We start from the raw sequence: 64,566 nt of genomic DNA, 5'->3' as shown, positions 1-64,566 counted from the left end.
GGGAAAAGGACAAGGAAATATTGGGTTAGGGCCCATTTAAGTTTGAAATATTTTGTGCACAAGTCTATGGGGATGTCTTCCAAATGTCCAATCCAATTTGTACTGACTGTGACATAAGTCGTGCTTTAATTGTTGGGTAATGCTGTATTACTCGTACTCGCGTACTCGTATACGAGGACATTTTCGTATAGTCGTACTCATGAGAAGTACTCGTACTCATATTCGAAAGAAAACAAATACTTGCAGGCCTACTTTACTCATACTTGTACTCGTAGCAAAGTATATATAGTTTTTGCTCGTACAGACGCTCGTACTCGTAGGCGATCGTGCTCGACTCGTTGGCCCTCGTATTCGTATAGGTGCTGGTACTCGTACTAACTTGACACTGGACTGTGGATGAACGGTTGTTTAATTCCACGGCACGAGAATGTAGACTAGTTTCTAAAAAAAAAAAAAAAACCAGAATTGCAATCTTTCAATCTAAACAATTACGAGGTATAATGAATAATTATTGTTATATTCCGGAAAAAGATTAACTACTAAATAAAGCTTGGTAGCTGATTTCTTGTAAGCAACAGTGTAATATATTTTTGACATTATGCCGTTCTCTGGGTAACAGAAAATAGTACAGGGTGTCTTAAAAAAAACAAGAACCCTCGAAGCGTCCCTTTTTTCGCAGCTTCTAATATAATACTTCGCAGATATCTATAAGAAAAATGGTCAGTTAGCAGTTCAACAACGAAACAATCCTAAATCAGGTAAATATTTATTGAGTTTTGGCCAATTCAAAATAAGTGCCTAATTTTCAATCTAAGGTATCAATTGTCATTTGTTAGGAATGTAATGGATTGGGGCGAGGGTAGTTTGCCTTCTTTGATGTTTTCATAGCTTTATTTATTTAGTTCATTTTATTTTTTATTTTTTTCAATAATGGTCATGTATATAATTATCCTTTCGGAAGTAATGGTAGTCCTGAAAAGAACTGTTTAGTTAACTTCTAAGAAGTTTACTTTGCTGCTCTGTCTCTGCCCTCTGGCCTTTTTGTATGTTTTCCTTTGCAAGTTCTCGTTCACTCAACGAGGTGGGAAAACGTTAAAGGGGCACTAGGTCCTGAAATCTCCGAAAATGTCATGTTTTGGATTGTTTACTTAGGCTATTTCAAACATCTGGTTGGAAGGAAACCAACCCAATGTCTTACCGTTCCCGAGAAAAGACGAAAAAAAAAACAACGGTTGTTTACATCGGACATGTCGCGGTAATACGTTTTTCCTGTCAATCAATGTACAATATACACGTTGCGTGTGTCCATTATAACGTACATATACAGCACCGTGCTCACGAACAGCGGTGACCAACAAGGGCGGATCCAGAACACAATTTGGGGGGGGGGGCCAAAAAAATTTTGGTCCCCCAAAAAGTGGGTCAAAAAAATTACGGCGTGGGGTTCGGGGCCCGCTTAAGGGCCCCGAAAAATTTTTTGGATTCTAGATGCTCTGTGGTGCGATCTGAGGCAATTTCTGATCACTTTAACCAATGTTTTTTGAGGTAATAATAATAAAGTATGCAAGTTACGTGAAATTTTCACAGTTAGAAGGTAATAAGATGTACTTCATCCCTTTATTGTTCAATGAAATAAAGCAAGCCAAATATTTTAAATATAGTTTTCAAAAGGGGTCATCTTCTTTTTGAATCACCCTGTAAGACCATGCAATGGTAAGCAAATCAATCAAAATGTTGACAAAAGAAAGCCTCCATTATTAGTTTATTAATGAACACAATCTTTAAACATCTGCAGAAAACAAGCGGACCGATCACACCTGGCCAAAAATAATAAATGATTGAGATGTTCAACACTGTACGCCTTGCAGTGAAGGAAGAGCGGGAAAAGCCTAGGGTTACAGAACGGAAGGATTTCCAGGAAATGGGGTACCTCGCGTGAATTTGTGCTATTCATAAAGCGGTATAAGCAGGTGAAAAGGAAAAGAAATCATTAATCCTTCAAGAACGCACTCTATATCTGTAGACTCGGTCAAAAAGATCAATGAAACGGAGGGCTCAGGATATTTTTAATCTACTGCAAGCCAGTTTTAAATAAATATAGGATCTTTGTTGTATTCAATCCTTATTACATCGTGTCTTTTTTTAAACCGTGTCCAGTCACTTTTTGGTTTGAATAATAATTATTATATACGAGGCTTCCGGCATGGCTTGCTTCGTCGGGAAGGAAGCTTGGCCGTCTGTCTCCCGTTTCGTGGGAAACTCGTCCTTTGTCGACGAGTCGTCCGCTTATAATAATGTCATGACGTCACAACCCAACAAAGTCCAAATCTTTACATTCGACCAAAATATACTTTGCCTATTTCATGTCCTCCCCCCCCCCCCAATAAAAATAATCACACTAAATCCCAAATACACTGTATGACCCGATCCGTTTTAATCCAAAGTTTACCGAAACCTATCAAACCTAAGGCATATTTTGGATGTGTGGGGGTCCATATCGTAGTGTTTGTACATAGCTAGATATTCATAAATGTAAGTTTTGCTCGTACTAAGAGGTGTTCGTAACAATTGGTACTCGTACTAAGAGGTCCTTGTATTAGGTTTTGCTCATTAAGAGGTGCTCGTAATAAGAGGTGCCTTTTCTGTTCGCCCCCAGCGTAACCCCGGATCCGCCCCCAACGAACAGAAAACATACTAAACGCGTCCACGAAGGGCGGCCTTTTCCACTCAATGCAACTCTTCGCGTCATCCGTGCAGAAAAGAACAAAAACTCTGATTGGATCTGATATCTGCCATATTTCGGAAGGACTCCCCCAAGACCACTTCACAAAACATTGAGTAAATTGATTCTTTTTACGCGGCAAGCCGTCGAAAATGTCTTCTTCAGGTTCCTCACGGTGGTGCTGACAATTCAATGTGGTAAAAGCTTCAGCAAGCCAGACAATAGGTATGACGAGTTGGCTCACAGTTGCGTGCTTTTGAGTTGAATTTATAGAAAGAAGGCATTTTACACGCGATTGCCTGACAGGCACGATACATTTCCAGTGGCTTTTAAAAGCTTATTGTAAAAGATCGATCTTATTTATCTATTGTGATCTAAGTGCTCTGCTCAATCCGCAATGTCCTCGTCTCTATGTTTTTTCACAGAAAACGAATTTTTAAAAACTTTACAAAAATGACTTTCTGAAAATGTGGAATCCAAGCTTGATAAACCACAACGATCCCCCTGCGAATTGATTTGATTTTGAATGGTTAAGTGTTTACTCAAACCTTTTTAATTTTTTAGTGCTAAAGTGAAAGTTATTCTTGAATTGCCTAAGAATGCAGGAGAAATCATGTTAGATTTCAAAATGTTCCAAGGGGCACGCAGGCTCCTCGGACCCCGACCCCCAAGAAACTCAACACCCCCTTTATATCAACTACCCCCCCCCCCCCCCCCCCCCCCGTTTCCGAAAGCTATATCCGCACCTGGTCAGAGCGCACATTCTTTCTCAATAAGTATGTCCAGTTTTATTACAGGAATGTACACTTTGCTGTCAGTCTGGAGAAATAGAATATAAAACTTTCGGTGCTTAAATGCCATTTATTGCAAAGACATCATTTGTCATTTGTGCATTTTGCTCAAAATCTAAAGACGGATACTTAATAACTAACCTGATGAAAATTAACTCAGTAAATGCTGTAAATTTCGAGAAAAAAATATTGATAGGATCTCGATTTCAATTCAAGGGTTGCCGAGTCATGTTTTGAATTGCGCCCGAAATCAGCGCCCGGGACACGTTCTTATTCAGCCGATTGCAGCTACGCGATGTCACGCAATCTGACGAGTAATAGCAACCGCGTGTGTTTGTGTGTGCGTTGTGCCCTTGCGAGCACCCATTCACGGCTTTGACGAGTTAAAAAACGTACGACTAATGGACATTTCCACCAAAAAAAATTAATGCGCATTTCGACCATCTTTGGAAATGACCTTCTTTTATTGTTTTCTTCAAATGACAGCATGCCTGAAGGATTAATTTCACAGCGAGTTTAGTGCAATTACTATCTTTAAACCAAGTTCAGTTTTTCAACAATAATTCGGTAAGTTACGTACCTTTTGGATAGCTGCAAATGATGTAAAATACCTTTAAAGGTGTATATATGCATTTCCGGTCATCTAAAATAAGGTCTTATATATACCTTAAAAGTGCGTTCCCCCTGCCCCTGCTATTATGTAAAAGTTTCGATTTATTTTTTTTTTTCTAACAAAAACTTTTCAATTTAAAGGGAAAATACAACATTTGCAAACATCAAAAAATAAAACTACCAAATCATTTTGAAATACCTTGCTGGACTGTTAGTGAATGACAGTGTAAAGCATCCTGTAAAATCATGGCACCTGGTATACTGTCATTTTCAAGAAAAGCGGTATTTTTGTATCAATTTCCAACGCTGATCGGCCGATCAGCGTTGGAAAAAAACTGGCTTTTTTTCAAATACTGGCCCCAGTTGACCATCGCACTTGTTTGCAATCGATTACACACCTATGAACGGGTCGAGCCAGCTAGACTGGTTCCCTGACCTTACAATTCCCCAATATATGTAAACTGCTCCGTTTCTTTTTAAATGGAGTCAGGGAACCAGACTGCAGGAAAATGATCGTTTTTCTTGGTTTTTATAGCATTTTCGAACCCAAAACCTCAAAAAAAGTCAGTGTAAGTATATTTGCTATATATTTCCAACCCCCCAATTCCATTCATTTCTGAAAATTACAGCAAAAGCAAATGATGTATATTCCCTTTAATGCTGCATTCCAACCAAGAAAACCTGTTTTTCCCTTCTTTTTGTTGTTGGACATTTGCAACTCTCTTAAAATAGGTTTTGCTTTGGACGCATAAAGATCCGCTTCGCGAGCAGACTGGCTGCCGGCACGAATATTGTCGACACTGATTGTGGGGCGGGAACCAGCCTACCTCGCGAGAACAGCATTATTGTCTGACAGTCAATCATTCGAAATTATAAAGCAATATAATATAATGGGCTGATTTCTTTTAGTTCTTGCCAGCGCTCCCTTGGTCCCAAATGCACACACACAAAAATCCGACTATATTTGCCGGCCGCAAATAATTCACACAATTTGATTTGTCGGCACTTCAATACACGCTTTGATTCGATTTAGTTTGTATAATTCGAATTAGTATGCTCATTAAATCGAATAGATTTCCTATCTGAGGATTTTTTGTGTAGAACATAGGTATAAATAATGCACGTAGGCTTTTGTGATCGACCCTTGTTATGAAGGTCTCGGCCAATAGTCGGGAGCAGTGGCGTAGCCAAGGGGGACCCCCCCCCCCGAATTCCCAATGCCCCCCCCCCCCACCCCACCCACACCCCCAAACATACATGTTTACGTTACATACGTAGTGTGGACATTCTTTTGTTTCCGTGTAGTTAAGAAAAACCTGTGAAAAAATCATTTTACTCACACGAGTGATAACTCTTTCAACCCATGTTTTCCCCTATGATTCCCTTCAGTGTTGCTCTTCATTTGCCACACTTAAACTTATTACCCAAAAATGCCTCTAAACCTGTTTTCCAGAGAGGGGGAAACACTGTGTGGACGTGGGCAAGTCCACACAACGTCGCTGCTACCTGGTTTATCTGGACCTCTTTTGTTCGGAAGTCCACACAGTGTTAGGCCCAAAAAAAAGTCTCCGGTTTCTAGTATGGAGCTTGCCCAAAAAGTGGTGCGGCGACGCGGCTTTTTTTTTTTTACCTGATCTTTTTGCTTCAAATGTCGGCTGATGACTGCAAATGGTGCCCGACTAAACTTAGTGCAAAATATGGGAGTCCAGAGAGGCCACTTAAAGCTTATTCTCAACCATAACCCAATCTGAAAACACGTTAAAATTGTGCAGCAGCAGGATTCCAGTCAAACCAGTGAGTTTGGCGGTTTTGAGACATCATCTTTTATTGAAAAAAAAAACCTTTTTCATTTTGCCGACGCGCATGGCTACGGCGAAGCGCGCATACCAGAAACCGGAGTCTTTTTTATTTTGCCTAATGCTTGTACATCCACATACAGGTGTGTATTTGCCTGCAAACAGGGACCCCCCCCCCCCCCCTTTGTCCCTCTTTTGTCTGTATTTTAAGTTTTTAGGAAGACCTCCCAATTGGGAGTCGCATATGTTTTGTACACGATCGTAAATTTGGGACCTCTCGGGAATTGGGGACCCTATTACCCTCTATTGTTTAAAGAGGTTGTGGAATGCTCGAAGACATTTCTCCGTCATTTTTCGGGTATATGTAGCCTAAGGTGTAATGAAATAAAAGCGAACATTGTGTCTGTCATGAAATGAGTACAAAAGGTACTTGTGAGAGCTGTTTTCCAGGTCCTGTTTCGACCCGAACGTGCAATTTGTGTAAAGGTCGTCGTTGGGGGCAGCAAACAAAACATAGTAAATCGTGACGTAATAAACAGGACTCGTTTATACTACGCTGCATCGGGTAAGGGGGGTATTTACATCCCCCCCCCCAAATATTTTGTAAAGACTGCCATTTTCCATTCAAATGCCCTTTTTCAACGGGCTTACCCCCCCCCCCCACCCAATAATTTGTAAAGAGTCCCCTTTTGTTTTTACGAAGTGCCCTTTTTTCTGAACAAGTGCCCTTTTCCAAAAAAAATAAGTGCTCTTTTTTGTGGCATCTGCCGTTTTGGGTGCCTTTTTCAGAATTTCGCACATGTATCGCCCTAAAAAGCACCATATATTGGCCCTTTGTGTGCATAATTGTTTTGAACAGCGCCCCCATCGACAGATGGTACCAGCCCCCCCCCCCCCCCCCCACCGCTTTTTGATTTTACGGAGGCCAATTGTGCGGAAAAAAGCATGTCTACATTTCACAACGGATGTACAAGTGCCCTTTTCAAAAAATGTTACCCCCCCCCATAAAAATGACCGGTTCGGGAAGATCAGCTACACTCTAATAGGTGTCAAACTTGGACACAACGAGCTTAGGTTTGGCCAGGACAGATTCCCGCCACTATTTCATTTGTACATGCGCGTGGTCATTTGAAATTAATGCCGGGCCTCACAATAGAAGCCAGTTTTAAACTGTTAGGAGCACCTTGTGTAACACATGTAAAAACAAATAGATAAGAAATAAATTTTAAAAAAACATATTGTACACACGCATCCTGCGCACACAAAGCTTTTTTTTTTTTTTACATAGTTCAAAGGTTGAACAAAATGTAACGAATCAGAGTTCCAGCCCCCCTTGGATAGTGTAAGAACGACCAAAGCTCTGCAAATAAACAAAGTCTCAAGCGACTGGGGCAAATCGAGATATTTGGCCAGCATTGTCCTCGCTGTAACAAAACGGCTCAAAGTTCAAAGTTTTGTAAGTGCTAGATATTATATATGCATAGTTTAATCATATCATATGAACTCATGCAAATAAACAATGTCTCAAGCGACTGGGGCAAATCGAGGTATTTGGCCAGCATTGTCCTCGCTGTGACAAAACGGCTCAAAGTTCAAAGTTTTGTAAGTGCTAGATGTTAAATATGCATAGTTTAATCATATCATTTGAACTCATGCCTACATGTAGTTTAATACAGTACGTATCAGTTGAAGCCGAACTTGAAAGTGTATATAAACGTTGCTGCCAACGTTTCAGTGCCACTGCATGTTTCAACATAAACACCGCCTTTCAAATAACACTGACTTCAACCTTGCATTCGACATTATAATAAACCCTTCCCCGGACTTACTGTAAAATAATTATGGCAAAGAGTTCCACCTTGCGGACCAGGCGTGGAGCAGAGGCTCAGCCCGATTCTCCAAAGGAAGGCGGCTGGGGTATCGTGGTGGTCATCGCCGCTCACCTGTCCCTCGTCATCCAGTATGGTCTTCTTCGGAGCGGAGGCGTCATGTACCTGAGCTGGAAGGAAGATTTCGACACCAACGACAAAGAGACTGCGGCCGTTCAGAGCATCTTTTCTTCAATGTCATGCTTTAGTGGTATGGTAATTTTGCACTCTAGTAGTCCAGATTGCCCGGGGAAAGGCATATCAACCATGTTACTTGCAGCGAGGCAGCCATGTTATTAGCCTAGTTCTGTTATTTACATCTTCCTTTTTTTTCTCGTTCAATGTCTTTCAAGGTCTTCCTGCAGGGGTTCTGACGGAACGTTTCGGATGCAGAGTCTCCGGAATGGTCGGAGGAATTTTGACATTTATTGGTCTTCTCTGTAGTTACTGGGTGACTGACATATACCAGCTCTATATTACAGTTTCCATAATTGGTAATTCACTTTCACTTACCTTCTTTGTTGACGAAAGTGAAAAATGTCAACCTCTGATTCAAAATCTTTATCGTCAAGCTCAGTTCAGTGCATACAAAGTATGAACTTCAAACTACTTAATCGTTTAGACAACTAAACCGCTCCATTAACCATTTTGTATTTGTGGTTCCTCACTCTCGCTAGGCCGCGCCTTTTACCCAAAAAGTGACACACGGCCATCAGTCAGACACCGTACGTAGGATCTTGTAATATAGGATGATAAAAAAAAAACGCCGACCAGCGAGAACACGCTTTGCATGTTCATGCACTACTACTGTGAAATGCAATTTTCAAGTTAACTACAGACACGTTTGTTTGATTAATCAGATGCTTACAGATTTTCATTTAAATGTATTGTTTGTTTTTTTCTTTGTGTGTGTTCGTTTCATATAATAGGAGCAGGAATTGGGATTGGCTATAGTTCAGCTGTGGTTGCCGTCGCGATTTACTTCAAAAGGAAATACAAAATAGCTCATGCGATAGCCATTTCGGGCAATGGAATGGGCATGATGGCGACTCCGCCTATTTTTCAATTTCTTTTGGAAAACTTCGGTTGGCGAGGAACGTTTCTGATCGCCTCTGCAATTGCTGCAAACATTGTCACACTAAGCGCCCTTTTCCGTCCAATTCGAGCCACACGAAAGTCCCGAGGGAATCTTCATTCGAAACACCAACACCTTGCAGTGAAGGAGACAGGGGACATGTCCAATGATGACCAGAATAGCGAAGAAAACTATCGCCATAGTGACGATGTACTCCAACTTCAAACAGTAGGTCTACCTGCAGAACCCGACAAAACTCCCAACAGCAGCACAGGTTATGCATCGCTCACAACCGACAGCAGGAACTCAAATCCCATTCTGAAATTACTCAGGAGATTAGCATCCTCACTGGGTTTTCATCTTTTTGTAAAAAGCTACCGCTTCTTCCTGCTGTGCGTCATCCAGGTGGAATTCAACATCGCGTACATGGGGGTCTCCCTTTACCTGGTTCCCTGCGCGCAGAGCGTGGGTGTGGCGCCCTCCAGCGCCGCAATCTTGCTCAGTATTTTGGGTGTCGGAAGCTTGCTTGGTCGTCTTGGAAATGGGTTGCTGGTGAGCTGGAAACTATCGGCCGAGCACGTGACCGCCATTTTAATGGCTCTTGCTGGGTCTTCCGTACTTCTCCTGAATTTTGAAAGCTATTACATTTTTGCGATAGCTTCGTTTCTACATGGATTTGCGACGGGGTTCTTTTACGCCATCGTGATCGTTTTAACCCGTCAATTTGTCGGGGTGAGGAAATTAGCTGTTGGACTTGGACTCTTCCAGATATTCTCGGGCATTGGAGTTATACTTGGGCCCCTTTTAGCGGGTGAGTTTGAAGATTATTGTTCGTGAGTTTGGAGCCTTCTAAAAAAAATAGAGATTCTATATGTCCTTGTATAAATAATTGTCTTTATATTTAACCACTCGTAGGATGGATTCTGGACCTGACCGGTGATAGCTATCAGACAGTCTTCTACGTGGGTAGCGCAGTGTACTTCATCTGTGCTGCACAACTGCTCATCTTACCCCTACTGAGACGGGTGGAACCAGGCATTGACATCAGCCCTGCCGATGTATGAAGGAATAGACAGGATTGCCCTGCTACTGATCAACCAGTATTAAACCGTCATTAACATTTCCATAGACTTCTCATAATGTCAGTTTATGCGTATTTAAAGATACTTGTAATTTTTGGGGGCAAGCTGGAAGGTAATAATTTCTCAATGGCATGTCTGACATTTGGAAAGAGGACGCGCAGCTCTAGGAGAATTGTTTCTATTCTGTGAAATGTTTACAGCAAGGATAACATAACAGCGTAGTGGTATTTCCCGAGAAGGACTCATGCGAGTGCTGGGCAGTGGCGCACCCAAAGGGGGGGGGGGGGAGGGGGAGGGGGGCTTGAACCCCCCCCCCCCCCCCCGAAGAGGTGGTCAATTTTTTTCGGTAAATTTTGTGTCTATATTTTTTTTTTAGTCCCACGATTTGACCTTGGTGACATGTACGTGGCCCATTTTCGAGAAGTATAATAGGGGTGTAAGTGGCGCCACTAACGTCAAAATGGTCCGCCCCCGAAAAAAAAACCCAATTTTTTTCGTTGAACTTTTTTAATGGAATGGCGAAATAGAATGTTAGAGTTTGTGAATTTGAATGAAAAAATGTTTTAAAATACCCGGGAAAATCTATACTTCTTTCAAGTTTCATAATACATGCATATTCTAGATTTGTGTTATTATTTCTCATCACGATGCCAAACCCTTTTTATGACAGTTTGTCCAACTTGAAATGATCAATGCACTTAAAGTTTTAAGATCGAATGTTATGTATTAGCCAAATAAAAATTGATTGGTATAGTTAAACCGTATACCTAGATGAGAATCTCAGGGGAATATCTCTCAGTTCTGCTCCCCCCTTCTTTTTTTTTGGGGGGGGGGTTGGGATTTGTCGAAAATCCATAAATGAAATTGTTTTAACAGATTTTTCCCCCTTTTCAATAGCAGTGACGCAGAATTTTAAAAAGGGATTATATGCATGTATACCAGATAAGTCGAAGCGTCTTATTACAAAACCACTCAAAAATTACATCTCGTGTTCTCATACACTACAATCAATGTACTTAGGTTGATTTTTATTTTTGATTACAATTTTATATATAAAAAAATGACTCAGAAATAAAAAGACGGCTATAACTGCAAATACTGTTTTTCATGTTCCAGGCGCAATGTGGTTTAAGTAATTACCTAAAGAAATACAAATCGTGATTTATTTAATATAATATAATTTAATTTCATTGATTTATGTGTTTGTGGGGGACAATTGAAATATGCACAGTTTTCACCCACACAAGAAGAATGGTATTTAGATGACATAAGTTTTTTCAATCTGTACTGAATGAGCATTTGACTCGTTTATTTTCAACTGACAAAATGTATACATCACAGACCGATTACATAAATTGTTGTATATAGGCCTAACATGTCAAAAGTCTCATCGCAAATTGAAGGACCCACTTTCTGTTTGCAAACGTTTTTTAGAAAAAAGAACTTATATTCCTTTATTTGGAAGCGTTGAGTGGCAGCATTACAACTGTTATTATTTTGTTTCAGCTGAGAATCGTTTTTGTTATTTTGAATATTGTTTTAAGAATTGATTCATGTTTTGTTGTTGCTCCATCCATTCCCTTTAAACCACCAGTAAAACCCAACGGCCCACCCGCCTCTTCTTCTTTTTTTTTGAGGCTGCATCAAATTATAACATTTTTTTTAATTTCAGGCATACTTAGGTCATGTACGGTGGTGTGAGATCCTATTCTAAGTGCAGTGTTGGTGGGTCGAGTTTCCGCCGCGCCGTTCGAGTGCGAGAATAATAAAAATACTCGCGTCAAGAACAGACCGCCCGAACTCGTACGGCCATTGTGTGAGAAAAGGTTTCTGACTATGTCAATAGAGGGCGCTGTTTCTGATTCTGTTTTTTTCTCATGTAGAATTTTCGACGTTTTTATGCCAGATTTTCTCATTCCCAAACAAAGTGTGAATCGGGGCACAAAGTTTTTTCGATATGATACACCATAATCTACATGTCTGGGAAGTTTTATAAAATTCGGCGAACCAGACCGCGTGGCGAGCGAAAAAAAAGCCTCGTCCCAAGGACTACACGTGACAATCTAGTAGGTCGGTGATGTAATTCTTGAGCACTTAAGTCATTTTGTTTTCTGAGCAAAACCATTGTTTTTTTATTTTAAAAGCAAAAACTTATTTCATTTCTCAATAATCAGTATCTTGTACACTCAATAAAGTTAAGAACCGTGCATTTGGGGGGGGGGGGGATGGGGGTATTATATCCCCCACTTTTTGACCAGGGGGGATGGGCGATTGAATCACCCCCCCCCCCAACAACCACTTTTTTGTGCTGAGAGAGAAAAAAATGCGTATTTTGAGGTACTAAAAACAACTTAAACGTATTCAATAGCACTGAAAAGTGGAGAAACAAAGTGCGAAAGCTTTAAAAAGTTACGGTAAGCGCGAGTATATTGATATACATCTTTATCCCGAAGAGCGCCCCTATGATGTGTTGTCTAGGCCCCTATGATGTGTTGTCCCCCCCCCCCCCCCTCCCCCCCCGCTTCCAAATTTCCACCACCGGGAAATTTTAGGGTTTCCCCCCACTCGCCGGCGGCACAGATTTACGACACTGATTTCTCTTAACTTTAGTTGACTTATTATTCGTTTCAGTTAGCGGAATACTTTAAAGCTAGCGATCGCTTGGTCACAAACGAAGAAGATCCACCGACTTTGGGCCATAATGATAATTCGCACAATTTCAGTTATCGGTTTAATACATGCTGCATGCCCTAAATTATATGTCTCATTCATTTTTGATTAGTCTAGAAGCTAAAACAATTACGAGTATAACTAGAGCTTCGCGTTTGTTGTTACAAACGCAGAGTGGTCGGGTAAACAACTATTTTATGAAACACTGTCCAGTTAAGTTATGAATTTTTTTTATGTAAGAACATGTACAAAGGATAACGAAATTTAAACTGTCTGATAAAATTAATTATTTTGTTTAAAAATGTTTCTTTTAGGTAGTGATCAATGTCAGTATGTATTTATTTTTTTAACGTAGAAAAAGTGAATATGGGTAGTGAAAACTGATGTTATTTGGAGAGGATGCATGTTCATTGATTTGCATGTATTCATGTGTCCGATCATAACTGGAGCAATTTTAAATGGTAAGCTGTTTTCAGCATGAACTCCCAATACCATTTGCCTGAAAAAAAAACCGAAATGATACCGTACTATGCGAAGGTAATATAAACAGAAACAAACATTTATATTCGCCAAATCGCCGCTCAGACTTCGTACGTACTTCGACCCGAACGTGCTATTTGTGAAAAAGTCGTCGTTGGGAGCAGCAAACAAAACAGTGTAAATAGTGACGTAATAAACAGGACTCCCGATCACACCTTAGGCTACATATACCCAAAAAATGACGGAAATGTCTACGAGCATTCCACAACCTCTTTAAGGCTTAACAGCGTGTATCGTTTACATTTGCGTGCATTACTTACATAGGCGTACGAGTGTTCACATTTGGCGTTTTTTACTTACATTGGAGTGTAAGTTGCTTACATGATTGATGTGTATTGCATATTGGAGTGTAGCCCTGGTGGACTCCCTTTCCTCCCTACGTTACGGAGGGAGTCCTGGGTAAAAAGTGCTCAAAACCGAACGAAAACATTTCTGACCAATAATTTCAATATTTTTACCTTGTTGGAGAAGCTAATTTTTACGTCGTAGTATTCTATGTGTCCTTATCTGTTGGGCTGATGGGTTCAGGAATTCCATATGCGATGCTGACCGACCTTAACCTGGAAAATAAACTCGAAAGCAACGTTAAACTTGTACGTGTTTGTAGACTCTTTTCATCAGTTTCTCACCGCCGAGTCTATTCTAGTCGTACATGTACATGATGTACGTCTGTGCAGCGTGTAGTCTGGTTCCCTAGACCGGGCAATTATTCTCGACGCTCATATCACGTCTGGTCCGGGGGCCAGACTATGCAGCATGAATATGCAGTGCGCACGCGCGATTTGCTTAGTAACCACCCTCATACGCACGCGCACTTACTTGAAGGCGCGGTCGCTAATCCAATGACCGAGCGTGTTTTCGCGCCAGTTACCAGAAACACGTTTCGGCTTTGGTCATTGGTTGAGCGTTTTCGCGACATCGGTTGACTGGAGTGACGTCACGGTTCCAACCAAAACTAAACAAATGAGGGCGCTAGCGTGCGTACGCGCTTTCGTACGCACGTACATTGTACATGACGTACGACTCTGGGAATAAACTGATGAAAAGAGACTACAAACACGTACAAGTTTAACGCTGCTTTAGAGTTTATTTTCCAGATTAAGGTCGGGCAACATCGCATATGGAATTCCTGAACCCATCAGCCCAACAGATAAGGACACATAGAGTATGCAGGCGTGAAATAAGCTTCTATAACGAGGTAAAACATAACAAAACTCTGGTAAAAATGTTGGGTGGTTTCATGTAGAGAATTCTTGCCCTGGACGTTAGTCGTATTGCAATGAAGACTTCGTCCAACCTGGGCTAATTGGAGTGTAATGTTTACATGGTATGTATTACTTACATTGGTATATAATTCCTACATTGGTGTACATTGTTGACTTAGCAGTGCATTGTTTACATTGAGCAAATCGTTCAGGCTGTGCGCGTTGCTGCTTATGTGGCCTGTTAGTTGTATCCCAAGTGTAATTAAGTGACCCTGGTACTTAACCACTTCCTTAAGACTCAATCACTACTGCATATTTCTTGATTATTGTAGAATAACTTACGATCATATTTGTTGTGCCGACAATCCTGTTGTCCAGTTGGATTAATTTTGTTGTCGCTTTATTGTGCAATTAACATATAGAGTAATCACGATCATCATAATCGGTGATATTTCCTCCAAAATTGACCGGGAGGTGAGGAGGGTATTTACCCAATATTTTGTAAAGACTGCCATTTTCCATTTAAATGTCCTTTTTTCAACGGGCTTACCCCCCCCCCCCCAATAATTTGTAAAGAGTGGCCTTTTTTTTACGAAGTGCCCTTTTTTCTCTGAACAAGTGCCCTTTTCAAAAAAGAAGTGCCTTTTTTTGTGGCATCTGCCGTTTTGGGTGCCTTTTTCAGAATTTCGCACATGTATCGCCCTAAAAAGCACCATATATTGGCCCTTTGTGTGCATAATTGTTCAAGTTGAACAGCGCCCCCATCGACAGATGGTACCAGCCCCCCCCCCCCCCCCCCCCCCATTGTCCTCGCTGTAACAAAACGGCTCAAAGTTCAAAGTTTTGTAAGTGCTAGATGTTTAATATGCATACATGTAGTTTAATCATATCATTTGAACTCACGCTTACATGTAGTTTAATACACTACATATCAGTTGAAGCCAAACTTGAAAGTGTATATAAACGTTGCTGCCAACGTTTCTGTTCCACTACATGTTTCAACATAAACACCGCCTTTCAAATAACATTGACTTCAACCTTGCATTCGACATTATAATAAACCCTTCCCCGGACTTACTGTAAAATAATTATGGCAAAGAGTTCTACCTTGCGGACCAGGCGTGGAGCAGAGGCTCAGCCAGATTCTCCAAAGGAAGGCGGCTGGGGTATCGTGGTGGTCATCGCCGCTCACCTGTCCCTCGTCATCCAGTATGGTCTCCTTCGGAGCGGAGGCGTCATGTACTTGAGCTGGAAGGAAGATTTCGACACCAACGACAAAGAGACTGCGGCCGTTCAGAGCATCATTTCTTCAATGTCATGCTTTAGTGGTATGGTAATTTTGCACTCTTAGTCCAGATTGCCCGGGGAAAGGCATATAAACCATGTTACTTGTAGCAAGGCAGCCATGTTATCAGCCTAGTTCTGTTATTTACATCTTCCCTTTTTTTCTCGTTCAATGTCTTTCAAGGTCTTCCTGCAGGGGTTCTGACGGAACGTTTCGGATGCAGAGTCTCCGGAATGGTCGGAGGAATTTTGATGTTTATTGGTCTTCTCTGTAGTTACTGGGTGACTGACATATACCAGCTGTACATTACAGTTTCCATAATTGGTAATTCACCTTCACTTACCTTCTTTGTTGACGAAAGTGAAAAATGTCAACCTCTGATTCAAAATCTTTATCGTCAAGCTCAGTTCAGTGCATACAAAGTATGAACTTCAACTAATCGTTTAGACAACTAAACCGCTCCATTAACCATTTTGTATTTGTGGTTCCACACTCTCGCTAGGCCTCGCCTTTTACCAAAAAAAGTGACTCACAGCCATCAGTCAGACAGCGTACGTAGGATCTTGTTATATAAGATGATAAAAAAAAACCCGCCGACCAGCGAGAACACGCTTTGCATGTTCATGCACTACTACTGTGAATTGCAATTTTCAAGTTAACTACAGACACGTTTGTTTGATTAATCAGATGCTTACAGATTTTCATGTATTGTTTTTTTTTTCTTTGTGTGTGTTCGTGTTCATATAATAGGAGCAGGAATTGGGATTGGTTATAGTTCAGCTGTGGTTGCCGTCGCGATTTACTTCAAAAGGAAATACAAAATAGCTCATGCGATAGCCATTTCGGGCAATGGAATGGGGATGATAGCGGCTCCGCCTATTTTTCAATTTCTTTTGGAAAACTTCGGTTGGCGAGGAACGTTTCTGATCGCCTCTGCAATTGCTGCAAACATTGTCACACTAAGCGCCCTTTTCCGCCCAATTCGAGCCACACGAAAGTCCGGAGGGAATCTTCATTCGAAACACCAACACCTTGCAGTGAAGGAGACAGGGGACATGTCCAATGATGACCAGAATAGCGAAGAAAACTATCGCCATAGTGACGATGTACTTCAAACAGGTCTACCTGCAGAACCCGACAAAACTCCCAACAGCAGCACGGGTTATGTATCGCTCACAACCGACAGCAAGAACTCAAATCCCATTCTGAAATTACTCAAGAGATTAGCATCCTCACTGGGTTTTCATCTTTTTGTAAAAAGCTACCGCTTCTTCCTGCTGTGCGTCATCCGGCTGGAATTCAGCATCGCGTACATGGGGCTCGTCCTTTACCTGGTTCCCCGCGCGCAGAGCGTGGGTGTGGCGCCCTCCAGCGCCGCAATCTTGCTCAGTATTTTGGGTGTCGGAAGCTTGCTTGGTCGTCTTGGAAATGGGTTGCTGGTGAGCTGGAAACTATCGGCCGAGCACGTGACCGCCATCTTAATGGCTCTTGCTGGGTCTTCCGTACTTCTCCTGAATTTTGAAAGCTATTACATTTTTGCGATAGCTTCGTTTCTACATGGATTTGCGACGGGGTTCTTTTACGCCATCGTGATCGTTTTAACCCGTCAATTTGTCGGGGTGAGGAAATTAGCTGTTGGAGTTGGACTCTTCCTGATATTCTCGGGCATTGGAGTTATACTTGGGCCCCTTTTAGCGGGTGAGTATGAAGATTATTGTTCGTGAGTTTGGAGCCTTCTAAAAAAAATAGAGATTCTATATGTCCTTGTATAAATAATTGTCTTTATATTTAACCACTCGTAGGATGGATTCTGGACCTGACCGGTGATAGCTATCAGACAGTCTTCTACGTGGGTAGCGCAGTGTACTTCATCTGTGCTGCACAACTGCTCATCTTACCCCTACTGAGACGGGTGGAACCAGGCATTGACACCAGCCCTGCCGATGTATGAAGGAATAGACAGGATTGCCCTGCTACTGATCAACCAGTATTAAAAGCGCCATTAACATTTCCATAGACTTCTCATAATGTCAGTTTATGCGTATTTAAAGATACTTGTAATTTTTGGGGGCAAGCTGGACGGTAATAATTTCTCAATGGCATGTCTGACATTTGGAAAGAGGACGCGCAGCTCTAGGAGAATTGTTTCTATTCTGTGAAATGTTCACAGCAAGGATAACATTACAGCGTACGGTAGTGGTATTTCCCGAGAAGGACTCATGCGAGTGCTGGGCAGTGGCGCACCCAAGGAGGGGGGGGGGGGCGTTCAGGGGGCTTGAACCCCCCTCCCCCCGAAGAGGTGGTCAATTTTTGTCTATATTTTTTTTTTAGTCCCACGATTTGACCTTGGTGACATGTACGTGGCCCATTTTCGAGAAGTATAATAGGGGTGGAAGTGGCGCCACTAACGTCAAAATGGTCCGCCCCCGAAAAAAAAACCCAATTTTTTTCTTAGAACTTTTTTAAGCCCCCCCCCCCCCCCCCCAGCCAAATTCTGGGTGCGACACTCTTGCTAGCGCCCGCTTGAGGGCCCTAGTCCGTGGGACGAGATCCTGAAAACGCTTTAGTTTTAGAGATACGCGGTCTGGTCCGCCGAATTTTATAAAACTTTCCAGACATGTAGTTTATGATGTACCATTTCGAAAAAAAATGTGTTCCCTAATCCACAGTTTGTTTGAGAATGAGAAAATCTGGGCTAAAAACGTCGAAAATTCTGCATGAGAAAAAACGTAAGAAATAGCGCCCTCGATTGACGCAGTCAGAACCCTTTTCGCGCGCAATGAGTGCTTGCCAGATAATATAGGTTTCCCTGCTATTATTCAAATTTGTCCATCAACATTGATTTAGTGCACTCTCTGTGTTTAATTTCGTCTGGTGTCAGACAATTTCAAATTCAGTTCAAGCGAATTCAAACGATGAACACACGTTTTCGTCACGGAGTATTCAATTTCGTCTCGTCTACGCCAAACCTTGTCATTCAGAAATTATATTCGTCTAATTGATTTACATGTATATAAGACGAATTTGATCACTGAATGCTGCCATTCGGCAACAGCTTAGACGAATTTCATCAGTAAAAACGGTGACTAAAGACGTTGACCAAACTTTGAAATTGAATGGTAAATGACTAATTAGTTTGTTAAAAGCGTGTGAAATTGTTCTCGGCGAATTGAATGTTAGAGTTTGTGAATTTGAATGAAAAATGTTTTAAAATACCCGGGAAAATCTATACTTCTTTCAAGTTTCATAATACATGCATATTCTAGATTTGTGTTATTATTTCTCATTACGATGCCAAACCCTTTTTATATATAACAGTTTGTCCAACTTGAAATGATCAATGCACTTAAAGTTTTAAGATTGAATGTTATGTATTAGCCAAATAAAAATTGATAGGTATAGTTAAACCGTATACCTGTGAAATGTTCACAGCAAGGATAACATTACAGCGTAGTGGTATTTCCCGAGAAGGACTCTTGCGAGTGCTGGGCAGTGGCGCACCCCCCCCCCCCGAAGAGGTGGTTATTTTTTTTTGTGGTAAATTTAGTGTCTATATTTTTTTTTTAGTCTCACGATTTGACCTTGGTGACATGTACGTGGCCCATTTTCGAGAAGTATAATAGGGGTGTAAGTGGCGCCACTAACGTCAAAATGGTCCGCCCCCGAAAAAACCAAATTTTTTTTCTTTGAACTTTTTTAATGGAATGGCGAAATGGAATGTTAGAGTTTGTGAATTTGAATGAAAAATGTTTTAAAATACCCGGGAAAATCTATACTTCTTTCAAGTTTCATAATACATGCATATTCTAGATTTGTGTTATTATTTCTCATCACGATGCCAAACCCTTTTTATAACAGTTTATCCAACTTGAAATGATCAATGCACTTAAAGTTTTAAGATCGAATGTTATGTATTAGCCAAATAAAAATTGATTGGTATAGTTAAACCGTATACCTAGATGAGAATCTCAGGGGAATATCTCTCAGTTCTGATCCCCCCTTCTTTTTGGGGGGGGGGGGTTGGGATTTGTCGAAAATCCATAAATGAAATTGTTTTAACAGATTTTTCCCCCTTTTCAATAGCAGTGACGCAGAATTTTAAAAAGGGATTATATGCATGTATACTAGATAAGTCGAAGCGTCTTATTACAAAACCACTCAAAAATTACATCTCGTGTTCTCATACACTACAATCAATGTACTTAGGTTGATTTTTATTTTTGATTACAATTTTATATATAAAAAAATGACTCAGAAATAAAAAGACGGCTATAACTGCAAATACTTTTTTTCATGTTCCAGGCGCAATGTGGTTTAAGTAATTATCTAAAGAAATACAAATCGTGATTTATTTAATATAATCTAATTTAATTTCATTGATTTATGTGTTTGTGGGGGACAATTGAAATATGCACAGTTTTCACCCACACAAGAAGAATGGTATTTAGATGACATAAGTTTGTTCAATCTGTACTGAGTGAGCATTTGACTCGTTTATTTTCAACTGACAAAATGTATACATCACAGACCGATTACATTATTGTTGTATATAGGCCTAACATGTCAAAAGTCTCATCGCAAATTGAAGGACCCACTTTCTGTTTGCAAACATTTTTAAGAAAAAAGAACTTATATTCCTTTATTCTGCTATTATTTTGTTTCAGCTGAGAATCGTTTTTGTTATTTTGAATATTGTTTTAAGAATTGATTCATGTTTTGTTGTTGCTCCATCCATTCCCTAAAAACCACCAGTAAAACCCAACGGCCCACCCGCCTCTTCTTCTTCTTTTTTGAGGCTGCATCAAATTATAACATTTGTTTAATTTCAGGCATACTTAGGTCATGTACGGTGGTGTGAGATCCTATTCTAAGTGCAGTGTTGGTGGGTCGAGTTTCCGCCACGCCGTTCGAGTGCGAGAATAATAAAAATACTGGCGTCAAGAACAGACCGCCCGAACTCGTACGGCCATTGTGTGAGAAAAGGTTTCTGACTATGTCAATAGAGGGCGCTGTTTCTGATTCTGTTTTTTTTCTCATGTAGAATTTTCGACGTTTTTATGCCAGATTTTCTTATTCCCAAACAAAGTGTGAATCGGGGCACAAAGTTTTTTCGATATGATACACCATAATCTACATGTCTGGGAAGTTTTATAAAATTCGGCCAACCAGACCGCGTGGCGAGCGAAAAAAAAGCTTCGTCCCAAGGACTACACGTGACAATCTAGTAGGTCGGTACATCATTGGGTTTTGCTGTAATTTTCAGAAATGAATTATTTGAGGGGTTTGTATATTAGATCAAATATTGTTACACTGACATGTTTGTAGTTTTGTGTTCGAAAGTGCTGGAAAAATCAAGAAAAACAAAAATGTTCAAGTAGTCTGATTCCCTGACTCCACTAAAGATGAAATGTATCAATTTATAGATGCCGGAAAATTGTAAGGTGAGGGAACCAGTCTAGTTGGCCTGCACCCGTTCATGACATGTAACCAATAGCAAACAAAATTTTGTCTGAAAAAATGGTAAATTTGGCGCAGTAGTTAAAAAATAGTTAGGTTTTTCCAACAGTGGTCGGCCGACCACCGTTGGAAATGTATACAAAAATACCACTTTTCTTGAAAATGACTTCACACCAGGTGCCATAATTTTACAGGATGCTTTACACTGTCATTTACTAACATCCTAGTAAGGTATTTCGTAAAAACTGGGTAGTTATATTTTTCGATGTTTGCAAATGTTGTATATTCCCTTTAAGTCATTTTGTTTTCTGAGCAAAACCATTTTTTTTTTTATTTTAAAAGCAAAGACTTATTTCATTTCTCAATAATCAGTATCTTGTAAACTCAATAAAGTTAAGAACCGTGCATTGGGGGGGGGGGATGGGGGTATTATATCCCCCGTTTTTGACCAGGGGGTCGGGCGATTGAATCCCCCCCCCCCCAACCACCACTTTTTTGTGCTGAGAGAGAAAAAAATGCGGATTTTGAGGTACTAAAAACAACTAATTTAAAAATGTATTCAATAGCACTGAAAAGTGGAGAAACAAAGTGCGAAAGCTTTAAAAAGTTACGGTAAGCGCGAGTATATTGATATACATCTTTATCCCGAAGAGCGCCCCTATGATGTGTAGTCCAGGCCTCCCCCCCCCCCTTCCCTCCGCTTTCCAAATTTCCACCACCGGGAAATTTTAGGGTTTGGGTCATCCCCCCCCCCCCCCCCCCACTCGCCGGCGGCACAGATTTACGCCACTGATTTCTGTTAACTTTAGTTGACTTATTATTCGTTTCAGTTAGCGGAATACTTTAAAGCTAGCGATCGCTTGGTCACACAAACGAAGAAGATCCACCTACTTTGGGCCATAATGATAATTCGCACAATTTCAGTTATCGGTTTAATACATGCTGCCCTAAATTATATGTCTCATTAATTTTTGATTAGTAGAAGCTAAAACAATTACGAGTATAACTAGAGCTTCGCGTTTGTTGTTACAAACGCAGAGTGGTCGGGTAGACAACTATTTTATGAAACACTGTCCACTAAGTTATGAATTTTTTTATGTAAGAACATGTACAAAGGATAACGAAATTTAAACTGTCTGATAAAATTAATTATTTTGTTTAAAAATGTTTCTTTTAGGTAGTGATCAATGTCAGTATGTATTTATTTTTTTTAACGTAGAAAAAGTGAATATGGGTAGTGAATACTGATGTTATTCGGAGAGGATGCATGTTCATTGATTTGCATGTATTCATGTGTCCGATCATAACTGGAGCAATTTTAAATGGTAAGCTGTTTTCAGCATGAACTCCGAAATAATACCGTACTATCCGAAGGTAATATAAACAGAAACAAACATTTATATTCGCCAAATCGCCGCTCAGACTTCGTACGTACTTCGACCCGAACGTGCTATTTGTGAAAAAGTCGTCGTTGGGAGCAGCAAACAAAACATAGTAAATAGTGACGTAATAAACAGGACTCCCGATCACACCTTAGGCTACATATACCCAAAAAATGACGGAAATGTCTACGAGCATTCCACAACCTCTTTAAGGCTTAACAGCGTGTATCGTTTACATTTGCGTGCATTACTTACATATAGGCGTACGAGTGTTCACATTTGGCGTTTTTTACTTACATTGGAGTGTAAAGCCCTGTCCGCACTGGACTTTTTTTGGTCAAACTAACCGAGACTATGGGTACTTTTCCCATTTTAAGTCCAGTGCGGACAGCCTAGGACGTTTTCCTCTCAGTTACTTTTCCTGAGTCCAGCGGTTACTTTTACTGGCCAACTGCTGCCCAGGAAAACTTCCCACGCGCCCAGGAAAACTGACCGATTCGCTTTTCCCGAGACGATTAGTCCAGTGCGGACAGTGCGAGTCGGTAAAAGCGGCTCAGGAAAGCGTACATCCGGCCCAAGCGCCCTGTTATGCATACAGAGACCGCACGAACCTGCACGTGCAGTGGCCGAACATTTTGTAGAAACACGCTGCGGTGTATTATCAAGTCCGAGCGGTAAAATCTCGTTAAAATATATATTTCAACGGACAAATACATACACAGAGAAGAGAGATCACATTCTGAGAATTAATTTGCGGAATTCTCTTTCTCCACCGATGTATTGTTATTTTCTACGATCCAAATTCGTCCTGATACGCTACTGTAGTCATGCACGGAACATCATGGTCCGGTACCGTACGTAGGCCGTAGTCACTGGTTCCTGGCCCACATCATAGCTTCGATTCTGTAAGCATGCGATGGGAACCAACGAATACCGATGGCACTGCTGCCGCACGGAACATCGTACAGCGGCATGGCTTCGACGACGTGCATCACAAATGCGTCAGAATTATAGGCCCTTTCGTCAAGATTTAGCGTGTCAAGATGAAATAATATCGTGTAAACGATTATGTTATGCATGCAAATGGCGTGTGTAATATTACTGAGCGTATCGGTGGCTGAAATGTGATCGGCAATTTGTTTTCTGCGTACGGTGAGTCATTAATTATACTGACACTGTGACAGCTCGGTTACTTCTCCCACGCGGTCGGGGTAAAATTTCCCGTGTCGAAAGTCCAAGTGCGGACAGTGGTCACATTTGACCATTTTTCATTTTACCATCGTCTCGGTAAATCCTTCCAAAAAAAAAAGTCCAGTGCGGACACGGCTTAAGTTGCTTACATGATTGATGTGTATTGCATATTGGAGTGTAGCCCTGGTGGACTCCCTTTCTTCCCTACGTTACGGAGGGAGTCCTGGGTAAAAAGTGCTCAAAACCGAACGAAAACATTTCTGACCAATAATTTCAATATTTTTACCTTGTTGGAGAAGCTAATTTTTTACGTCGTAGTATTATATGTGTCCTTATCTGTTGGGCTGATGGGTTAAGGAATTCCATATGCGATGCTGACCGACCTTAACCTGGAAAATAAACTCGAAAGCAACGTTAAACTTGTACGTGTTTGTAGACTCTTTTCATCAGTTGTACATTGTTGACTTAGCAGTGCATTGTTTACATTGAGCAAATCGTTCAGGCTGTGCGCGTTGCTGCTTATGTGGCCTGTTAGTTGTATCCCAAGTGTAATTAAGTGACCCTGGTACTTAACCACTTCCTTAAGACTCAATCACTACTGCATATTTCTTGATTATTGTAGAATAAATTACGATCATATTTGTTGTGCCGACAATCCTGTTGTCCAGTTGGATTAATTTTGTTGTCGCTTTATTGTGCAATTGACATATAGAGTAATCACGATCATCATAATCGGTGATATTTCCTCCAAAATTGACCGGGGGGTGAGGGGGTATTTACCCAATATTTTGTAAAGACTGCCATTTTCCATTTAAATGCCCTTTTTTCAACGGGCTTACCCCCCCCCCCCAATAATTTGTAAAGAGTGGCCTTTTTTTTACGAAGTGCCCTTTTTTCTCTGAACAAGTGCCCTTTTCAAAAAGAAGTGCTTTTTTTGTGGCATCTGCCGTTTTGGGTGCCTTTTTCAGAATTTCGCACATGTATCGCCCTAAAAAGCACCATATATTGGCCCTTTGTGTGCATAATTGTTCAAGTTGAACAGCGCCCCCATCGACAGATGGTACCAGCCCCCCCCCCCCCCCCCCCCCCCCCCATTGTCCTCGCTGTAACAAAACGGCTCAAAGTTCAAAGTTTTGTAAGTGCTAGATGTTAAATATGCATACATGTAGTTTAATCATATCATTTGAACTCATGCTTACATGTAGTTTAATACACTACACATCAGTTGAAGCCAAACTTGAAAGTGTATATAAACGTTGCTGCCAACGTTTCTGTTCCACTACATGTTTCAACATAAACACCGCCTTTCAAATAACATTGACTTCAACCTTGCATTCGACATTATAATAAACCCTTCCCCGGACTTACTGTAAAATAATTATGGCAAAGAGTTCTACCTTGCGGACCAGGCGTGGAGCAGAGGCTCAGCCAGATTCTCCAAAGGAAGCCGGCTGGGGTATCGTGGTGGTCATCGCCGCTCACCTGTCCCTCGTCATCCAGTATGGTCTCCTTCGGAGCGGAGGCGTCATGTACTTGAGCTGGAAGGAAGATTTCGACACCAACGACAAAGAGACTGCGGCCGTTCAGAGCATCTTTTCTTCAATGTCATGCTTTAGTGGTATGGTAATTTTGCACTCTTAGTCCAGATTGCCCGGGAAAGGCATATAAACCATGTTACTTGTAGCAAGGCAGCCATGTTATCAGCCTAGTTCTGTTATTTACATCTTCCCTTTTTTCTCGTTCAATGTCTTTCAAGGTCTTCCTGCAGGGGTTCTGACGGAACGTTTCGGATGCAGAGTCTCCGGAATGGTCGGAGGAATTTTGATGTTTATTGGTCTTCTCTGTAGTTACTGGGTGACTGACATATACCAGCTCTACATTACAGTTTCCATAATTGGTAATTCACCTTCACTTACCTTCTTTGTTGACGAAAGTGAAAAATGTCAACCTCTGATTCAAAATCTTTATCGTCAAGCTCAGTTCAGTGCATACAAAGTATGAACTTCAAACTATAATCGTTTAGACAACTAAACCGCTCCATTAACCATTTTGTATTTGTGGTTCCACACTCTCGCTAGGCCGCGCCTTTTACCAAAAAAGTGACTCACAGCCATCAGTCAGACAGCGTACGTAGGATCTTGTAATATAGGATGATAAAAAAAAAACCGCCGACCAGCGAGAACACGCTTTGCATGTTCATGCACTACTACTGTGAATTGCAATTTTCAAGTTAACTACAGACACGTTTGTTTGATTAATCAGATGCTTACAGATTTTCATGTATTGTTTTTTTTCTTTGTGTGTGTTCGTGTTCATATAATAGGATCAGGAATTGGGATTGGTTATAGTTCAGCTGTAGTTGCCGTCGCGATTTACTTCAAAGGAAATACAAAATAGCCCATGCGATAGCCATTTCGGGCAATGGAATGGGGATGATGGCGGCTCCGCCTATTTTTCAATTTCTTTTGGAAAACTTCGGTTGGCGAGGAACGTTTCTGATCGCCTCTGCAATTGCTGCAAACATTGTCACACTAAGCGCCCTTTTCCGCCCAATTCGAGCCACACGAAAGTCCGGAGGGAATCTTCATTCGAAACACCAACACCTTGCAGTGAAGGAGACAGGGGACATGTCCAATGATGACCAGAAAAGCGAAGAAAACTATCGCCATAGTGACGATGTACTCCAACTTCAAACAGTAGGTCTACCTGCAGAACCCGACAAAACTCCCAACAGCAGCACGGGTTATGTATCGCTCACAACCGACAGCAAGAACTCAAATCCCATTCTGAAATTACTCAAGAGATTAGCATCCTCACTGGGTTTTCATCTTTTTGTAAAAAGCTACCGCTTCTTCCTGCTGTGCGTCATCCAGCTGGAATTCAACATCGCGTACATGGGGCTCGTCCTTTACCTGGTTCCCCGCGCGCAGAGCGTGGGTGTGGCGCCCTCCAGTGCCGCAATCTTGCTCAGTATTTTGGGTGTCGGAAGCTTGCTTGGTCGTCTTGGAAATGGGTTGCTGGTGAGCTGGAAACTATCGGCCGAGCACGTGACCGCCATCTTAATGGCTCTTGCTGGGTCTTCTGTACTTCTCCTGAATTTTGAAAGCTATTACATTTTTGCGATAGCTTCGTTTCTACATGGATTTGCGACGGGGTTCTTTTTCGCCATCGTGATCGTTTTAACCCGTCAATTTGTCGGGGTGAGGAAATTAGCTGTTGGAGTTGGACTCTTCCAGATATTCTCGGGCATTGGAGTTATACTTGGGCCCCTTTTAGCGGGTGAGTTTGAAGATTATTGTTCGTGAGTTTGGAGCCTTCTAAAAAAAATAGAGATTCTATATGTCCTTGTATAAATAATTGTCTTTATATTTAACCACTCGTAGGATGGATTCTGGACCTGACCGGTGATAGCTATCAGACAGTCTTCTACGTGGGTAGCGCAGTGTACTTCATCTGGGCTGCACAACTGCTCATCTTACCCCTACTGAGACGGGTGGAACCAGGCATTGACATCAGCCCTGCCGATGTATGAAGGAATAGACAGGATTGCCCTGCTACTGATCAACCAGTATTAAAAGCGCCATTAACATTTCCATAGACTTCTCATAATGTCAGTTTATGCGTATTTAAAGATACTTGTAATTTTTGGGGGCAAGCTGGACGGTAATAATTTCTCAATGGCATGTCTGACATTTGGAAAGAGGACGCGCAGCTCTAGGAGAATTGTTTCTATTCTGTGAAATGTTCACAGCAAGGATAACATTACAGCGTACGGTAGTGGTATTTCCCGAGAAGGACTCATGCGAGTGCTGGGCAGTGGCGCACCCAAGGAGGGGGGGGGGGCGTTCAGGGGGCTTGAACCCCCCTCCCCCCGAAGAGGTGGTCAATTTTTGTCTATATTTTTTTTTAGTCCCACGATTTGACCTTGGTGACATGTACGTGGCCCATTTTCGAGAAGTATAATAGGGGTGGAAGTGGCGCCACTAACGTCAAAATGGTCCGCCCCCGAAAAAAAAAACCCAATTTTTTTCTTAGAACTTTTTTAAGCCCCCCCCCCCCCCCCCCCCGCCAAATTCTGGGTGCGACACTGGTGCTAGCGCCCGCTTGAGGGCCCTAGTCCGTGGGACGAGATCCTGAAAACGCTTTAGTTTTAGAGATACGCGGTCTGGTCCGCCGAATTTTATAAAACTTTCCAGACATGTAGTTTATGATGTACCATTTCGAAAAAAAATGTGTTCCCTAATCCACAGTTTGTTTGAGAATGAGAAAATCTGGGCTAAAAACGCCGAAAATTCTGCATGAGAAAAAACGTAAGAAATAGCGCCCTCGATTGACGCAGTCAGAACCCTTTTCGCGCGCAATGAGTGCTTGCCAGATAATATAGGTTTCCCTGCTATTATTCAAATTTGTCCATCAACATTGATTTAGTGCACTCTCTGTGTTTAATTTCGTCTGGTGTCAGACAATTTCAAATTCAGTTCAAGCGAATTCAAACGATGAACACACGTTTTCGTCACGGAGTATTCAATTTCGTCTCGTCTACGCCAAACCTTGTCATTCAGAAATTATATTCGTCTAATTGATTTACATGTATATAAGACGAATTTGATCACTGAATGCTGCCATTCGGCAACAGCTTAGACGAATTTCATCATTAAAAACGGTGACTAAAGACGTTGACCAAACTTTGAAATTGAATGGTAAATGACTAATTAGTTTGTTAAAAGCGTGTGAAATTGTTCTCGGCGAATTGAATGTTAGAGTTTGTGAATTTGAATGAAAAATGTTTTAAAATACCCGGGAAAATCTATACTTCTTTCAACTTTCATAATACATGCATATTCTAGATTTGTGTTATTATTTCTCATTACGATGCCAAACCCTTTTTATATATAACAGTTTGTCCAACTTGAAATGATCAATGCACTTAAAGTTTTAAGATTGAATGTTATGTATTAGCCAAATAAAAATTGATAGGTATAGTTAAACCGTATACCTGTGAAATGTTCACAGCAAGGATAACATTACAGCGTAGTGGTATTTCCCGAGAAGGACTCTTGCGAGTGCTGGGCAGTGGCGCACCCCCCCCCCCCCGAAGAGGTGGTTAATTTTTTTTTTTGGTAAATTTAGTGTCTATATTTTTTTTTTAGTCTCACGATTTGACCTTGGTGACATGTACGTGGCCCATTTTCGAGAAGTATAATAGGGGTGTAAGTGGCGCCACTAACGTCAAAATGGTCCGCCCCCGAAAAAAACATTTTTTTTTCTTTGAACTTTTTTAATGGAATGGCGAAATGGAATGTTAGAGTTTGTGAATTTGAATGAAAAATGTTTTAAAATACCCGGGAAAATCTATACTTCTTTCAACTTTCATAATACATGCATATTCTAGATTTGTGTTATTATTTCTCATCACGATGCCAAACCCTTTTTATGACAGTTTGTCCAACTTGAAATGATCAATGCACTTAAAGTTTTAAGATCGAATGTTATGTATTAGCCAAATAAAATTGATTGTCATAGTTAAACCGTATACCTAGATGAGAATGTCAGGGCAATATCTCTCAGTTCTGCTCCCCCCCCTTTTTTTGGGGGGGGGGGGAGGGGGTGGGATTTGTCGAAAATCCATAAATGAAATCGTTTTAACAGATTATATGCATGTATACCAGATAAGTTGAAGCGTCTTATTACAAAACCACTCAAAAATTACATATAGGCCTAACATGTCAAAAGTCTCATCGCAAATTGAAGGACTCTGTTTGCAAACGTTTTTAAGAAGAAATTAACTTATATTCCTTTATTGGGAAGCGTTGAGTGGCAGCATTACAACTGCTATTATTTTGTTTCAGCTGAGAATCGTTTCTATTATTTTGAATATTGTTTTAAGAATTGATTCATGTTTTGTTGTTGCTCCATCCATTCCCTTAAAACCACCAGTAAAACCCAACGGCTCACCCGCCTCTTCTTCTTTTTTTGAGGCTGCATCAAATTATAACATTTGTTTAATTTCAGGCATACTTAGGTCATGTACGGTGGTGTGAGATCCTATTCTAAGTGCAGTGTTGGTGGGTCGAGTTTCCGCCCCGCCGTTCGAGTGCGAGAATAATAAAAATACTCGCGTCAAGAACAGACCGCCCGAACTCGTACGGCCATTGTGTGAGAAAAGGTTTCTGACTATGTCAATAGAGGGCGCTGTTTCTGATTTTTTTTTCTCATGTAGAATTTTCGACGTTTTTATGTCAGATTTTCTCATTTCCAAACAAAGTGTGAAATCGGGGAACAAAGTTTGTTCGATATGATACACCATAATCTACATGTCTGGGAAGTTTTATAAAATTCGGCGAACCAGACCGCGTGGCGAGCGGAAAAAAAGCCTCGTCCCACGGACTACCCGTGACAATCTAGTAGTAGGTTAGGATTTGGGTCATCCCCCCCCCCCCCCCCCCCCCCCCCCACTCGCCGGCGGCACAGATTTACGCCACTGATTTCTGTTAACTTGTGTTGACCTATTATTCGTTTCAGTTAGCGGAATATTTTTAAGCTAGCGATCGCTTGGTCACAAACGAAGAAGATCCACCTACTTTTGGCCATAATGATAATTCGCACAATTTCAGTTATAATACATGCTGCCCTAAATTATATGTCTCATTAATTTTTGATTAGTAGAAGCTAAAACAATTACGAGTATAACTTATAGCATCCGTGGGCTATTGTGATCGCGACTGAAACGGTACTTGTTCCCTTTTGGTCCAGGGTCTATCCGGGACCTGAAACGTCCATTTCTGGAGTTTGGATAAAAATGGACCAAAAAACTATGTATTTTGCATTCATGTAGATAGATCATTGTCAGTGCGATGAACTTTATCATGCATGACTGCCGTAGGGGATGGTCTTATTTGGATGGATAAAAATCACAGTCATCAGTATAGGCCTACATTATAGATTCCCCCCCCCCCCCCAAAAAAAAAAAAAAATAAAATAAAACTTTAAAAAGGCAAACCGAGCTTAATTTGATTGGATGTATGTTGTATCTTTATCTGTGGAAATACGTGTCATCAGCATAGACATGTCTATGGTCATCAGCACCAAAAATCGGAATGAAGCACGCCCTCCTTAGACGAGAGGTGTGAACCGTGTATTTATGTTGTGTGCCGGACTGATCACAACACGTGCGTGTTGGCAATTCGTTGTCGATTCTCCCCAGCAATGCTACATAACTGATGAAAATAGCTTGAATAGTATCTGTGAAAGGTGGAGTATAGTAAAACACTACAAAGTACAATTTTGCTGTTTAAATGTTTAAAACACTCACTTTGACTTTTGAAATGTTGTCCATTAATGCTGCCCAGTTTTCGGACATAGTCTATCGCGTAGCGTAGCTAGTACATGTTGTAGTAGTGCTGTCACGCCCCAACTATCGCATCGGTCCCAACTATAGTTGGGCCTGTCCCAACTATAGTTGGGCCTGTCCCAACTGTAGTTCCACAGTTGGGCTGGCCCAACTATAGTTGGGCCTGTCCCAACTATAGTTGGGACGGTCCCAACTGTAAGTTCCACTGTTGGGCTGGCCCATCTATAGTTGGGCCACTCTGATCTTTTTATTTTGCGGTGTCCCAACTATAGTTTACATTGATGTACAACTATAAAACGTTCCCTACAGCTCTGATACACGTCTGACTTTACTGGGGACCACTGAAATTAGCTATTGATGGGGCGAATCTATAGTTGGGCCACCCCAATCTTTTTATTTTGCGGTCCCAACTATAGTGTACATTGTTGTACGATTATAAAACATTCCCGACAACTCTAATACACATCTGACTTTACTTGGGACCAATGAAATTATCTATGGGTGGGGACCATCTGTAGTTGGGCCACCGTAATATGTTTATTTGGCGGTCCCAACTATAGTTTACATTGATGTACGACTATAAAACATTCCCTACAGCTCTGTTACATGTCCGACTTTACTTGGGACCTTTGACATTAGCTAGTATGGGTGGGGCCCATCTATAGTTGGCCGGCCATGGCAATCTTTGAATTTTGCAAAATGTTGCTGGACAATAAAACCCAGCAGCTGGATGGACATCTCATCAAACTAGGCAGTAACCACGTGACCGCCAGCCTTGCGGCGCGGCGCGGCATGCATGCACGACGAATACACGGTGCCAGCGCCGCGGAACATTTAATCCAACAAGATCTATCAAGCATGAAGCATCCGGCGCAACTCCAGTCCCAACTATAGTTGGGCCGACCCAACTGCCGCACTATAGTTGGGACAGGCCCAACTATAGTTGGGACCGATGCGATAGTTGGGGCGTGACAGCCCCATGTGGCCAATTTACTGGACTACCTCCGTAAATAAGGGCCCCACCCCCACCATGTACAAAAACATGTCAAACTTTGTCAAATTTTGATTTTCACATTTAGGCTTAGTTTGTAAATTGTACTAGGCCTACTGACTACTGTAGTTTATTTTTGCTTTAGAACTCAAGTACTAGCCCTCTTTATAATTACTACTTTACTAGCTAATCAGAAAGTGCTGCCTTTTTCAGATGTCTAATTTTCGTGAAATTTCATGTTGAAATTTTGATACGCAAACGTGTGCAAAGGAATCTCGAAATTTCACGAAAAAGAGACATCTGAAAAAGGCAGCACTTTCTGATTAGCCTTTAAAAGAGGGTGAAGTATGCTTCTAAAGCAAAAATAAACTACAAACTAAGCCTACATTTTTTTTTTGTAAATGTGAAAATCAAAATTTGACAAAGTTCAACATGTTTTTGTACATGGTAAAAGTGTGGCCTTTATTTACGGAGCTAGTCCAGTAAATTGGCCACATTTATGTGGCTAGTACTAGGGCCCCTGTTTTGTTTCGCTCCTCGAATTAGAACCAAGAAATTGAATTCTTATTAATATTACTAAAAAATGCAATTACTTCTCTCAGTCTCATTGTAATGACCCTTTTTTTCCAAATTCAGAATTGAAGGTGAAATTCCTCTTTTCTTCCCAAACATGCCAAAGGTACACGTATGTAGGCCTAAACCTGGCGATCGTGTAGGGCCCCTGTTTTGTTTTGATCAAATTACAGTCAAAAATGTTTTTTATTGCTCAAAAATCATCTTTAAAATCAAAAGCAGACTTTTCTCAATTCTAATGACACCCCGTTTTGCAATTTCGAACAGATTCTTGGGTAGAAATCACGATTTTCCTGCGTGGTTTGTGCCTTGCTATTCAGCGTGCCGTGTGTGCTCACGGTTCATCACGCGGTGATCGCCATCTTTATTTTCGGGTCGAGTGTTGCCGCTGCGCTGTCATCGTCATGTTACCCCCAAATTTCCCTCCAAAACTCAAAAGCCTGCCCTCTATCTATGACATACCTGTTTATTGAGAATGTCGCCAACTAGATTGGTAGGTCCAACATTTTTAAAGTGGATTTTGTTCCCTTATAGGAACCGGGCCCTACATTATTTTTTGTGTACACTACATGATCGCCGTAAACCTAACCACCACAATTTGTATTTCAAATTCCCACTGAAGCCTACAGGGGCGCATAAGGCAGTTTGAAGACTGTTTTGGGGGTGAAATCTGAAGATTATGATCGGGGTTACGAGTGAAAATGATAAAAAATACTCTAACGTAATACGACTATGTACCTAGGACTCTACTATCGCCCGACCATGTCCAAATGTTAAAAAAGGCGATTCGTAGAGTCCTAGTTACTCGGACTTCATGTACATGTAGGCCTACACAGCCTGCTGTAAGGCCAAAAAAAAAGATACAAAATACTTATGCTTCCAATTACCCGACCTATTTCTTCCTTCATGCCCGACCAACCCTATTTTTAGGCTGCGAACCTTAAAATTTTATTGGCAAGTCTAAAAAAAATAATAATGAATAAATAAATAAAAACAAATCCTGTTGTCTTTTGTGTCTTCACAAAACACCTCACAACAATCCTTTTGCCTCAAAAATACTTGTATTTATTTGTCTGCCTACTTACATTCACTTCTTTGGGGAAGAAACCTCCATTGTTTTTACAAGTTCGCTTCACAATAACTACCCTGATGTACATAGCAGCGGTACCCGCTGCTATGTACATCAGATTCGAACCGGCCAACCGATCCCGTTAACTCGGTGGTCGAGTGGTAAGACATCTGCACTAGAAAGCAGGAGGTCGTGGGTTCGAGTCCCACCCGAGTGATTTTTACCAACTTTCACTCAGGAGGTAACACACTGAGTATACTGTGTTTAAAAAAACGTCGGTGAAGGGCAAAACCTAATTTGATTAATAACTATTTTGCAGTTCAATGTCGTGGTAATGATATGACAACACGTTCGTACAATGTACGTACATGTACATGTACGTAATGCTCAATGCAGCGATGACTGGTTCCCGCTGCGCCGCGCACTAAAAGGGCCAAAGAAGGCATGATAGAAGTGCGGTAACTAGTCCATTCAAGGCCGCGCTGTGCACTGCAGAGTGCAGTCATGGCAGTTGTAGGTTGGATTTAGACATCGTAAAATGTCAAGAAAACATGGATGGAGAAGGAACATTTTTTTGCAAGTTAATTCACAGAACTTGATCTCTCTTGTCTCTTTATGTCTTCTGCGCGTTCATGCATTTCTTTTGAGGTCGTACTACTCGTATTTGGAGTGATATGATGTAGCCTGTTTCCCCAAAATTTCCAACCATAAAAGTGAGGTTCGTTGCACGCCACACATATGCATCACGCAGGCTTATAACGCGCAATGGAAGGACAGTGTTAGCCAAGTTTCCCGTCATGACTGGCGTTGTTAACATGGTGTGTCTGACCTGAATTTTCCAATATTTGTAAGAATTATCGACCGTAAATGTTTTGACAATAATTAAGGTAAGTTTTAATAACTTTTCGTCGCCAATTTTTTTTATAGCTTTCGTAGTGCAATGGAAATAGTTCAGGCTGAAATTTCGCAATTGAATACCCCATTCAATCAGCACAACAAAAAAATTGGCAAAAAAAAAAATTCTGACCTACAGACCCTATATTTGAAAGGCATGTAATGGGAAGCAGAAATATATATTTTTTTGGCCTAATAAATAAATAACAAAATACCAGTTGTGAAGTGCTGGAACATCCGTTCAAAATATTATAACAAAAAGCAATAAAATAGGAAACGAAAGGGGACGGAGGACATGTATATGCCATTGCTGTAGTTTTTCATGAGATGTCTGAAAAATCATATTTTTTGTCTTTTTGTTTTTACAGTGATTTTAGTCCCAGACGAAGTCTTTATCCTTAAAAAAAAAAATGCTGACCCCAGCGTTTGAACTAGGTCAGGATGCAGACTTCTTGAAAATCTTGATAAAAGCACGCTACGCCAAAGTGACGGAGGTGGAGATCTTCGTGGACGGAAATGACTTCAAGTTCTACGCCAAGCCATACTTTCTGAGGTAGTAACAGAGCTAAAACTTCTCAAGTTAGTCGTAAACATCTCAAGACACTTTTTTCAGATTAATGAAATCACGAAATCTAAAAACTGCTGCAAACTGCCGGCACACTCACTCATTGGCATAGCTGGCCCAGACTGAGACCTGGACTGGAGTGCTCAAAACGATGCAAAAGAAGATCAGTCCAACTTTACTCACTCTTTAACTAGCAAATTTCTCCAAAAAATGTTACTTGGTAAAAGAAAAGTTCATCAGTATTTCACCAACCAAGTTTGAAGACTCAAATCAATTTTTAAAGGAGACTTTTCTTCAATATTTGGCAGTGGCTTGCACAAGAGAGGGAAGTCAAATTATTTCAAAATGAGGCTAAAGACTAGACTTCTACATGTCCATCCATGGTCCAACTGTTTGACAAGACTGACTTCTTCATTCATTGTCATTAGTCTGGTGCCTGACTAAGGAGAAATGTGTAGAAATAGTGACCTAGTACCCGACATCCTAGATATTTCTTTTGGCATAGTCAGCTGACAGTTGATAGATGCAGTACTGAAGAGTTGTTGGACTGGTTGTTTCATGTGCCAGTCTATTTTCTTGTATTGCATGTTTTCAGTACCTTAAGTTTTGGGACTCTCATACACAGTATTGAGAGTATTGAGACTACTGCTAGCCTTGGTCAAGGCATTCAAAGAAAGAGTCCGATCGATAGTCCGCCACCAACAGCAGAAGCCGCGCTCTATGCAATCACACATACTCTACGAAGCGCGAACAGCGACCTCGCGCGGCTAGGCTACGATATGCAAATCAGGGCACCATGCATGGCCTATCTTTTCGGGCTATTTTCGTAATGGTGTCCCCCGATTTACATCCATTTATATTTGGTCTGCAGACTCCAAACCTGTTTGAGAATGTAGCCACACTATATCCAGCTCTCTGTCCATGTAAAAAATGAGCCTCCACAACCAAGTACTGAATAATAATCTCATCTTTATTTGCATACAATATCGTTGCTGGAAATCCAGCGACAAAATAAAGAAACATAAGTCAAGGCTCACGGATTTTCTAAGGTGTTCGTTCAGCACCAGCTGATTTGCATGGGTGGCTTGTGCGTAAAGTGCTCACCTCTCACCAAGGTGACCAAGGTTGGAATCCTGGCTGCGGATCGCATGCGTTTGTTCTCTCCTGTGCCACAAGGGTTTTTTCTCTGGGCCCTCCGGTTTTCCTCCCTGCAGAAAAATCAAACACTTTCGATCTCAGGCTGTGCTCCGTGGTCATATATGGTCGATATGGCCGGCAGCCATAGGCGCCTTTACGTGCCAGCGGCCCGACCACGTTGTAGCCGTGTCCTTCGCAATTCAGCATACCAGCTGCGAGTAAGGATGAGTAGCCTCCCAAATTATTATTATTATTATTATTATTATTGCATTTAGCCTAGCCACGTGAGGTCATTCTTTGTGCTACGTGCAGTTCGTGTAATTGCATAGCATACGGATACTGTTGTTCACAGCCAACCATCGATCATTGGACTCTATCGTCAAACGCCTTGACCAAGGCTATGGCATAGCGAGACTTTTTTCATTCGGGGGGGGGGGGGGGGGTGGGGGGGGGGGGGGGGGGGGGGGGTGTTACCAAATTCTTTTGCCAGAGTGTATGCCTGAAACTTGGGAAGGAGATCAAGCAGAGGTTTGAGACAATACCGGAGACTGACGGTTTAGGCCATGTCGGCATACAGTTTGCCACGCTCAAGCGGACCATGTGCAGAGAACATGTGCAGTGCATTAATCGGATGTGCAGCTACACCTCCCTTCCCCCCCCCCCCCCCCCGCCCCCCCCCCCGCCCCCCCCCCCCCCCCCCCCCCCCCGCCCCCCGCCCCCTGCCCCCCCCCCCCCCCCCCCCCCCACCCCCCTTGTTATGCCACTGCGCTCACTTGAGACTATTGTGAATGATAAAGAGTCTGATCTGGTTTTGAATCAAGGCAGAATCTTTTCATTGCATGTATAAACATTGTTTTTTTGTATTTCCTTTTTGTGCCCAGGCTTCAACTTCCTGGTAGAGTTCTGGAGGATGGCCGAGAGAGGGCAAAATATGACGTAGACACAGGTATGATATTAACAAGGTGTCTTTTTGTTTTGTTAAGATATGGGTCATTCTAATACAGTAAGGGTCCAAAGTGTGACATTATTTTCCTAATTTGAAGATAAATCTTGGGGAAAAAAATAAAAAACTGCAATGGACCCTTCCTGCCTGTCAATCAGTGACCAACTCATTGGCCAATCAGAGCATGCCTTTGGTCAGGTGACAGTAAAGCTTTGTATGGTGTCCAATGTACACAAAACCAAAAAGTGGGTGGGGCTCATTGCCTGTCAATCAGTGACCAACTCAATGACCAATCGGATCATAACTTGGGTCAGGTGACAGTTAAGCTCTGTGTTGACAAATGTGCACAAAACCAAAAAGTGGGTGGGGCTCATTGCCTGTCAATCAGTGACCAACTCAATGACCAATCGGATCATAACTTGGGTCAGGTGACAGTTAAGCTCTGTGTTGACAAATGTGCACAAAACCAAAGGTGGGTGGAGCTTATTGCCTGTCAATCAGTGACCAACTCAATGACCAATCAGATCATAACTTGGGTCAGGTGACAGTTAAGCTCTATGTTGACAAATGTGCACAAAACCAAAGGTGGGTGGAGCTTATTGCCTGTCAATCAGTGACCAACTCATTGACCAATCAGAATATGACTTTGGTCAGGTGACAGTAAAGCTCTATGTTGACAGGTGTACATGTACACAAAACTAAAGGTGGGAGGGGCTTATTTCCAAATCCGGAACAGTTCATGCACAGCTGTGTCCAGGAATTTTGAAATTTGAGAGGCATTCTGGCAAAATGAGCGGGAACTGGGGCACAGAAGTGGAGAAAAATGCAAAACAAAAAAGCTTTTGATTCTTTTTCTTTTTTTTTGATATTCAGATTTCTTGAGATTTATAATCTTTCATTTGTCTACTACACATATTTTAAAGAAACAATATAAAAATCATAGAATAAAGGTGTTTTTAAGGAAAAATTATTGGTATCTTTCATTTTCAAGAATACAAAACTCAGTGTTTTAGTTCTTTCCGACATGTCAATGAGTACAAACTTTACAGCCATATCTTTTCACCAAAATGTCAAATTGAAGTGCAAGAAACAATATTGTAAGGAGAATTTTATTCTCTTTCCTGATACCTACAAACCCTCATTTTGACCTCTGCCCAGTTCTGTCTCATGTTTCCAGAAAACCTCACATTTGTCAGTTTTTGTGCATATTTCCACATGGGTTCTGAAATTGATTTTGTCCTTCTTGATTGAAGGATCGTTTGAAGTCAATCTCCCGAAGGAGACTCCAGGAGAGGTTTTCCAAGGCCTGGACATGTTGACCCTCCTGCTGGCTCCAAAAGGTCAAAGGTCGGCTGAGCAACCTGGCATTGAGGTCACAGGTAGGTCAGACAATTAGACGCCTTGCATAGTGGCGTCACTGAATACAGATCTTTGTTCCACTGTGATATGCATTAACTCTAACTTCCTAGGCATTTTTGCTACATTGTAGGATGCAACCTCAATCCTGCAAAATCCTTCAACTGTCTCTATGTAAAAATAGCATACAGCCTCAATCCTGCAAAATCCTCTGTTATCTCTTGAATGTGGTCCTTGGAGACGTGACCACTGCCTCAATCCCACAAAATCCTCCAGCAATATGTTGAGGCAGAGCCAGTGACATCCTGGAGCAGTGCGGAGGATTTCAAATACAATCTAGGCCTAAATTTACAATCATGCACGGTTGAATTTAAAAAAAACACAAGGTCCGACCTAAGTTCTTGACACAGCGCATCCTCCAAAATCAGCCATACATTTTTGCCATACTAAAGGGCTTCAAAAACTGTCCATTTTGCAAAGAGGATTTGTGAAGGTTAGGGTTTATAGACACTGCTCTTTCATTGTCAGTGAATTTAAAACCTTTTCTCTGGGAAGGTGCTCTGTGTAAGAGGGGTTTATGAAATCAGTTGATTTTATGGAATCAGTTGATCTTATGAAATCAATTGATTTTATGGCATTGGTTGATTTTATGGCATTAGTTGATTTTGTGGAATCAGTAGATTTTGTGGAATTCGTTGATTACAGTTAAGTTTATAGAATCAGTTAAGTTGCTACAGTATGTTTAGCAGAGTGAGGCTGCAATGGTATAGTTTCTTGGTTGTGCTGGAGTGAAACAACGGTATAGGTTTTCCCGACTATTTCAAACCATTTTTCATTCAGATTCACCAACTCTAACATTCAATTTCGTCAGAGAAAAATTTCACATTCTTTTAACAAAACCAATTTAGTCATTTACCATTCAATTTCAAAGTTTGGTCACCCTTTTTAGTCACCGGGTCGAGAATATTCGTCATTACAGATCAAATCCGTCTATTCGTTGCCGAATGACAGCATTCAGAGATCAAATTTGTCTTATATTTAAATCAATTAGACTACTTTGATTTCGGAATAACACGATTAGACATAGACGCGACGAAATCGAATACATCCAGGTCGAAAACGTGCCTGTGCTCATTGTATGAATTTGTTTGGACTAAATTTGAAATTGTCTGACAAAAGAGGAAATTAAACATTGAAAGTGCACTAAATCGATGTTGCTTGATGAAATTGAATATAAGAATCGGTGAATTATAACGAAAAATGTTATAAAATAGCCGGGAAAACCTAGAGTTTATAAAATAATGTAATAGTTTTCAAAGAATTTGTGAGTGGAGTTACTATTATAATATTTTTTCTTCATTGAGCATTATCCATGTTGAGATACTGTGGACACAAAAGGAGAGCATTATTTGGACATTTTTTACTCAAATTTACCCACTCTAAGTAGCGCCCTTCTGTCCACCATATTTCCAAAAGGCTAAATGAGGTTCATTATAATCCATTTGTAGGAAAGAGTGGTGAGGCAGGAGAGCAGAGCCAGGATGCTGAGGATGACCAGGGGGAGATTGACTGGCAGGTGGAACAGCAGCCCTTCCAGCAAGAGGAAGACTCCCTCTGGGGCGAAACAAGCTATGGGTTTGCCAACAAGAGGAGTGGTGTTTTCCAGAGGTTGCAAGTAAGGAAACAGTAACGGCAGCATTTAAAAGCTAATTGAATATGTTAGTTCCTGTACTGCCCCAAACCACCCTGGCTGTTACTCCCTGTACCGTCCCAAACTGCTCCAGCATGTTATATTTTTATCGATTCATCACGGAAAACTTTAATTTAATGTAAGCCTAACACAATGCATGATCAAACATCGCTATCACTGTATCAGAATTCACGGACATAATTTATGCAAATTAGCCAACTAGCGAACAGCACCGCCTCATTACGTGATGGTATGGTATGGACGGATGCATCAATAAGGGATTCACCCGGTTTCCAAGCTTCTTATTGGTTAAAAACGGTCACATGATGTATTACGACATCATTTTCTAATTCTCTGTAATCAATACTACAGATTCCTTTTTACTGTGTCAAAATTGGTTACTTCTGTCCTGCGTTATCAGCATTCTTCTTATCGCATACTCATAAGGTTTTTCGTGTATTTTTTTTGGCTGAATTGCCGTATTTTGGTGAGTGTTAAGTTGGTCTTTCTTCGACTGTGGTATTTTTTAGGAATTGATTCTTGAAATGCATAATTTTGTGGGTGAAGTTGAATGTCTTAGCTACGATTTGGTGCGTAGTCTGAAAAGTTCCACTTCTGTATACACAGCAGCATGGCCAATATATGCAAAAACATGACTTGTAATAAATGCGCTAGTGAGCATATGGTGGGGCGAGTTTTACGAAACTCAGTTGACCTCTGATAAAATTTCCACAGCCCATGCCAACACACGCTCGAAAAATGCTACACCGTCAGTTGGCGACGTTTGTCAGTGTAATGTTGTATATAGGCTCTAATGAGTCAGTGGGTTTTTGTCGCATGGTGGACCTCTCTTGGTGAAAATGGCAATTTGAGAACTTTAACCCTAACGTACCTGAATCCATCAAAATCCACACCCCTGTTTCGGGGGATTTCGGCGGATTCAGGATACCTCCATATTGAAAAAGTTGGGGGATTTTGATGGATTCAGGACATGAAGCCTAGCGGTACTGCAGGACTTTGATGGATTCAGGATCTCAACAGATTTACTCCCGGCTAACAGGTGGATTCTGATGGACTGGCCACCAATTTTTTTTTGCATAGCAAAATTGATGGATTTTGGTGGATTCAGGATACTTTCTCGTAAATATACCCAAGGGGTTAGGGTTAATAGTACATTTCCTTTATCATGTTTATGTAAATGTTGGTACGCTGCATATACTGTATTATGTGGAGGGTAATTGGAGAGACGTCATTTTGAAACATAGAAGAGTCGAATGCCCTCCCCATCCATTTTCCTCCTGCTTCTGCTTCTGCTGACAGAGATGAAACTTTTCCGATTTTAATTGGAAATCCGACTTTTTGAATTTTCCAACGAAATTTCCGATTTTTTTACAGTGTGTCCCACAAAATTTGATTTTGTAACAATTTTTTTCACAAAATGTCATTTTATTTCAATCATAATTTCGAAGAAAAGTCGATGAAAAGTCGATGGAAATGGCACATTAAAATCATCGCGAACGTAGTTTTAATCTCTTTCACCAGTCGTTATTGGGTGTTTCAACGGTAGAAACAAAGAGCATAACACTGATGGGAGCCTTCTCCGGCTGGACAAAAGGTTAAACATTGACAGGCGACATGGAAAAATCACTGTGTCGCACGTGCGTGCGAATATATGCAATGGTACCGGTGTACGTACCGCACCGTACCGTATGTTAGCGGGAACCGGTGGCCTTGTGAACAATCCAGTGGATAAGATCATTATGTTGTGCGATTTTCTGAGGTTTCAGATTTAGTTGTACAAAATGCAATGCTTTAAAAATCGTGATGATTATCTCAAGGATAGCGAAGAGAGCATTAGCGAAACATTTCACTGGCATTTGTTGGAAGAGAAAGACGATAATGCCTGATTTTTCCCCACGTAAGAATGCAAGTGGAGTAGTGGAGTTGTGTGGTTGAATCATGGACATGATTGAAGCACCATGAACGGTGCCCTTGTCTTTCGGACTTTTCCCTCGACTTTTTCAAGTAAGAAGTGAACTTCTTTATTGATGACTCCATTACTCTAACCGTAATTTAGGCATTTTATGCAATGAAAGCACTGACCACTGACCATTTTTTTTCATCGTAAAATTTTGTTAGAATCGAAACTAAAGCAGGAGTTGGTGTTCGGAAATTGGGCATGAAGTGTATTGTACATGCATGTATATGTGTAACTGCAGCGCGGCCTAGATTTCGGACACGTATTTTGTTCGGCCTATTTTCCGATTTTTTTGCCATATGCGAGTTTCATCTCTGTGCTGAATACTATGCAAGCACCACCAGATAGTGGTTATAACGCATAGGTCAGTGTGGCGGAGGTGATTCAATTTTGTAATGAGCTTTTCTGACCAGCTCATCCATATTTATTTGATCCAGTCTCTCTTTGAATGATTTGATGTCAGGTTGAGCTATAACGTCTGGTTGGGGGATGTTCCATTCACGAGTTGTCCGGGGGTAGAATGAATACTGGTAACAGTTCTTGTTGAATGGTGGGGTTTCTAAGATGTGAGGCCCGGTTTGCAGTCTGGTGGATTTTATGATGTTGATGATGATGATGATGATGGCGACTGTTGACGTTTGATGGAGTGATAATAATAATAATAATGATAATAGAGAACATTTATATAGCGCCAAAATCCATCTAAAAAAGACGCTCAAGGCGCTTTACAAGTTTAAAAAATAAACTAATACTATAGCATTATATATAATAAATAAAAAAAAGTAACTGTAACGTTAAAATGTTTGAAAAAGTCGATACAAGGAATAAAAATGTCAAAGATAAAAATAGTAAAATAGAAAAACTTGATATGATGTTATGGACTTCCTTAAAGATGTAAATTAAGCGAAGTTTGGTGCGCCGTCTTTCGAGAGGTTCCCATCGGAGGTTTGCCAGCATGTTTGTGACACTTGAGTTCCTGCTGTAGTCATTTTGAACAAAGCGAGCAGCTCGGCGTTGGATTTTCTCAAGAGATGCCTTGGTGTTGTTGTCATGATCCCATGTTGATACGCAGTACTCAAGCTTCGGTCTGATGAGGGTTTTGTGGGCTATTTCCTTGACTGATTGGCTACCCCCCCCCCCCCACCACCACCCTAATTGCACTACCCATGAACTTCATTGTGATTCTGGTGTTTAATTCACAGGAAGAACTTTGTGACATTGTCGATGTACCGAACCCAGACACAACACAGCTAATGGAGAGGAAACAGGCCAGAGAATCTGCAGAAAATGACAAGTTTGATGAGGAACACTATCTGTGAGTGGCATTTGTCATTTCAGGTTTTTGATGCAATCTTCTGTTTTTATCGACAAAAAGAAAAGAATAGTTTAGACCATTAACCATGGAAGCCAGAAGCAAAAAGTCCAGCCTCAGCCTCATGATAAACTTTTGAGAAATAAGTAAGGCCAAAAAAACAAAGTCTCCAGTTTCTGGTATGCGCGCCGCGTCGCCATAGCCATGCGCGTCGGCAAAATGAAAACGTTTTTTTTGTCAATGAAAGATGATGTTTCAAAACCGCCAAACTCACTGGTTTGACTGGAATCCTGCTGTTGCACAATTTTAACGTGTTTTTAGATTGGGTTATGGTCGAGAATAAGCTTTATGTGGCCTCTCTGGACTCCCATATATTTGCACTAAGTTTAGTCGGGCACCATTTGCAGCCATCAGCCAACATTTGACGCAAAAAAATCAGGTAAAAAAAAAAAAAAAGCTGCGTCGCCGCACCACTTTTTGGGCAAGCTCCATACCAGAAACCGGAGACTTTTTTTATTGGCCTAAGGGGTCTTATACCTTTTTCCCTTACCTTTTCAACTGCAGAAATTTATTTCAGATTCTCAGAGTACATAAAACAACTTTTGGCCAGGAAGTTATTGCAAAACTGTTTTACTGGCCAGCATATAGACAATGCTGCTCTATGCGTGCAAAAACATAGGCTTCAGATATCAACTAAAACGGAGAAAGTTTTTTGGTGCCGAAGTATAAAATTCAGCAACTTTGCAATGCCCTCTGCTTTCCAGTACATGCAGTGTGCACCAAACTTTAATACGATCTACATTTGTATTGTGTGAATACAATAATGTTTGGTTACCCCAATACCCCCATATACATGTACTTGTCATGCTTGTGTACATTCATCTGCAATGTTATTCAAAAGATAGTCAAATCATGATCTTCATACAGTAAACTCCGGCTAAACCGACATCGTACAACTCGTCAAATTGCTCAAGTTGGACGTCTGACTAAAGTCCCGATTGTCCGTAATGCATTTCCATTGAATTTTTTGTTTTTAAGTCAGCCTTTATTTCGCTCAAGTCGTGTTACTCTCGGTCCCCTTAAAAAAACATTAAAAAAATTACAAATCCTTTGTGTAAGTCGGCATTCAACAAATCACGCATTGGCATCGACTTCCTGTACTGCGGTTGGCAAAGTGTCGAGTGAAAAGTGGTTTCGCACGGCCCGTGATCGCTGCATGCATCGGTGTCGAAAAAGGGTGTCCTACTGCATACATCGCATACATCGTGGGCATATCAATACCAGTACCCCCTCTAGGCTGTACGCATGCGCTCTGTCCATTTTGGGGGTCGTCTTATTGAATGACTACTGCTGCAGTCAATGCGTGCGTGGTATATACCGGACCACACACGCATTTAATTCGTTACTGTGTACGTACATATGTATCGTGGTCTCCACTATCAATACCCCAAACGTGATGATATAATTTGAGGATTAATTTGCTGGATTCAACTCAAGCATTAAGGAGATAATCCAGGGTAAATTGTAGCCAATTAGTGCAATTAATCATGTGTGCATACCATTCATGTAAGTCGGCAAAATGACGACTTACAGCAGATATTGGCATTCGCGTAAGTCGTCACAAATCCTCGGGTCCCGAGAGTGCCGGTTTAGCTGGAGTTTACTGTATGTATATGTACATGTGTTGGGATTTGGAGATGTCCCTATGAGGTCATCTTTGCGTCTTACTTGCATTATGATGCCTTGGCCTGTTTTTTCAACAGTTCATGGAAATTCCTTCAAACATTACATGGAATACAATATGCCTTTCGTTTTCTTCTTAAAGATTGCCCAGAACAATTTGCCTGCAAATTACACATGTACCTGGCCCTTAACCCAAACTCCCTAGGGAGTTTTTGCAGGATGCAACCTCAATCCTGCAAAATCCTCCAACTGCCTCCATGTAAAAATTGCGTACAGCCTCAATCCTGCAAAATACTTCATTATTTTTTGAATGTGCTCTTTGGAGGGGTGACCACTGCCGCAATCCTGCAAATTCGTCCAGCAATCAGTCAATATGTTGAGGCAGAGCCAGTGACATCCTGGAGCAGTGCGGAGGATTTCATGTATAATCTAGATGTAGGCCTAAATTTATGCACGGCTGAGCATAAACAACACAAGGTCCAGCCCAAGACCTTGACACAGTGCATCATCCAAAATCAGCCACACATTTTTGCCATATATAGCCTCAATCTTGCAAAATCCTCCATTTTCCAAAGAGGACTTTGGACCATTTGGGAATGTTAGGGTTTAATTATCAGCTGTTCATTGTGCGATATTTCGAGCTACAAAAGTTTAAGACGTCAGGCTTCACTTTTGCATGTTCTGGATTTGATCGCCTAATAAACCATCAAAAGGCCAATTAAGGTGAAATCTGTGAAGTCTGATGATTGCTGTGTGCAGTGAGCTTCCCATCCTTCTTAACTGTTGGACAGATCTCCCCCCTCTGACTAATACAGCAGGGCCAACCACTACACATGCACATTGTCGTTTGTTATTTATAATTCTAAAGAAATTTCCCCCTTTTCTCCCAAAGGGCTGATCTTTATCAGGATGATTCCGTCATAGAAGGCTTGCTGGCCCATAAGCCTCCTTGGCACCACGAATGGAGACAGTTACAGGCAAAGAACAAACAAACCACCAATCAGATTGAACCCGCATCCAGCGAAGAACCAATCGGTGAGAAATTTCTGATGATTTATTTTTTTTACATGAATTATTGTTAAACATATTCCAGCATGGGAAGGCACTTTGGTTGAATACATGTTCTCTTTTTGACGTACACATTTCACAGTGCAGCTGTCCGTGGCCGAGCAATACCGGCGTTAAGGGGTTAATAAGACAGCGTCTAAGCTTGAGTGACCTGAAATCAGCCAACTTCAACAAAAAAAATTATTATTATACTTAAACGCCTAAATGTACCGTTAAAGGGAAGATACAATATTTGCAAACATCAAAAAACGAAACGATCTCATTATCACGAAATACCTATACTGGATTGTTAGGGAATGACAGTCAAAAGCATCCTGTAAAATTGTAGCTCCTGGTGTGCTGAAATTTTCAAGAAAAATTGTATTTTGCCAACGCTGGTCGGCCGACCAGCATTGGAGAAAACTGGCTTTTTTCCAAATCTGCTACTAATGTTTCAAATTTAGTTATTCCACATTTTCTTTGCAATTGATCACAAAGCTGTGAAGCCTGCTAGACTGACTATCTGACCTTATACCATTCCCCAAAGTCTATAAATTGCTATGTTTCATTATACATTGTAAGTGGGGTCGGGGAACTAGACTACAACATGATTGGTTTTCTTGGTTTTTCCAGCATCTACAGTCCCAAAACGTGAAACAAGTCAGTTTAACAATATTTGCTATAGCATACTAATCCTCCAAATCCATTTATTTCTGAAAAATGCAGCAAAAGCAAATGTTGTACATTCCCTTTAAGGAGACACGGTATTGTAATTTCTTCGAACGGTGGGAGACATCGGTCATTAGGGAGACATTTTCATGTCTCCCTAATGTCACAGCCCCCCTTTAGTGGCACAATTTTGTTGTCGCAATTAGGTTATATTTGTTTGTCTTGGTCTAACTAGTAAACATACCGAAATTTGTGGAAAAAGGACAAGGGAACATGTGGTTGGGGCACATTTAAGTTTGAAAAATTGTGTGCACAAGTCAATGGGGATGTCTCCCAAATGTCCAATCCAGGGTAATTACATGTATTATTATTCTTGTTATTATGATTGATTGATTGATTGATAAATGGTTTATTAAATCAGCTTTCTCGCCACCAGTAGCGGAATTGTGTGAAGCTGTAACAATATATATTAAGAATGCATTTATTTAAAAATACTAAAAAGTAATCATTACAATTATTATTATTATTATTATATTTATTCTATAATTTTTGTCTCAGTGGATCTCACCGAAGATGAGAAGGAGCAGATGAGACGGTTGCCATGCCGACAATATCTCCTGAATCCTGAGATGGAGAAGGGTGTGCTGCTGAGCCTAGTGGATGTCATCTTTGCTTACGCTTACAACGTCAGAACAACGCTTAGCGAGAACTCGGTAAGTAGATTTGGTTGGTAATTTGAACTCGTCCCTGATATGAGTTGGGATGGGCGCTTAACAAAATTCACATCTGTCACCCTCAGGTGGAATCAGCGTGGACCATATGCAAACTCAGCCCAACCCTGTCCTGGCTTGACTGGTTCACGTCGCTGGATGAGGTGGTAACCGTGTGCTGTCGCAGGGCCCTCTGCTATCCACTCTACAGGCACTGGGAGCTCGCCAACAGAGTCCTCCAGGACGTCCAGAGGATATTTCTTTTAGGTGAGTGTAGTCTTGATTCAAGACCTTGTTATACTGATACTGCGACCACCTGCCGCAAGAGGTGGAATCTTTTGGAATCTTGTCAAATCTTTTGGAATCTTGTCAAATCGCCCCCTGAGAAATGGAGAAACTGCTGCACATGCAGTACTTCTGCAGGCAAATACAGTCCATTTTCGGTCGCATGCGGACTACATATGACAAAAGGGCAGCAGTGAAGTTGCCCAAAAGTCTTGTAACATCTTGTACGCTACTGGTTGAAATTTCGGAATTTGGTTCAGAGCTAATGTACAAGGTGTTGAATGCGCGCTGCATACATTAGGTAAAATAGGTGTGCGCGCGCGCATGACACGACCGCTACAAGATTCCCAAGACGTAATAGTGGTTTGTTTTGATAAGGCCCTCATTTGGCGGTTGATTGAGTATCCAATATATACCAACAACGTCGTTATCCAAGACTAAGGTGAGTGAGGCGCTTGGTCACAAAAATCCCTTGCAGTACAATGGAGAATTTCATCATCACTTTTTTGTTTCTCTCGAGTTGAAATGTTCAATTGTGGAATCAAAAAGGACGAAATTCAGTTGGTACAAAGGTTTGAGTATTTCACACAGTGTGGTCTTAACGTTTGTGAATAGTTTCAGAATAACATCGATGATGCCTCTTGATTTGTTCATGCAGACATGAACAGGCTCGCTTAAAGAGGTTGTGGAATGCTCGAAGACATTTCCGTCATTCTTCGGGTATATGTAGCCTAAGGTGTGATGAAATAAAAACGACTATTTTTTCTGTCATAAAATGAGTACATAAGGTACTTTTGAGAGCTGTTTTTCAAGTCCTGTCATGCCTGTTTCGACCCGAACGTGCAATTTGTGTAAAAGTCGTCGTTGCGGGCAGCAAACAAAACACAGTAAATCGTGACGTAATAAACATGACTCCCGATGCAGAGTCACGATTTACTGTGTTTTGTTTGCTGCCCGCAACGACGACTTTTACACAAATTGTACGTTCGGGTCGAAACAGGACCTGAAAAATAGCTCTCAAAAGTACCATTTGTACTCATTTCATGACAGAAACAATAGTCGTTTTTATTTCATCACACCTTAGGCTACATATACCCAAAAAATGACGGAAATGTCTTCGAGCATTCCACAACCTCTTTAATCAAGCTGGATCCGAAAGTCTCAGTTATGGGACTTGACGTATACTCAGTGATTTAGTCAGTCGATCAGTCAGTCAGTCATTGGTTTGTCAGAGGACAATAGCTACCCTATCAGGTCCAGCAATATCAGTTCCAATGAGCTCATGGAGTAAAGAAATATGTGTTTCAGTCTTCTTTTTTTCTTGTTAATTTATCAGGAAGGCGGCGGCTTTTGAAGTGTTTGCTGGAAGTCCACCGCATACTGGCTGCAGACGAACCTCGCTACATCCTGAATGAGCTGTATATCACAGACTACTGCGTGTGGGTGCAGTCTCTCAGTCATGACAAGATCGCATCAATTGCTGCAGCTCTGAAGAAGGTAACTCTTTTTCATTTTTCATTTCATGCATTTTTGTTTAACTTGTGTGCAGAGTCTTTTTTATTCTAATGAGGTTTACAGCATACCCTGTTATTCCTAGGTGTATTCTCATTAAATACCTGGGATTAAAGTTGGGAACAATTGTATCTACAATAGGCTCATTGTATTAGGGATTAGTGGCAGAGTGTGAACAACTTTTGAGGTTTTCAGTTTGTAAAAAAAATACACATCGACTTTAAAGTTATTTTAATAGGTCTCTCTCAAATGACGTCATTTCCTATAGACCATCGGCATTCGTCGTATCGTCGTAATTCGAACACATTCGAGCAACAAGCGCGTGTGTTTGGAACATTTTCAACACTGCGCAATACGTGCTTGATTGCGTAAAATACGCAGTTGCAGTTCTCCTACAGAGATGGCCATCTTTGAGAGAGACCTATAGAATTCTGCAACTAACATCTGGTACAACAGTCTGAGGATCAGACATTCAACTGGGCAAAGCCACGGTTAGACGTCTGATATATCATAGCATGTCAATATTGTGCGACTCCGCATGCCAGCCAAAAGCAATTGGAGTGGCCTTTAGAGGCTGTGACGTCATTTTGATGAGAAATGTGGACTAAGCTGTTGATTGGTCAATTTGGATGCAATCTTTTTGTAATAAACAACGGGCTACGGAAGACCTGATAGAAGGCGCCCACTGAATGGTCAGAACAACGAGGTCCAAAACAGACTTGTTTTACAATTAATCGCCGAATATGTTCGCATATCATAGACGCTTGATGTGCAAGGGGATATTCCATAAACTACTGATACAATGGGCCTATTGCAAATAAACTTGTATGCGACTTATCCCAGAAATTTAGTGAAATAAGCCTTTGTGATCTTTGCTTCTTATCAAACACAATATCTTACTTTGAAATCGAAACAGGTGAAAATTTCAAAGAGCAAGATCGGCTTCCAACTGAGAGAGCTAGAACAGGCTGCCAAGCTGGCGATACAGGAAGAAAGTAAAGAAGAACGTGACGAGGATGCAGTATCATCCGTACACCAACATGGCTACCCACACGTTCTCTATGAGGGGTTGGACTCTGAAAGCACCACCAACCCAGTAAAACAACCAGACAACAGAGAAGACAAAAAACAAGGTAATGAAGCAGCAGAAAGCTCTGGGCATGATTGTAGGGAACCAGTTACAAACGGACAAGGGGACCAGTGTGAATCTGCCGCAGTGGAAGAATCTGTGTTAAGTGATGTTGCAACGAAAATGTCAGACTTGAAACTTTCAGGGGAGGCAAGCGAACAGTCATCAAAGTGTAATGAGAAAGAGAAAGAAACGGATACCGTGTCGAAAGCAACATTGCCGGTTTCGTTTGAGGACTGGACATGGAAGCCACCTTCTAGGAAAATTGAGGTGTTTGGTGAGAAGAGTACAAGTTGCTGTTCAGAAAAACACACAGATTTTGTGAAAGGGAGCACAGATAAAATTCAAGTTGAAGACGATGGTCAGATTCTTCCTGATGGAGAACAGCGCGAAACTGACAGAACTGGAAATGTTTTCGGCAAGAGAGGATCCAAGTCCGAAACGCTTCGTTCCTGTGACCCAGAAACAGTTGTTGATCTCGGGAAATGCTGCTCTGATGCCAAAAGTGAGGAATGCGATCCGGAAGTAACTGGCTGTGTTGAGGGAGAATGGAACAGGCAGTCCCATGGGAAAGTAGATGCAACAGTATCTGCTTCAGATTCCGAGTCTGATTCCGAGTCGTCAGACGATTCCGATTCAGACTCGAGTACAGAATCGGAAAGTGAACTAGACTCGGAACCAGACTCATGATCCATTTCCCAACTGAGACTTGTCAGTGGCGTAAAATCCTAAAATTGCCACTTTTTACATGCATGATTTGAGAGCTTCCCTGAGGAATTAAGCCCTTATTTGCAGCTTTAAAATCTGTCAAAGATCAGCTTGACAGGTAAATCACAATATTCATTTCACTCAATGTCAATTGAGAGGGCAGTTGTTCACTTGGATAAAAAAAATTGTTTTGTTGCGAATACATGATTAAGCCCGGTTCATACTCTGCGCGACTGTAAAAAAGCAAACACGAATTTGTGACTTTAAGGGGGCCTTAAACCGGGCTTTAAGGGCTTTTTCCATTTGAATTGAGACAGATAGGGGCTAAACACGGCGATACATTTTTCTCACACAATTTTTATTCGATCCATGCAATTTCACATTGCTTATCATTGTTCTGAAATGTCCCGTCACCAACATAAAATAAGTTATTCATAAATTTCTGTTTACAGGTATTTGACTTTGGACTCGAAACATCTACATGTATATAAAATATATTTCAATTATTCTAGACTATAATACAAAGCCACTGTTATACAAAACTTCCATCATGTCTGATAAAGACTAAAGCTATAGTCCATCATTTGCAGCTATCCGAAAAGTAACTGGCGTAATTATTGTTGAAAAACATACTTGGTTGAAAGATAGTAAGGGGACTAAACTCCGTGAAATTATTTTTTCCGGCAAGCTGTCATTTTGAAGTAACCAACGAAAGAAGGCCATTCCAACTGTGCTTCTTAAGACGCACCGTAGGAAATTTAAATTAGTAGTTCGTTTTGTTATTCGGCGAAGCGCGCGCAAGCATTGGCACGACGGAAATTTAAATTAGTAGTTCGTTTTGTTATTCGGCGAAGCGCGCGCAAGCATTGGCACGACGCACACGCAGTTGCTATAATTCGTCGGATCAGTGCGCGACATCGCGTACATGTAGCTGCAATCGGCTCAGTGAGAATGTGTCTCGGATGCTGAATTCAGGCCCAATTCAAAACATGATTCAGCAACTTTTGATTTAAAATCGAGAATTGAAATTGAGATCTTAGAATGCTGTTTTTCTCGAAATATACAGCTGAAGCTGAGCTGAAACTTCATCAGGTTAGTTGTTCAGTACCCTTCTTTAGATTTTGAGCACTTTTGTTGCTTCAAACGAACAAAATGCACAAATTACAAATGATGGACTATATATTTAATGTCAGATGGCTTCATTTTACTACATGCACATGTTGTATGCATAACATTAGTCAGCGGCTAAACAGGGGGTTGACACCCCCCCCCCCCTGAACTATTTATATTCTCTTAAAAACAGCTTTGTTGACCAAAACAAACAAAAGCAAAGGATCTTTTCCAGGACTAATAACCGTGACACAAAATGAATTTCCACTTGGGGAATGACAAAAGTACATGTTATCATATAATAATATGTATGTTTCTACACTAAAGATTTAGATCTATTGCTCCAAAAGGAAGTCCTTTTCAATTTTTTTTTAATACATGTACCAATACCACCACCAAAATACTTGTATTGCTTTGTAAAGTATTTCAAACTATTTTTTTTTTCCAGTTGCATATAGTGTAGATAACTGTCAACTCGAAAAATTTACAAAATATATTGCTAAATTGAAAAGTATTACTTGAATAAAAGTACACACCTCTGACTAATTATGCATCGTGTCAAGTTATTCTTGTCTTGTCATTTTCATTTCACACTGTTTATTTTGGGATAAGGAAATTGCCAATTGTCATACTTTGCCATCAAAACTGTACACCAAGTTTAAGCAGTGTTTCAGATTCAGATGTGTGGGACTGGATGTTCCAAATTTTGTCTTTTCTTTTTTTAAAGAATATACAACTTCATTTTTCCGAACAGAGTTGGACTTGAACAAATTAAGGCAGTCCTCCTGATTTGAGGCGTGCAATCGCACCCCCACGCCATCGCACACCTAAAAGCTTCCCGAGAAGTGTGAGTAATTGCACGCCCGAGTTCCTCTGTACCGCACACCTCTGCATACATTTACGGCATAATTAAACGTCTTTGAGTTCTTGAAATGTCTTTACTGTAAACCAAGATGAATATCGTATAGAAAACTACCAGATTGGTCAGTCCCAGTTTGGACCACAGAATCCCACGCCTAGAAACATCACACGCCTAGAAAAATTACACGCCCAGAAAAATCCAAGTGTACCTTTTTTCACACGCCTGTGATTTTCAAATCAGAAGGACAGAATTAAGGACAATACCATGAATACTAGTGAACATTAAAAAGAAAATGAAAACAAGAAACCAAACAACCTCTTACACAATGACAATTTTAACATGAGACAATATTGCTATATATATGTACAATAGACCTTATTCATAAGGAAGCCATTTTTGATCATGTTCCCTGAATGTATTTTATAAATTGTGAACTGTTGAATGGGATGGTGCCAGACTATGCAATCCAAGCCTCACTTTTTTTCTTTTCTTTTTTAAATGTGGCTTAAAACATTAGGGTTTGTTTAATCACATTTGTAAATTATTCGTCGAAGCAGACTGGTACTAATTTGTAATTAACTTCATTTCATTGCTTTCATTTCTACTCGCAAGTTCCCAAAATATAGATTTTACCTCGCTTTCAATTTAATATAGCCGACTCGTGAATAAAGCCTGTTCTCCAGTTCACTTCTGCAGCAATATTCTGGAATAAGTAAGATTTGAGGCTTTGCATGGTGGAAATACTAAATAATGAAAGGTTTGCGGAAAAACAAAGGGCGAAGAATTTCTCAACTCAAGAGAATGGTTCTGAAAAGAACCACGGGTATGAATTCGACGTTCCCGTCAGTATGCTCTGACCACCTTCAGGAGAGTGCCGAAACTCTAAGAAATTAAACGCTTAGGCCAAAAAAAAAAGTCTCCGGTTTCTGGTATGCGCGCGCGTCCCTGTAGCCATGCGCGTCGGCAAAATGAAAAAGGTTTTTTTTCAATGAAAGATGTCTCAAAACCGCCAAACTCACTGGTTTGACTGGAATCCTGCTACTTCACAATTTTAACGTGTTTTTAGATGGGGTTATGATCGAGAATAAGCTTTATGTGGCCTCTCTGGACTCCCATATATTTGCACTAAGTTTAGTCGGGCACCATTTCAGTCATCAGCCGACATTTGAAGCAAAAAAGTCAGGTAAAAAAAAAAAAAAAAGCCGCGTCGCCGCACCACTTTTTGGACAAGCTCCATACCAGAAACCGGAGACTTATTTTTTTTGGCCTTAAGTAGCAAAAGCGAAATTGATGAAGTGTGAAGTTGCATCCTGTGTGGATGCCGAAGAGCTGGGAACCTAGAGCAAGCTTGGTGTGCCCACTAAAGACAGGCAGAGCATACTGACCAGAACGTCGAGTTCATACCTCTGGTTCTTCTCTTAGTTGAGAAATTATTTGCACATGGTGTTTCCGCAAACCTTTCATTCTAAAATACTTCAATCAAAACACAGGAAGCACACTTCATAGAATGGTTCCCTGGTTCAGCCCCCCCCCCCCAACATGTCCGTACTGTAAGATTATGATTTAAAATATTTCTGAAGAGTGAACCTTTTGCTTCAACGTACTGTAAATTGTATACAGAGGAATGTAGTCCACAATCATTTGTTAGAGTTGTGATCCAGGGAATGTGCCATAACATTATTAACGTTACTTGAGATGTAATTGATTCAGTCACAATAAGTACCTGTATACAGGTAAACTGACAATTTCTCCAATGTGTCCATAGCATAGTTGGGCCTTGACTTGCGTATTAACCACAGAGCTATATTAAATTACTAGAGTGCTAACTCGATGTACAAAGTAATGCCTGATGGGCGCATCCATGTTTGTGCACAAACCTATGGAAAACTTGAAATTTTGTACGGCTTTTGTATCGCTATTTGCATATCTGCGTTTATATTCCATACCGGTGCGTCATCGAAGCCGATACGCCCATAACTGAAACGCACGATCAGCAAGTGAGCGTTTCATTTTGCTCTACGCAAACAGCACAACGTGTGCGCGTCCCTCCACTGCAGATGCTTTTCGCCGTGACATTTTTTGAACCGTCACGACGCCCTTAAGTTGTTTGCGTATCTTTTACTTGCGCGTTGCATTTAGAGTACACTTTTAAAATTCAATCCATCTATTTAGATTGTGTTCTACAAACACGCACATAAATTCAAAATGACATTTTTTGAACCGTCGTGACGCGCTTAAGTTGTTTGCGTTACTTCTACTTGCACGTTGCATTTAGAGTACACTTTTAAAATTCAATCCATCTATTTTGATTGTTTCCCACAAACACGCACATCAATTCAAAATGTCTGCGCCCAGAGCGGCTTCAAAGCGTCTCTGCGCGCAAGAATGAGGAGTTAGCGCTCTAGTAACTTAATATAGCTCTATGGTATTAACTGACTTGATTATTAATGTGATTAGGGACTAAGACTAATTTGGGTTTTGTTCACCTGCGGGAACAGATATGCACCCAGTCCCTGACCAGTGCTGTGAAGCTGCTACTGAGGTAGGGGCAGTATCAACAAGATAACACAAATTCAGTCATGGGAACGGGCATTAGCTTGAAGATTTCCATCTACTTCTTCTGTGCCTCTCCAAGAATGCGCAGTATGTGCAGGAACAGGTTCAAGATGTCCAGGTACAGGTTGATGGAGGCCAAGATGTACTCCTCCGGCGACAGCTTGTGCATCATCATGTGGACGTCGAAGACGATGAAGGCGCAGAAGAGGATGGCTCCAAAGACGGCCAGGAGGAACTCCACCGCATCGCTGTGAGGCAGGAAGATGTGGAGGAGGCCGCTGAGGATGAGGATCAGGAGGGCCGAGTACAACCTACAGGGAGAACAAGGAAAGATTGATTGACTGAGGGAGTGATTGAGTCATTCACTGATTGGATGAGGAGGAACTCTACCGCATCGCTGTGAGGCAGGAAGATGTGGAGGAGGCCACCGAGGATGAGGATCAAGAGGGCCGAGTACAACCTACAGGGAGGACAATGAAAGATTTGATGTGAGTGAGTGAGTGATTCATTCACTGATTGGATGAGGAGGAACTCCACCCCATCGCTGTGAGGCAGGAAGATGTGGAGGAGGCCACCGAGGACGAGGATCAAGAGGGCCGAGTACAACCTACAGGGAGAACAATGAAAGATTGATTGACTGAGTGAATGATTGAGTCATTCACTGATTGGATGAGGAGGAACTCCACCGCATCGCTGTGAGGCAGGAAGATGTGGAGGAGGCCGCTGAGGACGAGGATCAAGAGGGCCGAGTACAACCTACAGGGAGGACAAGGAAAGAATGATTGACTGAGTGAGTGATTGAGTCATTCACTGATTGGATGAGGAGGAACTCCACCGCATCGCTGTGAGGCAGGAAGATGTGGAGGAGGCCGCTGAGGACGAGGATCAAGAGGGCCGAGTACAACCTACAGGGAGGACAAGGAAAGAATGATTGACTGAGTGAGTGATTGAGTCATTCACTGATTGGATGAGGAGGAACTCCACCGCATCGCTGTGAGGCAGGAAGATGTGGAGGAGGCCACCGAGGATGAGGATCAAGAGGGTCGAGTACAACCTACAGGGAGGACAATGAAAGATTGATTGACTGAGTGAGTGATTGAGTCATTCACTGATTGGATGAGGAGGAACTCCACCGCATCGCTGTGAGGCAGGAAGATGTGGAGGAGGCCGCTGAGGACGAGGATCAAGAGGGCCGAGTACAACCTACAGGGAGGACAATGAAAGATTGATTGACTGAGTGCGTGATTGAGTCATTCACTGATTGGATGAGGAGGAACTCCACCGCATCGCTGTGAGGCAGGAAGATGTGGAGGAGGCCACCGAGGATGAGGATCAAGAGGGTCGAGTACAACCTACAGGGAGGACAATGAAAGATTGATTGACTGAGTGAATGATTGAGTCATTCACTGATTGGATGAGGAGGAACTCCACCGCATCGCTGTGAGGCAGGAAGATGTGAAGGAGGCCGCTGAGGACGAGGATCAAGAGGGCCGAGTACAACCTACAGGGAGAACAAGGAAAGATTGTTGATTGACTGGGTGAGGGAGTGATTGATTCACTGATTGGATGAGGAGGAACTCCACCGCATCGCTGTGAGGCAGGAAGATGTGGAGGAGGCCGCTCAGGATGAGGATCAAGAGGGCCGAGTACAACCTACAGAGAGAACAATGAAAGATTTGATGTGAGTGAGTGATTGAGTCATTCACTGATTGGATGAGGAGGAACTCCACCGCATCGCTGTGAGGCAGGAAGATGTGGAGGAGGCCGCTGAGGACGAGGATCAAGAGGGCCGAGTACAGCCTACAGGGGAGGACAAAGAAAGATTGATTGACTCAGTGAGTGATTGAGTCATTCAATGATTGGATGAGGAGGAACTCCACCGCATCGTTGTGAGGCAGGAAGATGTGGAGGAGGCCGCTGAGGATGAGGATCAAGAGGGCCGAGTACAACCTACAGGGAGAACAATGAAAGATTGATTGACTTGGTGAGGGAGTGATTGATTCACTGATTGGATGAGGAGGAACTCCACCGCATCGCTGTGAGGCAGGAAGATGTGGAGGAGGCCGCTGAGGACGAGGATCAAGAGGGCCGAGTACAACCTACAGGGAGAACAATAAAAGATTGATTGACTGGGTATTGATTGATTCATTCACTGATTGGATGAGGAGGAACTCCACCCCATCACTGTGAGGCAGGAAGATGTGGAGGAGGCCGCTGAGGATGAGGATCAGGAGGGCCGAGTACAACCTACAGGGAGGACAAGGAAAGATTGATTGACTTGGTGAGGGAGTGATTGATTCACTGATTGGATGAGGAGGAACTCCACCGCATCGCTGTCAGGCAGGAAGATGTGGAGGAGGCCGCTGAGGACGAGGATCAAGAGGGCCGAGTACAACCTGTGGTTGAAGGGATTATTAATTTATTTACAACATTTTAAAGGTATAGTCCATCATTTGTAATTTGTGCATTTTGTTCGTTTGAAGCAACAAAAGTGCTCAAAATCTAATGAAGGATACTGAACAACTAACCTGATGAAGTTTCAGCTCAGCTTCAGCTGTACATTTCGAGAAAAACAGCATTCTAGGATCTCAATTTCAAATCAAAAGTTACTGAATCATGTTTTCAATTGTTTTGAATTGCAGCTATACGCGACGTCGCGCACTGATCCGACGAATTGTAACAACCGCGCGCGCGTGTGCGTCGTTCCAATACTTGTGCGCGCTGCGCTGAATAACAAAACGAACTACTAATTTAAATTTTCCTACGGTGCTTCTTAAGAATCACTGTTGGAAATGCCTTCTTTCGTTGATTACTTCAAAATGACAGCTTCCCAGAAAGAATAATTTCACAGGGAGTTTAGTTCCCTTACTATCTTTCGACCAAGTTTGTTTTTCAACAATAATTACGCCAGTTACTTTTCGGATGGCTGCAAATGATGGACTCTAGCTTTAATAAATGGAATTGATTGCGAGTCCAGGCTGGACTCGTACCCACAACCTGCAGAATTACCCACAGACCACAAATTCAATGCTCCAGACCACGAGGCCACAGCATTCCACAGGGCACTGCACTCCACAAGGCTCAGGAATTTTATTTTCTTGGTGACATGAGTCATTTTGTGTACCTACCCTGCACCCCATGAGCTGAAGTCTTTCTTGCTCTGCATGGTGTAAGCAGTCAGGCTGAGTGTCACCACCATGGTCAGGGTGAATGCCTGCAACACCACGGCTTTGTTGTAGAAGGTCACGATGGTTCCAACGCTGTAGGCTTCCACAAAAGTCTGCGTGCAAAAGAGGACTATAAATATATCAGACAAATGCTCACCAATGCTGTCATCTCTATGCAAAATCACTGCATGTATCAACATGCCATAGAACTAAATTAAATTACTAGCGCGCGAACTCGAATTGCTTAAATTCATAAGATGGAAATTGCGTCAGGGTGATTTAAATTCAATATTGGGGTTTGCCCTTCACCGACATGTTTTCATAGGAGATTCTTTACATGTACATTGAGGTTTACGATCTTTTACAAGGCCAAGTAATATTGGAGTTAAAAAAAAACTAAACTGGAAAGTCCGAAAACATTTGTCCAGGCCATCACACAATGTGAGCTGTGGGATCCAATGCAAGTCACACTGGGATCAAGAGGGACACCCGCTGCAGGGACAGGACTGTACTTACAAATAGTCCAAGAAGGATCATGTTGATTGGTGAATCTCTGCGTTTGACGAATAACGCCAGGAGGAGGAATATGGAAGACACGTAAGCCGTGACAAGCATCCCTTGACTGCAGACAGAGAGAGAGAGAGAGAAGATTAGTCAAAGAAATTGGCTGGTGCAGGATTTGAACCTGTGACCTCTGAAACACCATACCATACGTACCAGGGCTCCATCCATCCCTATATCAATGTTGTTTTCACACAGTGACAAAAACCTCTATCCTGCAAAAAAGGTCACCCCGAGATAATCACGTTTGAAGGTGATCCTTTTTCAAAACACATGTTCGACCACTTTGTAGTTACAGATTAGGGAAATGTTTGCATTGTCAAGTGACGAATGCTTTGGTCTTTGCTACTTGGTCCAGGAGGCCTGGGGTTACTTAATATTGATGGAGTATGATGGACTTGGGCCTAATAGCCTGAAGCAGTGCTAGGGGTATCCGATTGATTTTGCCTAGCTTCCTGTATTGCTATTGTGATAAAAGTCATGTGTAGCAAGTCCATGAATGTCAACCAGTAAGTCAGTGGTGGATTCCATTATGTCATGTACAGTTTTGTATTGGATGCACAGTGATTGATGGATTTTGACGGACTTGGTCCAGTTCCTAGTAAAGACGCTAGAGTTAGGGTTAATTCTTTTACACTTCGTGAAAACAGCAACACGCGGAGGCCTGTATTATTTTTCCCACTTCTTCGTACACAGTCTTTGTCACTTCGTGAAAACATAAAATATGTTGAAAGAAATTGTTACTTTTAGGCCTCATATGACAGTGGAGCACCTTTGATTTTTTTCCTGAGTTGCTCCCATCCTGAGGCGTGTAGGGGGGGGGGGGGATGGTGCCCAAATATGCCACTGTTGCCCAAACAGAATTGTCAATGATGTTATAGGTTTATCAGCTTATCCAACCAAATACAAACCTTTTCTGAACGTAGGCCTTGACTCCATCTGTGTACATGAAGATGGCAGATACTACAGTTGTCACCAAGAGCTGTGTGCTGAGAATCCCAAACACCTTCCGTAGGAAACCTGCAGTGAAATGTACAATTAAGTACAGTGTATTAAAGTGCAAGCAATGCATTTTCTGTTTTTTAATCTATTCATTTGCTATTTAAGTTACGTTTATTCCTTTGAGTAACTTGGCGTTCCAAGTCTCGTACACACTGTTGGCTTTTTAAGCTCTGGCTGGAACCTCTACATGTCTCTTCGTGGTTGGTCGGTCGGTCGGTCAGTCGGCTGGTTGATCGGTAGGCCTGTCCCCGGATAATTGACCAAAAACAAGCCCCCTAAGTTTCCCACAAAACATAACCACCAAATTTTAATTTAAAAAAAAGCAACTAAAATAACTTAAATAATTAACAAAAATTGTTTGTGACAATAATATTAGTAAAGTTGTTTATCAAAATTTCGTAAATGGAGGCAAAATATATAAAGTAATGTTAGGCCAAAAAAAAAAATAAGTCAGTCTCTGGTCAGCGCGCGCGTCGATTTTAATCATGCGCGTCAATCTTTTTTTTTCCCAAAATGTTCCGCGGTAGCTCCAACAGTGCCCTTTATTGCCGCACCTCCTCAATTTTGTTTACCAAAGAGCACCAAGGAATGGGAAATTGCACCAAGGCAAATGATCGAAAGCACCAAGGCAAATTATGGAGGACACCAGTGTACATGAGGACACCAAAAAAAGCAAAATAGTACCCCACCTTGTCTGTACAATCCAAGCTTGAAAAAAAAAAAAAAAAGCAAAAAAAAAAAAGAAAAAAAGGCCGCGTCCCCGCGTCAATTCCGGAACTTTGGTCTGACCAGAGACCGAATATATATTTTTTTTGGCCTTATAGTCACGTGATATACAGCGCGCTATAATTCCGCACGAAAAAAACCCACAATATGTTATTGGAGACTTACGGGGGCTTCTTTTGGTCAAGGGGACAGATAATTGCAGCGTGATTATTTTTCGAGTGGCTGGCCTCGAGGAGGCCGTGTGGGACGGTGCGTGGGACGCCCCGCATGGGATGCCGTGACCTGGCTTTGTACGCACAATCTCCGGTCCAATCCAGGTCATCACCAAGTCCATCACCAGTCTATCAGCTATATTAAATTACAAGAGCGCTAACTCGTTGTACAAAGTAATGCCTGATGGGCGCATCCATGTTTGTGCACAAACTTATGGAAAACTCGAAATTTTGTACGGCTTTTGTACGGCTATTTGCATATCTGCGTTTGTATTCCATACTGGTGTGTCATCAAAGCCGATACGCCCAAAACCAAAACGCACGATCAGCAAATGAGCGTTTCATTTTGCTCTACGCAAACAGCGCAACGTGTGCGCGTCCCTCCGCTGCAGATGTTTTTAGCCGTGACGTTTTTTGAACCGTCATGACGCGCTGAAGTTGTTTGCGTATCTTCTACTTGCGCGTTGCATTTAGAGTACACTTTTAAAATTCAATCCATCTATTTTGATTGTGTTCTACAAACACGCACATAAATTCAAAATGTCTGCGCCCAGAGCGGCTTCAAAGCGTCTCCGCACGCAAGAATGAGGAGTTAGCGCTCTAGTAATTTAATATAGCTCTATGATCACAAGTTATCCAGTCCCAAGTCAAGCCAAATGCTAATCAAATGAACAGTGAGAAAAGGATTCCTGTTTATTATTCATCACCCCCTGTTTACTTGTGACTGGACTTGCAATGGACTTGTCTACAGCACTGCCATTTAAGGTAGCAGACCAGTAAATAAACTTCCATAGACCCCAATGGTATATGCTCCCACTTCAAAAAATCGGGAAAAATATTCACAACTCTCCAAGGTGTTCGAGACACACATCAAATTAAAGCTTATTTCATCATCTTTCATTTTCTTTTCAATTTTCGGGGGGTCAACTGATGACTTTTAGGAGAAATTTTCATCTGAAGATGATCACCCCTGAAAATAGTCCTGAAGCCCATCGCCATTTTGAAAAACGATGCCTACACTCCACTGCAAAATAGAGCGCTTTTAGGGTCCAAATTACATCAAAATTACACAGAACTGCAAGCTCCCAGTCCTGTGCACGGCTTCCACCCATATTTTTTACAAACCCTCAAGTTCATGGCCCACAGCATGTTCAAATACCGAAGATTTTGAGGGCATGCAAATCGTGATTTGGCCGGCGCAGGCAATTTCAGACCGATTTACTGGTCTGCACCCTGAAACACTTCTTACCTAAACGAATGGAGAGGTGAGCTGTAGCCACATTGGTCCCATAACGGAAGTCGTCAACGATGCTCTCAATATCATGTGACTTGGTCTTGGACGTCATCCTGGCAAAAAACGGTATTTCAAGTACTCACAGACTGAAGTTACTGGACAATCTTTGATGTTACTACTCTGCAGTATAAAAAAGAAAAGGGAAATATATGTTCAAAAATTAAAGGATACAATTTTCAGGTTTTTTTAAGGAGCGATTGGTTGATCTGTGTGATCGGTTTAACTGCGCAATCAGTGGATCGCTGCGCTATCGGTCAATCACGACGGATGTCTCTGACATTACTTGATCGGTTGATCTGCGCGATCGGTGGATCGCTGCCCTATCAGTCAATCATGACTGATATCTCAGACATTACTTGATTGGTTGATCTGCGCGATTGGTGGATCGCTGCGCTATCGGTCAATCATGACTGATATCTCGGACGTTACTTGATCGGTTGATCTGCGCGATCGGTGGATCGCTGCGCTATCGGTCAATCATGACTGATATCTTGGACATTACTTGATCGGTTGATCTGTGCGATCGGTGGATCGCTGCGCTATCGTTCAATCATGACGGATATCTCGGACATTACTTGATCGGTTGATCTGCCCGATCGGTGGATCGCTGCGCTATCAGTCAATCATGACTGATATCTCGGACATTACTTGATCGGTTGATCTGTGCGATCGGTGGATCGCTGCGCTATCAGTCAATCATGACGGATATCTCGGACATTACTTGATCGGTTGATCTGCCCGATCGGTGGATCGCTGCGCTATCAGTCAATCATGACGGATATCTTGGACTTTACTTGAGCCGGCGCACACCTTTCCGATCTTACCGGTTCACCAGATCATCGGGCCATCATACAGAGGTGTGCGCTGAAAATTCAGATCAATCTGACTGTATACCGTGCGATCGGATGAAATCAAACATGTTTGATTTTTTCGTATGCAATTTCATTGGATCTGATCTCACCGGACATGCTGGACGCAATAGTTATGTAAACCAATCAGATTCATCAAAGAAAGTCACATGATTGTCATCATGTGACAGATCTGATCATCATGTGATCTGATTATAAGACGGAATCGGGCATGCGTGTAGCTGGTCACGTTGCGGTCTACTCTAACTGCAACAGTGACAAAAAAGTACATTTGTATGGGTGATGGGGGGATCTGGTGAACCGGTAATATCGGAAAGATGTGCACCTGTCTTTTACTTTTTATAAAAAAAAAATCCTCCAAAGCCAGGAATAATCAAGAAAAGGTGTTTGACTGTATACTGTTGCACAGTCTATTTCACTGACATGACTGATGCATAATTCATTGCGTGCGTGTGTGACGTCACTATTGAAGAAAAACAAGTCGCGCCTAATCAATGACTGTTTCATGTACTGATATGTGCCCCGCACCAAAAACCCACAGTCAGACAGCGCGGGGCACATATGACTACATAAAACAGCTATTGAGTAAGCGCAACTTGTTTTTCTTCAATAGTGACGTCACACACGCGCGCAATGAATTATGCATCAGTCATGTCAGCGAAATAGACTGTGCAACTCGGCAGACACATTTAACATGTTTAATTATGAGCGGTAAGTTCAGACTATTTTGTTCTTTTTTTCAAAATTACCGGTTGTTTGAAACAATTTGAGGGGGTCATATGGAATGTCATGAATGTGTGGATCTATCCAGGGCTACTGTCTTCCTTTGTATGGAGGGGTACCCGTAATTCAACGCTCCACTCAGTAGAGCTATACATGTGTAAAAAAAAAAAAAAATGCCAAAAAGGGTGCACCACCACTGCACCAGT

The 64,566-nt window shown here is 41.6% G+C and overlaps 4 protein-coding genes and 1 pseudogene across 5 annotated transcripts; 4 read left to right on the top strand and 1 right to left on the bottom strand.

Annotated features, from left to right (window-relative positions):
* The first annotated feature begins 7,582 nt into the window (after positions 1-7,582).
* Positions 7,583-10,209, top strand: LOC119719206 (monocarboxylate transporter 13-like). Its single transcript, XM_038188573.1, has 4 exons — positions 7,583-8,000; positions 8,143-8,283; positions 8,719-9,675; positions 9,780-10,209. Exons 1-4 carry the CDS (start codon positions 7,763-7,765, stop codon positions 9,926-9,928), a joined length of 1,485 nt encoding a protein of 494 aa, XP_038044501.1. The 5' UTR covers positions 7,583-7,762; the 3' UTR covers positions 9,929-10,209.
* Positions 10,210-15,433: 5,224 nt separating this feature from the next.
* Positions 15,434-17,597, top strand: LOC119719197 (monocarboxylate transporter 12-like). The gene is made up of 4 exons (XM_038188561.1): positions 15,434-15,689; positions 15,830-15,970; positions 16,397-17,344; positions 17,449-17,597. The coding sequence occupies exons 1-4, from the start codon at positions 15,452-15,454 to the stop codon at positions 17,595-17,597; spliced, it is 1,476 nt and encodes a 491-aa protein (XP_038044489.1). The 5' UTR covers positions 15,434-15,451.
* Positions 17,598-25,056: 7,459 nt separating this feature from the next.
* Positions 25,057-27,432, top strand: LOC119719187 (annotated as a pseudogene).
* Positions 27,433-30,855: 3,423 nt separating this feature from the next.
* On the top strand, positions 30,856-51,304 carry LOC119720104 (protein SHQ1 homolog). Of its 2 annotated transcripts, none has more exons than XM_038189643.1 (11): positions 30,856-30,927; positions 34,923-35,107; positions 37,138-37,202; positions 38,453-38,578; positions 40,064-40,230; positions 43,426-43,538; positions 46,111-46,253; positions 47,493-47,647; positions 47,734-47,911; positions 49,266-49,426; positions 50,358-51,304. In XM_038189643.1, the coding sequence occupies exons 2-11, from the start codon at positions 34,965-34,967 to the stop codon at positions 51,258-51,260; spliced, it is 2,154 nt and encodes a 717-aa protein (XP_038045571.1). In that variant the 5' UTR covers positions 30,856-30,927; positions 34,923-34,964; the 3' UTR covers positions 51,261-51,304. The 2 variants fall into 2 exon arrangements, with proteins under 2 accessions (XP_038045571.1, XP_038045580.1); XM_038189652.1 differs by lacking the exon at positions 30,856-30,927 and adding an exon at positions 34,129-34,547.
* Positions 51,305-55,603: 4,299 nt separating this feature from the next.
* Positions 55,604-62,866, bottom strand: LOC119720095 (protein lifeguard 4-like). Its single transcript, XM_038189632.1, has 5 exons — positions 62,724-62,866; positions 60,446-60,554; positions 59,490-59,595; positions 58,935-59,086; positions 55,604-56,117 (listed from the first exon to the last, which is right to left on the bottom strand). The coding sequence occupies exons 1-5, from the start codon at positions 62,818-62,820 to the stop codon at positions 55,862-55,864; spliced, it is 720 nt and encodes a 239-aa protein (XP_038045560.1). The 5' UTR covers positions 62,821-62,866; the 3' UTR covers positions 55,604-55,861.
* Between the last annotated feature and the right edge of the window lie 1,700 nt (positions 62,867-64,566).

This window comes from Patiria miniata, unplaced genomic scaffold (assembly GCF_015706575.1).
Source record: "Patiria miniata isolate m_02_andy unplaced genomic scaffold, ASM1570657v1 HiC_scaffold_13, whole genome shotgun sequence".
Lineage (NCBI taxonomy): Eukaryota > Metazoa > Echinodermata > Asteroidea > Valvatida > Asterinidae > Patiria > Patiria miniata.
Note: the sequence above shows the minus strand (reverse complement) of the source record. Positions and strands in the feature narration are given on the sequence as shown.

What these genes read in the sequence shown, in the direction of transcription:
- LOC119719206 (XM_038188573.1), top strand. Translation starts at nt 7,763, where the DNA reads ATGGCAAAGAGTTCCACCTTGCGGACCAGGCGTGGAGCAGAGGCTCAG. An exon ending in TTCAATGTCATGCTTTAGTG is followed by an intron (nt 8,001 to 8,142) that starts GTATGGTAATTT and finishes ATGTCTTTCAAG; the next exon opens with GTCTTCCTGCAGGGGTTCTG. An exon ending in TATTACAGTTTCCATAATTG is followed by an intron (nt 8,284 to 8,718) that starts GTAATTCACTTT and finishes TTCATATAATAG; the next exon opens with GAGCAGGAATTGGGATTGGC.
- LOC119719197 (XM_038188561.1), top strand. Translation starts at nt 15,452, where the DNA reads ATGGCAAAGAGTTCTACCTTGCGGACCAGGCGTGGAGCAGAGGCTCAG. An exon ending in TTCAATGTCATGCTTTAGTG is followed by an intron (nt 15,690 to 15,829) that starts GTATGGTAATTT and finishes ATGTCTTTCAAG; the next exon opens with GTCTTCCTGCAGGGGTTCTG. An exon ending in CATTACAGTTTCCATAATTG is followed by an intron (nt 15,971 to 16,396) that starts GTAATTCACCTT and finishes TTCATATAATAG; the next exon opens with GAGCAGGAATTGGGATTGGT.
- LOC119720104 (XM_038189643.1), top strand. Translation starts at nt 34,965, where the DNA reads ATGCTGACCCCAGCGTTTGAACTAGGTCAGGATGCAGACTTCTTGAAA. An exon ending in AAAATATGACGTAGACACAG is followed by an intron (nt 37,203 to 38,452) that starts GTATGATATTAA and finishes TCTTGATTGAAG; the next exon opens with GATCGTTTGAAGTCAATCTC. An exon ending in GTGTTTTCCAGAGGTTGCAA is followed by an intron (nt 40,231 to 43,425) that starts GTAAGGAAACAG and finishes TTTAATTCACAG; the next exon opens with GAAGAACTTTGTGACATTGT.
- LOC119720095 (XM_038189632.1), bottom strand. Translation starts at nt 62,820, where the DNA reads ATGACGTCCAAGACCAAGTCACATGATATTGAGAGCATCGTTGACGAC. An exon ending in TCACCTCTCCATTCGTTTAG is followed by an intron (nt 60,555 to 62,723) that starts GTAAGAAGTGTT and finishes ATTTCACTGCAG; the next exon opens with GTTTCCTACGGAAGGTGTTT. An exon ending in TGATCCTTCTTGGACTATTT is followed by an intron (nt 59,087 to 59,489) that starts GTAAGTACAGTC and finishes TTTTGCACGCAG; the next exon opens with ACTTTTGTGGAAGCCTACAG.